Raw genomic sequence first — 72,089 nt, 5'->3', positions numbered from 1 at the left:
AGTAACCAAAACAACATGGTACTATTACTAAAACAGACACATAGACCAATTGAACAGAACAGGGAACCCAGAAATAAAGCTGCACACATACAACCATCTGATCTTTGACAAAGTCAACAAAAATAAGCAACGGAGAAAGTACTTCCTATTCAGTAAATGGTGCTGGGATAACTGGGTAGCCATATGCAGAAGAATGATACTGTACCCCTATCTATCACTGTTATTCTGTATCTTTTAAATCTTATATTCTTAGCTTGTTCCATATTTTGCCTCTTTTGCTTTGAAGTGTTTCAGCTTTCTGTACTTCTGTATGCTTTCTCTTCATTAAGTCTAAAATTTGCTTAAGGGTTAGAAGTACATAAACTCGGATAATTTATAGTACTACTTTGTTACGCCTTTTAACTAATCTAAAACAAGGCTGCTCCATCAACCAGTAATACTCATGCTAAACAAATTAAAGGATAAATAGAAAGTAGTAAGCTCAGGTATTTTTCTTGGAGCTTGTTCATAATGGAATAGAAATATATATTGGCAAGTATGCTGAGGAGTCAATATTGCAAAAGGGAAAAAAGCATAGATTTCAAAGTCAGTGATTTTAGTTTAAATCCAGTCATTGTCATTTTAAAGCTTTATACCTGAAGCAAGTATAATCAATTAGGATTCATTTAGCCAGTGACAGGCAGCCACTTCAAAATTGGTTTACGTAAAATGATAATTTATTGCATTATTTATTTCTGTTGTTCATAAAATTATATATATTTAAGATGTACACATGTTTTGATATACACATAAATAAGGATGATTATTATTATAGTCAAGCGAATGAACATATTTATTTCCTCACATAGTTACCTTTTTATCATGCTAGCTTCTGAAAGCTTCTGTAAACTATTCTTTTAGAGCATTTCCAGTATATAATACAGTGTTATTAACTATAGTGATCATGCTATATACTAGATCTTTAGACTTATGCACCCTACATAACTTCAACTTTGTACCCTTTGATCAATATCTCCCCATTTTCCCCACCTCCCTGCCTCTGCCTCTAGTAATCACTCTTCTATTCTGTTTCTATGTATTTGATACTTTTAGATTTTACATATACAAGTGAAACCATGCAGTATTTGTATTTCTATGTCCGTCATAGTTCACTTAGTAAAATGTCCTACAGTTTAATCTATGTTGAGGCAAATGGCAGGATTTCCTTCTTTTTTAAGACTGAGTAATATTCTACTGTGCACATATGCATGTATACATTTATATAAAAATTTTTAACCAATCATTTGTTGAAGGAAACTTAGGTTATTTTCATATCTCATCTATTGTGAACAATGCTGCAGTGAACATGAAATCACAGATAGTCATTCAAGGTACTGATTTCATTTATTTTGGGTATACCAGAAGTGGCATTGCTGGATCACATAGTTGTTTTTGTTGTTATTGTTGTTTGTTTGAGGTACTCTCATTCTATTTTCCATAAAGGCTGTACCAATTTACATTTCTACCAACAGTGTGCCAGGGTTGCCTTTTCTCCACCCCTTGCCAACATTGTTATATTTTGTGATTTGATAATATCTCTCCTGATTTGGGTGAGATGATACTGCACTGTGGCTTTGATTTTCATTTCTCTGGTGATTAATAATGGTAAACAGCTTTATATATAGCTGTTGGCAATCTGTATGTCCTTTGTAGAAAAAAATGACTATTTAGATCTTTTGTCCATTGTTTATTTGCTCTGTTTAGTTTTTTAATTTTTAATTTTTGTGAGTACATAATAGGTATGTATATTTATGGGTTACATGAGGTGTTTTGATACAGGCATCCAATGCATAATAAACACATCAGGTTAAATGGGGTATCCATCACCACCTCAAGTATTTATCCTGTGTTACAAAAAATCCAATTATTCTCTTTTAGTTATTTTAAAATGTGTCTTTAAGTTACTTTTGATGATAGTCACTCTGTTATGCTGTCAACCACTAGGCCCTATTCATTCTTTCTAACTATATTTTGTACCCATTATCCATCCCAACTTCACCAGCAATGCTCCACTACCATTCCCAGCCTCTGGGAACCATCCTTTTACTCTCTATCTCCATGAGTTCAATTGTTTTGATTTCTAGCTTCCACAAATAAATGAGAACATGCGAAGTTTCTCTTTCGATGTGTGTATTATTTCACTTAACAAAGTGATATCAAGTTTCATTCATATTGTTGCAAATGATAGGATCTGATTCTTTCTTATAGCTGAATACATTTGTCCAGACCAATATACATTGTGTATATATACCACATTTTCGATTTTTCTCTTTTAAAAATTATTTTTAATTTTTGTGAGTAAATAGGTGTATATATTTATGGGTTACATGAGGTGTTTTGATACAGGCATACAATGCATAATAAACACATCATGGAAAATGGGGTATATATCCTTTCAAGTCTTTATCCTTTCCATTACAAACAATCCACTTATGCCCTTTTAGTTATTTTAAAATGTATACTTACATTATGATTGACTATAGTCAGTCTTTTGTGCTATCAAATATTAGGTATTATTCATTATTTCTAACTGTTTTCTTTGTACCCATTAACCATCCCCACCTCCCCTCATCCCTCCACTACACTCCCCAGTCTCTGATAACCATCTTTCTACTCTCTTATCTTCATGAGTTTAATTGTTTTGATTTTTTAGATCCCACAAATAAGTGAGAACATACAATGTTTCTCTTTCTGTGCCTGGCTTATTTCACTTAGCATAATGATCTCCAGTTCCATCCGTGTTGTTGCAAATGGCAGGATCTCATTCTTTTTGTGGCTAAACAGTACTCCCTTGTGTATAAGTAAAACCTTTTTTATCCATTTTTCTGTTGATGGACACTTAGGTTGCTTCCAAATCTTGGCTATTGTGAACAGTGCTGCAACAAACATGGGAGTGTAAGCACCTCTTCAATGTACTGATTTCCTTTGCTTTGGACATATGCCCAGCAGTGGGATTACTGGATTATATAGTAGTTCTATTTTTAGGTTTTGAAGAACCTCCAAACTGTTCTCCATAGTTGTACTACTTTATATTCCCGACAACAGTGAGAGAGGGTTCCGTTTTCTCTATATCCTCACCAGCATTTGTTATTGCCTGTCTTTTGGATATAATCCATTGTAACTGGGGTGAGATAATATCTCATTGTAGTTTTGATTTGCATTTCTCTGATGATCAATGATGTTGAGCACCTTTTCATATGCCTGTAAGCGATTTGTATGTCTTTTCAGAAATGTCTTCAAATATTTTGTCCATTTCTTAATTGGGTTATTAGAATTTTTCCTATAGTTTTGTTTGAGTTCCTTGTATATTCTGATTGTTAATCCCTTGTCAGATGTGTAATTTGCAAATCTTTTCTTATCTTCTTTTGGTTATCTCTTTACTTTGTTGATTGTTTCCTTTACTGTACAGAAGCATTTTAACTTGATGTAATCCAATTTGTTCATTTTTGTTTTTCATTGCCTGTTCTTGTTGGGTATTACTCAATAAATATTTGCCCAGACCAATGTCCTGGAGATGTTCCCCAATATTTTCTTGTAGTAATTTCACAGGTTAGGGTCTTAGATTTAAGTTTTTAACCTATTTTGATTTGATTTTTGTATATGGCTAGAGGTAGGAGTCTAGTTTCATTCTCCTGTATATGGATATCCAGTTTTCCCAGCAGCATTTACTGAAGAAACCATCTTTCCCCCAGTGTATGTTCTTTGCCCCTTTGTTTTAAGATAAGATCACTGTAGGTATGTGAACTTGTTTCTGGGTTCTCTATTCTATTTCATTGGTTTACGTGTCTGTTTTTAAGCTAGTAGTAATATGCTGTTTTGGGTACTACAGCTCTGTAGTATAATTTGAGGTCAGATAATATGATTCCTCCAGTTTTGTTCTTTTTGCTTATGATAGCCTTGGCTATTATAGCCTTTTATGACTTCATATACATTTTATAATTGCTTTTTAAAAAATTTATGTGAAGAATATCATTAATGTTTTGATAAGGATTGCGTTAAATCTTTAGATTGCTTTGGGAAGTATAAACATTTTAACAATATTTATCTTTCCAATCCATGAACATGGAATATCTTCCTATTTTTTGTCTTCAGTTTCTAGCATCGGTATTTTACACTATTTTTTGTAGAGATCTTTAACTTATTTGGTAAATTTAATTTTGAAGTTTTGTATTTTATTATATTTGTCCCTACTGTAAATGGGATTGTATTGATTTCTTTTTCAGGTTGTTTGTTGCTGGTTTATAGAAATGCTACTGATCTTTGTATATTGGTTTTGTATCCTGGCACTTTACTGAATTTATCAGTTCCAATAGTTTTCTTGTGGATTCTTCAGTTTTTTTTTTTTCAGATATAAGATCATATCATCTGCAAACAAAGACAACTTGACTTCTTCTTTTCCAATTTGGATGCCATTTATTTATTTCACTTGTCTGATTGCTCTAGCTAGGGCTTCCAGTGCTCTGTTGAATAACAGTGGGAATGTGGGCATCCTCCTGAATCTTAGCTAAAAGGCTTTCAGTATTTCCCCATTCAGTAGACTAGCTATGGGTCTCTCATATGTGCCTTTTATTATATTGAGATATTATATTTCTTCTATACTCAGCTTTTTTTTTTTTTTTTTTTGAGACGGAGTCTTGCTCTGTCCCCCGGGCTGGAGTGCAGTGGCCGGATCTCAGCTCACTGCAAGCTCCGCCTCCCAGGTTTACGCCATTCTCCTGCCTCAGCCTCCGGAGTAGCCAGGACTACAGATGCCCGCCACCTCGCCCAGCTAGTTTTTTGTATTTTTTAGTAGAGACGGGGTTTCACCGTGTTAGCCAGGATGGTCTCCATCTCCTGACCTCGTGATCCACCTGTCTCGGCCTCCCAAATTGCTGGGATTACGGGCTTGAGCCACTGCGCCCGGCCTGTTGTTTTTTTTTTTAATCATGAAGAGATGTTGAATTTTATCAAATGCTGTTTCAGCATCAATTGAAATGATCATTTCGTTTTTCTTTTTCACTCTGTTTATATGATTTATCACATCGATTGATTTGCATATGTTGAACCAACCTTGCCTCCCGGGAATATATCCCACTTGCGTCATGATGAATGATCTTTATAATGTGTTCTTGAATTTGGTTTTCTAGTGTTGAGGATTTTTGCATCAGTATTCATCAGTCATATTGGCCTATAGTTTTCTCTTTTTTGATGTGTCTTTTTCTGGTTTTGATATCATGATAATGCTGGCCTCATCAAATGAGTTTGAATACCCCCTCCTGCTGTATTTTTTCAGAATAGTTTGAATAGGATTGCTTCTTGGTATTACTTATTTTTCTTATTTAAATAATTGGTAGAATTCAGCAGTGAAGCCATTGAGTCCCAGGCTTTTCTTTGCTGGGAAACTTTTCGTTACAGCTTTGATCTAGTTACCTGTTATTGGTCTGCTCTGGTTTTGGATTTCTTCATGGCTCAACCTTGGTAGTTTGTATGTGTCAGGAAATTTATCCATTTATTCTAGATTTTCCAATTTGTTGGCATATAGTTACCCATAGTAGCCACTAATGATCCTTTGGATTTGTGCAATATCAGTTCTAATGTCTCCTTTTTCATCTCTAAATGTCTTTGGGTCTTCCTTCTTTTGTTCTTACTTTGACATAGGTTTGTAAATTTTATCTTTTCCAAAAACCACATTTTTGTTTCATTGATCTTTTGTATTATTTTCTTCATTTAAAACTCATTTATTTCTATTCTGATCTTTATTATTTATTTTTCTCTACTAATTTTGTGTTTCATTTTCTCCTACTTTTTTAGTTTTCAAGATGCATTATTAGGTTGCTTATCTGAAGTTTTTCTTTTTTTTTGGTGTAGGCACTTACACCAATAAAATTCCCTTTTAGTACTGCTTTTGCTTTATCCTATGGAATTCGTTTTATTGTATTTCCATTAATATAAGAACATCTTGTTTTATTTTCATATGTTTGTATAGTTTTCAGGAATCTTTTGTTATTGATTTCTAGTTTTATTCCATTATAGTCAGAGAAGATGCTTGATATTATTTAAATTTTTTGAATGTTTTCACACTTGTTTTGTGACCTAATGTATGGCGTGTTCTTGAGAATGATCCATGTGCTGAGGAAAAGAATGTGTTTTCTGCTACCATTGGATGAAATGTTCTGTAAATATTTATTAGGTTCATTTGGTCTGTAGTGCAGATTCAGTCTGATATTTCTTTGTTGATTTTGTGTCTGGAACATCTGTTCAGTGCAGAAAGTGGGGTATTGAAGTTTCCAGCTGTTACTGTATTGGGGAGGTCTATCGCTCTGTTAACTCTAATAATATTTGCTTTATATATCTAGGTTTTTTTAGTGTTGGGTGCATGTCTGTTTACAATTGTTATATCTTCTTGATGAATTGGCCCCTTTATCATTATATAATGACATTCTTTGCTTCTTCTTATAGTTTTTCTGTTGAAATCTATTTTGGCTGATATAAGCATAGCTACTCCTTCTCTTTTTTGGTTTCCATTGGCATGAAACATCTATTCCAATACTTTTATTTTCAGCCTATGTGTGTATTTAGAGCTGATGTGTGTTTCTTGTAGAGAATAGATTATTGGGTCTTTTTTTTCCCCATTCAGTCAGTCTGTATCTTTTGATTGGAGAGTTTAGTCCACTTACATTCAATGTTATTGAGAAGTAAGTACTTGCTCCTGCCATGTCATTACTTGTTTTCTGGTTGTTTTGTGGACCTCTCCTTATAATTTTCTTCTTTCCCCTTTTTCTTTTAGTGAAGGCGATTTTCTCTGTTTGTATGATTTAAGTTGTTGGTTATTATATTTTGTGTATCTATTGTATGGTTTTTGATTTGAGGTTACCATGAGAATTGCAAATACCATCTTATATCTAATTATTTTCAGCTGTTAACACTACTTGCATAAACAAATAAGCAAAAACAAAAGTAATGAAAATTCTACACTTTACCTTCGTCCCCTAGTTTTTAGCTTTTTTTTTTTCTAATTATATCTTATTGTACTGTCTATGTCTTGAAAAGTTGTAGTTATTATTTTTTATTGTTTCATTGTTTAGTCTTTCTACTTAGGATAAGAGTAATTTACATACCACAGTTACAGTCTTATAATATTTTGTGTTTTTCTGTGTATTTACTACTATCAGTGAGTTTTGTACCTTCTGATGATTTCTTTTTGCTCTTACACATCCTTTTCTTTCTGAATGAAGTACTTCTTTTAGCCTTTCTTGTAGGACAAGAAATTTTGATTAAGTATTATGTTGATAAAGTCCCTCAGCTTTTGTATGTCTGGGAAGGTCATTATTTCTCATTAATGTTTGAGGAATACTTTCCCCAGATATACTCTTCTGGGGTAAAAGTATTTTTCCTTCATCACTCTAAATATGTCATGCTCCTCTAGCTTTTCTTACTGCTTTTAGGTACTTTTTTTTGTCCTTGATCTTTGGGAGTTTCATTGTTAAATGCCTTGATGTAGTCTTCTTTGGTTTCAATCTGCTTGGTGTTCTATAAACTTATTTTCCTTAGATATTAATATCTTTCTCTAGGTTGGGATGTTTTCTGTTATTATCCCTTTGAGTAAACTTCTATCCCTATCTCTTTCTCTATCTCCTCTCTAAGGCCATTACCCTTTAGATTGGCCTTTTTGAGGCTATTTTCTTGATCCTGTAAACAAGCTTCATTGTTTTTTATTCCCTTTTTTTTTTTTTTTTGCCTTCTCTGACTGTATGTTTCTAAATAGCCTGTTTTCAAGCTCAATAACTCTTTTTTTCTACTTGACCAATTCTGCTATTGAATACTTTGATACATTCTTCAGTATGCCAATTGTGTTCTTCATCTCCAGAATTTCTGCTTGATTCGTTTTAATTATTTCAATCTCTTTGTTAAATATATGTGATATAATTCTGAGTTGCTTCCCTAGGTTATTTGGATTTCCTTGAGTTTCCTCAAAACAGCTATTTTGAATTATCTGCCTGAAAGTTCTCATATCTCTATTTCTCCCAGATTGGTCCCTGGTGCCTTATTTAGTTCATTTTGTAAGGTCCTGTTTTCCTGGATGATCTTAAAGGTTATGCATGTTCATCTGTGTCTAAACATTGAGGAGTTTGGTGTTTATTTTAATCTTTGTATTCTGGGCTTGTTTGCACTTGTCCTTATTGGGAAGGCTTTCCAGGTAGTCCAAAGATCTTGTGTGTTTTAATCTAAGCCATATCTGCTTTAGGGGCATCAAAGCTCAGTAATGCTGTAGTTTCTGCAGACTCAGAGGTATCGGTTTGATGGTCTTGGAAAAGGTACAGAAGAATTTTTTGAATTACCAGGCAGAGACCCATATTGTCTTTCTTTACTCTCTCCCAAACAAATGAAGTATCCCTCTCTGTGTTGAGTTGCCTGAAGCTGGCGGTGGAGTAATACATGTACCACTGTGACCACCAACATTATGACAGTGCTGAGTCAGACATTAAGCCAGCACAGCACTTGGTCTCACCCACGGTCCATTCAGCCACTACCTGGCTACCGCCTATGTCTGCTCAAGGCTCGGGGGCTTTACAATCAGCAGATGGTGAACCAGTCAAGAGTTGTGACCTTCCCTTCGGTGTGTCAAGTTCTCTCAGGCCCCAGTCAGGTACAAAGGTGTTTTGTGGGAAATAGGCATTGTCGTCAAAAACCTTAGAATTCTACGTGTTGTTCTATTGTTCTGCAACTGAGCTGGCACTCAAACTACAAGACACAGCCCTTCCCATTCATCCTTTTCTTTTCCACAGGCAGGGCAGCTTTGTGTCATGGTCACCAGCACTACAGGCCCACAGGGAGTAGTTTCAGGCTACTGCTGATGTTCCCTTAAGTCTCAAGGGCTCTTTACTCAGCTTGTGGTGAATGCTACTTGTCCTGAAACTCACCCTTCAGGACAGTGGGCTCCCCTCTGGTCCAGAGCAGGTGCAGAAATACCGCTCTAGAGCCAATGCCTGGAATTGGGGACTCCAAGAGCTTGCTTGGTTCTCTACCCTCCTGTGGCTTAGCTGGTATCTAAGGTGCAAGATCAATTCCCCTTTACTTTTCCTTCTGCTATTCTGTAGCAGCAGAAGTCTCTTCTCTTAGCCACCAAAGGCAAGAAGGTGTTGTGTCTCACCTGAAGCTAGCTTGTCTCATAGTCTCATCCAAGGCCCATAGCATACTACTTGGGTATCACTGCTGCTTCTTTGAGCCTTAAGGACACTTTAGTCTGCAGGTGATGGATTCTGCTGGAACTGAGTACTTCCCTTCAAGGCAGTGGGTTCCTTTCTGACCCAGGATGGGTCTAGACTTGTCATCTGGGAGCTAGGGCCTTGAAAGCGATCTCGATGACTTTGACTTGTGCCCTATCCTGCTGTGGATGATCTGGTATCCAAGATGCAAGACAAAGTTACCTTATTCTTCCCTCTCCTTTCCTCAAGAATAAGGAAGGGGTCTCTTTTGGTGGCGTGAGCTGTGCAGCCTGCAGTTGGGGATTTGATGGTGCTTGTACTCCCTTAGCTCCCAGCTGTTGTCTCAGTAGGTCACATGCCCACTGCAGCCACTAGCTGTGAGCCCAATTCAGCAGTAGAATACACCTAGCAGTTGTAGGGTTTTTGTTTGTTTGTTTTTGTCTAGACTACCTTTCAGGTTTATTTAGGCCCCAGAGCTCTTTACCCTGCAGTAATGAGGCATGCTGGAACTCAAGTTCTCACCACTGGGATGTGCGATTCACCTGTGGATAGAGGAGCTGGTTTAAATACTCCCTTAATGGGTGAGCATCAGCTGAGTTCAGCATGGTTTTGTTTTCTGCTGTGACAGGGTAGCACTGAGTTCAATGCAATGTCTCACAATCCCTGTGCTCTCTCTCTACCATGTGCACAGATTCCCTCTCTATGCCACACAACCTTTATCAAGGTATGGGGGAAGGATTGCATTTGTAATTCAAGACTGTCTTTCCTAGCCAATTCCAGTGTCTCTTTCAGTGATAAAATGGTATAACCAGGTACTATGATTGCTCACTTGATTTTTGTTTTTTTTATAAAGGTGCTTTCTTTGTGTAGATAGTTATTAAATTTTTGTAATAATTTGTTATAGAAGGCTCCATTGATTGCTGGAGGCACAATAAATGGAGCCTTCTATTCAGCCATCTTGCTCCATTACTCTCTCTTTTGTCCATCTTTACACTCAGGTATTTAATTATGTTTTAGAAGAATTAATTTGAGTTATTCTTCGACTATTAACTGAGCTCCTAAAATATTTTGGGAAATAGCTTCTTATCAGATATATGGCTAATAAATATTTTCTTCCAATTAATAGTTTACATTTTCATTTTGTTGACTGTTTCTGTAGCTGTGCAGAAGCTTTTTAGTTGGATGTAGTCCCATGTTTTTATTTTTGCTTTTGTTTCCTGAACTTTTTATGCCTTATCTTAAAAAAATATTATTGCTGATGCTAATGTCAAAAAGCTTTTCCCTTATGTTTTCTTCTAGGAGTTTTATGAATTTAGGTCTTATATTTTAAGTCTTTAATCCATTTTGAGGATTGTTTTATTGTGTGTGTGTGTGTGTGTGTGTGTGTGTGGTGTAAGATGGGGTCCAAATTCATTCTTTTGCATGTGGATATCCAGTTTTCCCAATATTATTTATTGAAGGGACTATTCCAGTATTACATTCTAGATGTAGTGCTCTTGTCAAAATTTGGTTCATACTATGTGCTTGGGTTTATTTCTGGATTCCCTGTTGCTCCTAGTGGTCTATGTGTCTGTTTTTATGCTGGTGCCATAATCATTTTTATTACTGTATCTTTGTAATATAATTTGAAATTAGGAGGTGTAATGATGCCTCCAGCTTTCTCTTTTCTATCCAGATTGCTTTAGCCATTTGGGGTCTTTTGTGATTTCATATAACTTTAGGATTGGTTTTACCATTTCTGTAAAAAATGCCATTGGAATTTTTATAGGAATTGCATTGAATCTATGTGGCAGTATGGTCATTTTAATAAATTTAATTCTTCCCATTCATGAACATGGAATTTTTTCCCATTTGCTTGTGTCTTCAGTTTCTTTCATCAATGTTTTGTAGTTTTCAGTGTATAGATTTTTCATCTTTTTTGTTAAATTTATACCTAGCATTTTATTCTTTATGATGCTTTCTAAAATTAGATCACTTTTTGCACTTCCTTTCCAGATAGACCATTGTTGATAGAAAGAAACACAATTCATTTTTGCATATCGAGTTTGTATCCTGACACTTTATTGAATTCATTTATCAGTTCTAACAATTTTTGTTTGTGTCTCATATGGTTTTGCTGTGTCTCCCCCCAAATCTTATCTTGAATTGTAGTTCCCATAATTCCCACATGTTGTTGGAGGGACTTGTTGGGAGGTAATTGAATAATGAAGATGGTTACCCCTGTGCTGCTGCTCTCGTAATATTGAGTTCTCATGAGATCTGATGATTTTATAAGAGGCTTTTTCCCCTTTTGCTTGGCACTTCTCCTTGCTGCTGCCATGTGAAGAAGGACACATTTGGTTCCTCTTCTGTCATAATTGTAAGTTTCCTGAGGCCTCCACAGCCCTGCAGAACTGCAAGTCAATTAAACCTCTTTCCTTTATAAATTACCCAGTCTTGGGTATGTCTTTATAAGAAGTGTGAGAATGTACTATACAGTGTCTTTAGAGTTTTGTTTTTATATATAGGATTATGTTATCTGAAAACATAATGTTGTTTCTTTCTAATTTGCATCCCTTTTTTCTTGTCTGAGTTCACTTGCTGGTATTTGCAGTACTGTGTTGAATGAAAATGGTCAGAGTGGGCATACTTCCTTTACCAGATCCTAGAGGAAACATTTCAGTTTTCCTCCACTGATTATAATGTTAGCTGTGGCATTTTTTTTTGTAAATATTACATAAGGTTTTCTTTTATTTAAAGATCATTGACAAAATACCATATCCATAGATTTACTTTCTGTCATATAGCTGAATGTGTTAAGTGTTTGGAATTCCATTCTTACATTTAAAAGTCAACTGGATTGGCCAGAAGTTTAGATGCATTTGTTTTGTTCTTTATCTTATCCACATTGAAGATGTAAGTAGGTCATCTGAAAGCATTGGAGTTGATTACAACCACATAATGCATGTCTTTCTAAAGTTGAGTATTGATGTTACACAAATGGTTCTTATCTTGGAAGCAGAGAAGCTGACAGGTGGAAGGAAGGAGAGAGAGAGTTCTGTGGATTGCTGAGGCCTTTTAATAAAGACACAGTAGGGAAAGCCAAGGATGACAGCTGGTGGCCAACTACTAAGCACACTCTGCTGGGCGCCCCAGGCCACCTTGGCCCGGCCATCACCTGGCGAGGGCCTCTTTCCCAGGCTCCTGCTGCCGGCCACCCCCAAACTGCTCCCCATAGGACAGACTGGGACTTGGATACTGAAGGATTTTTCATCTGTTCACACACAGGCGTTCAAGCTCAAAAGCCTAACCCCTAGCACTCCCAAGTAAGTGCTGAACCCTGCACATGGGAACAATCCAGTGTGTCCCCAAGATGTGGCCACAGACCTAGACAGCTGCAGTCCTCTACGGCTATCTGAAGGTTCCTGACTGCTCTGCATAGTACAATTTAATTTATCAAAGGAAATGAGTAAAGTACCAGATTCTAGACCCATTGTGGCTCTGAACTGAAGGGGAGGTGGGAAGCACAGTATCTCATTATGTTGCCTATACTAGGAACAGATCAATACAAACACACAGGCAACAGGGATGGGGGGAAACGTGGCGTCAGTGCCGCAGTCAGCCCAGCGCAGCGCCAGCACCACCCCCTCCACCCCCAAAGCGCCTTGGCCCAGCAGAAAAGAAACCAGCCGGCCATTTGCTGCACCTGGCCAGAGAGGGGAGCCTCAACCACGCCCAGTGAAAAGAGTGAACTAGCTGGACCACCGCCTTGAAAGAGCAGTAACAAACACGTATGAACACATGCAAGCATTCACTGTATCTTCTCCATGGACTCCCTACCGCTCTTCCCTGGCCCCCACTTTCAGCCTCACTGTTTCTCGTGTGAGCCTATCTGCTTGGACAGTCCACTGGGGAGGGGGTCATCGAGCCAGGACTCCTTCTAAATAGGAATGGAAAGGACCCTGCAGATATTTTTATCCTAGTTGTGAAAACAAGGTGCCTCTGATCTCTATATCCATCACAGCCAAATACCAACAAGGTCCCTGCCATTCCCTCTGTCACTGACTCTGATTTTTGTTGGAAGCCCCAGCAATACAGAACTCAACATGCAGGTCAGAAGAGAAGCACTGAGGAAATGAAAGGAAACGCCTGGAGTTGGGCCACTGTCTAAAGTAAAAACAGAAAGCAAAGGAGAAAAATGACGCAGCACCGCAGCCCAAACGTCCCCCTGACAGCAGCCACCTCTGCTCCTCCAAGGAACCCCATGTGCTGCTGGGAAAACAAGGAGCAGGAGGAAAAGGACATAAGGAAAATGGGGAAGCAGCAGAAGAAAGAAAAAAACTGCACAAATAGGCACTAGATAGATACAGCAAAGCCCAGAATGTACTAAAAACCACTTCTTAACAGCTGACATGCATTCACAAGCTGTGTTTCCACTGTGAGGAGGCCAACGGCAGGCATGGGAGTGGCGGCTGCAGGCTATGGTCCTGCTCTGACCCCCCATGCCCCATTCCCTCTCAGCCGCAGGCTCATTCTTGCTCCTTTTGAACGACTTCCTCTCTATGCCTGGCATCCCCGAAGATAGCAGAGTTGGGATTGGCTACTTGATTGAGGGGTGTCCCCACTGTTTGAGGTTTAAGCTGGAGTCGTGGTCTCTGTGCTCTTTCCTCTTCTGTGGGTTCTCTGAAATCCATGTTGGATCTGCGGAAGGGAGGGCCATCTCTGAAGCGGCTGCCCATGGTGGGGGCTGTTCGCCAGTCACCTGGGCGACTACCTCCCCTTCCCCCTAAGAAGTCATCCCTGAAGCCAGAATTGAAGTCATCCTGGGAATCCCATCCACCTCTAGATTCTCGATAGCTACCCATTCCTCTGTCATCTGGTCCACCTTTTCTGAATCCAAAGCCACCTTTATCTTGTTTTCTGCCTTCTGCAATGTCTATATGAAGTGACCCATTGCCCAACAGTGCACCATTGTATGTCAAGGCTTCCTTAAGGGAATCCACTTCATCGAATTCTACATAGCAGAATCCTTTAAATTGATCTGTGTCTTTGTCTCCGACTAGCCATACACTCCTTATGCTGAGATCCTTAAAGATAGCATCTATGTCGCCCTGAACCTTATTAAAAGGTAGATTTCCTACGTAGGCTGTGTAGGGGGTCTCTGTGGGCAACTCCTTCTGGCTACGGAAACCATGGCCACCAGCACTGCCGCAGGACCCTCTGCCGCACCGAAGCTGCTGTAGGCCCGATTGTCATAGGTCGAAGTCTGCCATTTGCCATCTCCACTCAGAGAGGAACCAGCAGCTGTGGCATTTTAATAAATGGCCTGTATTATATTGAAAAATTTCTCATTTATACCTATTTTATTGAGAGGTTATTTTTTTAATCACGAATGGATATTGTACTTTAGCAAATGCTCTTTGCATCTATTGAGATGATCGTGTGTTTTTTGTCTTTTATTCTAGTAATGTGGTGTATCACATTTTTTGATTTGTATATGTTAAAATAACTGTATACCATGGATAAATCCCACTTGGTCATGATATAATATTTTCATGTGTTATTAAATTTGGTTTTCTAGTATTTTACTGAGGAGTTTTACATATATGTTTGTTAGATGTGCTAGCCTGTAATTTTATTATTTTTAATTTTTGTCTGGCTCTGACGTTGGAATGATTCTACCTTTATAAAATGAGTTGGAAGTATTCACTCTACTTCTGCTTTTTGTAATGTTTTAACAAGGATTGGTATTAATTCTTCTTTTATTCTTTGATTGAATTCAGCAGTGAAACAATAATGTCCTGAACTTTTCAGTGGATTTTTCAGCAGGAAACTTGTAGGTCAGAAGGGAGTGGGTATCCACTGTTATTTTAACACTTTTGTGTTGTAACTTTGCCCTGGAATTAAAAGTAATTTATGCACCACCATTATAGTAATACAATATTCTGGTTTTGTCTATATAGTTTCCTTTACCAATAAGTTTCATACTGTCTTATACTTTCTTCTTGCTATTTACTATCCTTTCATTTTAAATTAATGAATTCCCTGTAGAATTTATTGTACGGCAAGACTAGTGGTAATAAATGCCCTAAAACTTTGTTTGTCTGATAAAATCTTTATTCCCCAATCATGTTTGAAGGACAGATTTGCTGGGTATAGTATTTTTGGTTGAAAGTTGTTTTCATTCCAGCACTTTGAATACCAAAAGTTTATTACTACTAATCTTGCCTTACAAGAAATTCTAAAGGGTATTCATTAATTTGAAATGAAAGGATAATAAATAGCAAGAAGAGAGTTTAAGAAAGTATGAAACTTATTGGTAAAGGAAACTATATAGACAAAACCAGAATATTATATTACTATACTGGTAGTGGATAAATTACTTTTAATTCTACTATAAAGTTAAAATACAAAAGTGTTAAATCAATTATAAGTTAATTATTTTAATGGCTATATAATATAAATATGTGTAAGTTGTGACATCTACAGCAAACAAAGTGGGTGGAGGAGATGTAAAAGTAAAGACTTCTTCTATGCAAGTGAAGTTGCTATCAGCTCAAACTATTTCTATAAGGTATTTTGTGTATGCTCTTTTGTAACCACGAAGACAATACCTATAGAAGTTACTATAAAAAAAGAAAAAGAGAAAGGATTAAAAGCCTATCAACACAATAAAACAAAGAAACATAAAAGAATAAAAAAAGGGGAAAAAAAAAGACCTGTAATTCAAACATACAAATATAAACAAAATGGCAATAGTAAATCCATCCCTGTCATTTGTTACTTTAAATGTTAATGGACTAACTTCCCCACTAAAAAGATAGAGTGACTGAACAGGTTAAAAAATAAAAAATAAAAATATCCAACTGTATGCTCTGTATAATAAACTCACTTTAGATTTAAGGACATACATAAGTTGAAACTACAGGGAAGGAAAAATTTATTCCATGTGATTGGCAACCAAAATTAAGCAGGAGTGGCTATACTTTTATCAAAATAGAATTTAAGTTAAAATTGTCTCTAGATAGAATAAAGCTCTTTACATAATAATAAAAGGGTAAAATTAACAGGAAGTTATACCAGTTATAAATATATATGCACTCAATATCAGATTACTTAAAGCAAATATTGACGAATCTAAAAGGAGAAATGATAACACAATAATAGTAGAAAAATTTAATTACCCCACTATCAATAATGAATAGAACTTCTGGACAGAAAATTAATAAATAGTGGACTTTAGCAATACTATAGGCTAAATAGACCTAACAGACATATACAGTACTTTTCATCCAACAGCAGAAGAACATACATTCTTCTGAAGAATACATGGAGAATTCTGCAGAATGGATCATGTGTTAGTTCACTGAACAAGTCATAAACAAATTTAAAATATCAAAATTATACCAAGTATATTTTTTGACCACAATGGAATAAAACTAGAAAGATTAACATTAAAAAAGGGAAAATTCACAAATATGTGGAAACTAAATAACATAATCTTGAACAATTACTGAGTCAAAGAAGTAGTCAAAAGAGAATCTAAAAAATATCTCAAGGCAAATGAAAAGAGAATTTACTAAAATTTGTGATATGAAGTAATCACAGTTCTAAGAGGGATGTTTATAGCAATAAATGCCTACATTGAAAAAGCTTTCAAATAACTATATACCTCACTAAACTAGAAAAACAGGAACAGGCTAAACCTGATGTTAGCAGAAGGAAAAACATAATGATCAGAACAGAGATAAATGAAGAACGGAAAACTATAGAAAAAAATTAAACTATGAATTGGTTTTTTGAAAAAAAAATCAAAACTGACAAATCCTTAGACTAAGAGAAAAGAGAAAATACTCAAATAATTAGAAATGATAGCTTCAACAGTAGAATGGATGCCTCAGAATTAAAACTGATTATAAGGGACTATTATAAATAATTATATGCCAACATATTGGATAACTTAGAATAAATGGATAAATTCCTAAAAACATACAATCTACCAACACTGAATCAAGAATAAATATAGACCAATAACACATATGTAGATTTAAGTAGTAATTAGAAAACTCCCAACAAGACAAGCCCAGGATTGGATTGATTTATTGCTTTATTTGTATGAGAAATATATGCGTAGGACTTGCTGCAAACATAGTCTGACCCAGAGATTAAACTGTGGTAATCGATAGATTCTGTTTCTTCCTACATTATTTCAATTCCTCATTCCAATTCATTGACTATGCCGCTTTCAGATGATTTCATTCTCTAGCTGACATTTTCCATGGGGTTGCTGGTTTCTAGCTCTCTAGGCTTATAACCTCAGAGTTAACAGTTCCAGCAGAAGAGTGTTCGCATTGCCAGAGGTTCTGCAAGATGTCCTGGGATTGTCTTTTTGGCTTAATTGGACCAAATGCTCATCTCTGAACAAGTGTCAGAGCCCATCCACGTGTCATATGCTGATCAGCCAAGCCTGGGTCACATGTCCATGCCTGGAGCTGGGACAGTCTAGAATGTGAAGTAGTGGTTCTCTGTAGAACAAAAGAAGTGCTGTTATCAAGTGTAGAATGCGTCTTGAACAGGTAGAAGAAGCATATTTCTTTACATCACATATAAACCAAGTGCTCAAATACTTTGTAAGTAAATGAATCTTTGGGAGCCTTAAGTTTTTTTTCCTAAATGTATGATAATCTATCTATGATAGTCTATTATCACTATGCCTACTTTGAAAGGTAAATAATACGTGGAATACTGACTAAAGTGTTCAGTGCATTTCCTGACACATTATCTTTACATTGGATTGCATTTAGAAGAATGACAACAATTAAACTACCAAGCCCATTATTTAGCCCATTTAATATTTATTAAATATTATTTAATGGCTAAATAATGCAAGTTGGCTGGGCATGGTAGCTCACGCCTGTAATCCCAACACTTTGGGTGGCCGAGGCAGACAGATCACTTGAAGTCAGGAGATTGAAACCAGCCTGACCAACATGGTGAAACCTTGTCTCTACTAAAAATACAAAAATTAGCCTGGCATGGTGGTACATGCCTGTAGTCCCAGATACTCAGGAGGCTGAGACAGGAGAATCGCCTGAACCCAGGAGGCAGAGGTTGCAGTGAGTCGAGATCACGTCACTGCACTCCAGCCTGAGCAACAGAGCAAGAGTCCATCTCTAAATAAATAAATAAATAAAACAAGTTTAAGAAGTAGTTCATTCTTCCTCAGTTGATTCAAACTTGTTCAAATAGACAGTTTTCTTGGTTTATAAATGTATTACATAATTTTAAATTCAGCGTGCCCTTGTAGAAGGCACTTAGTTTTCAAAGGCACATCTGTATGTCCTTTCTCCAAGAGCTTTCATTTATTTTATTTTCAAAATATCTACTAAAGGAAATAAAATTGCTTATAGACTTAACATGGTCTTCATCAAATGTTTCCAATGCTGTGCTTTTGCACTAAATGTTCAAATAACTTGTTAAAGAAATATGCCTATGCTGATAATCCTTATTGGTGCTCATTTCTAAACATCTGATGTTAAAACATCTTCTTAGAATAAATGTGATCTGATCTAAATAAATTAGATATGCTAAAATTATGCTACATATTAATATGTTATAATTTTGCTACAGTGAGTATGATCTAAATAGGCTCATTGTTTTACCTTTTGGATCAATGTAAATATAGGGTATATGCTGTTTTCTCTGAACTACATTTATGTATATATTATCTATATTTTTCTGTACTAGCTACTGAGTAAAAATGTCGTTCTCAACCTATCTTCAGTAAGGCATGAGCTTGGAGTTGTTATTCCGGGTTTGAGGATAGACTTTGCTGATGTATTTTGACACTCTTTTACTCACTGTTTGATTTTTTAATCAAGGGAACACATTTTTGAGAGGGGTGCTGGTGGTAAACTGTAGGTTGTGGTGATACAAGAAATTTTAGAATAATATACCCAAATAAAATGTGAACTCTTATTCATAGGATAATTGGCACTTTTCTATAACCAGCTAAACTAATACCAGAGTTTGAATGCTATAGACCCTCCTACATACCCTTTTGTACCCTACATAGTCTCTTGTAGCCTCTCTTAACCCATTTTTTGTTGCTATAAAGGAATACACGAGTGAGGAATTTATAAAAGAAGAGGTTTATTTGTCTCATAGTTCTGCAGATTGTGCAAGAAGTATGGCACCAGCATCTGCTTCTGGTGAGGGCTTCAGGCTGCCAGCAGTCATGACAGAAAGGGAAGGGGAACAGATGTCAAGTGGCAAGAGAGAGGGAGAGAGAGGAAGAAGTGCCAGACTCTTTGTAACAATCAGTTTTCACAGCAAGAACTCACTCATTACTATAGAGCAAGAACTCACTCAGTACTTTGAGAATGGCACCAAACAATTCATGAAAGACCCACCCCCATGATCCAAACACCTCCAACATTGAGGATCAAATTTCAACATGAGATTTGGAGGGAACAAATATTAGAACTATGTATTTGCCTTCCTTTGTAGATCTCGTTCATTTTCACACCTGTGGCTGTGAAAATGAATGAGGTCTACAAAGGAAGACAATGATCTACTTTACATACTAATGGAATTGTGGGTTATAGTTGGCTCAGTGAAAATGTGTGCTACTTTCATTCATTGAACTCATTGCATTTCAACATATTCCATATTTTCATGTGTGTCTTTATTGCCTATCACCCTTACTGGAATATTATGTGGTCAGATATGTTTTTCTAACTGTTTGCAAGATCTTCAACCTCTAAAATAGTACCTGGTATATAATAGGCAGCCAATGATAATAATTTTCACTGAATTATTATGTGATTATTATGTGCCAGTACTCAAGTTGTGGGAGGGACTCTGTGGAAAGATGTCCAACAGTGGCGAATTGTGCTGAAGCTTGGTAAAGAAGTCAGTGCCAGAGATAAATATATAGAGGTTAACTTCATTAGAAATAATAGCTGAAGGCACAAGACTGAAAATGACAAACTTATGTATCCCCAAGCATTGTCTAGTATGTTTAAACTTTAATAAATGAATGCACCATAACACATAAAATCCTCTGCAAAGAAAAGAATGAAAATGTGTTTTTGTAAAACCAACATAGATACTTGACTAATCTTTGTGGAGTAGAGCTGTTATCATTGACCCATCTTCCCTTGAAATATCCTTTTTCTCATTGCCATTGGAAATGTTTTTTTTTCCATTCTTATTTTCTCAAAGTATACAACAATCTTTTTCAGAGAGCATGGAAAGTTTGCTTACGTATTCTAATGTTATGATGTTTAAAATCTCGTCAGTTATAACCTTAATATCATAAATATTTATGGATGCAGCCCATATAAACAAAAACCTTTTGGGATCCTCAATAAATTTTTAGAGTATAAACAACTCCTGAGACCAGAAAATTTGAGAACTGCTGCCTTTCGGCTTATAATGCTTCTACCCTTCTATTCCCCTCCACTCCTTCCTTCCTTAGACTTTACTGTCAAGTGTTTCTAATCTATTGACATTTCTCTGAACCCTCCTTAATTTATTATATTGCTTCAGGTACCTGCATATATGTTTTGCTTTCTTCTTGGAATACCTCTTTTCACTTTATTTACTTGTTAAACTTCTGTTCATTCTTAAAAGCTCAGTTCTGGAATTGCCTGTTCTATGATGCTTTCCTAGAATTTTCCTGGCAGACTTAGGTGCTCTGTCCATGATGCTAAGATAGCATCTCCTGCATTCTTCAATGATGGTATGTATGATACTTTATTGGAATGACTTTTTGTACATGTGTTAGTATCCCAAGAAAATTCTTTGAGGATATGAACTGTGTTTTTAAAGAATGTTTTCCCCAAGGAACAGCATATTGCTTTCCACATAGCCAGTGCACAATAAATATTTATTGAATTTATATTAAAAAACATATATTTATGGAGCACTTATTTGCAGGTATTATTCTATGTACTCTGATAGCACTATCTCAAATTAATCCTTACCTCATGAGGTAAGTACAATTTTCATGTAAAGGAATAATAACATGATGATAACAAGGCTCAATAAATGTTACTATTATAGTCATTATCATAATCATCCCCAAGTTGGATGAAAAAAATTAAACATAGATCAGTTAATTAACTTGCACAAAGTTACACAGATATTAAGTGGGATAACTTTGGATCCTGGAAGTGTGGCTCTAGTACCAAGGCTCTGAAGCACTATACTTACACTAATTGTGTATAAACAAGTGAATAATGGTGCATAGAAACAATTATGGAGATATCCCCATGGTTTGACAAGTCCAAATTTAACTAATCTATTTCTAGAGAAAGTGCTGCAGCCTCTTTAGCCAGAAAAGGATGGAAAAAAATCATGAAGATCCTGTGAGGTGAAGAATAGTGATATATTATGGGGAAGGAGGTGACAGCTTAATAGGAGATTTACCACAAGAGAGTCAGTTGAAATGAAAATCTGCAGCATTTGTATACAAGGGTCAAGTAGGAAATAGATAACCAGTTGCTGTATTTTGGGGAACAGGGAAATAAATACATAATATCATTATATCTTGAGAGTTTGAAACATTGTCCAACCTGTTGCCTCATGACCATGGGTAGAAGATGGCCCTTATGCTGGAGCAACCTAAGAATCAAGATAGAAAAGGACAAATTCAACAGTGAGGAGATCAAGTTTGGACTAAGGACTATTTTGCAGACATGGCTGGACTCAATGCTTGTAAACGAACTGCATAGGCATGTTTATCAATAGGATAATCAAGTTATATCAAGCATTAAAGATACATATGTGTAACATATAAATAGTGGGTTAACAATATGAAGTATTTGTAGGTTGAAGTGGCTTTCAACTGTTCCTCAGAAGTATAGAGACCCTGTAAAACCTTTCAAAAGCTGTCAAAGTTGGTGGTAGGGGGAGGGGGTAAGTAGCGCTTCAAACCACATACTTCCACAGTAACCAAAGGATCTCTGCCTTTATCTTCTCATATAATAGGTTTTTACATGATATTTCAGTTGACCAGAATGGTCTTCCTGCAGTTAAAGTTACTTTCAAAATCATTTAGCTTTAGTCACTAAGTGTTTTCACATAACTTTTTGGTAATTGTCTTAGCTACTCTTTTTATAGTTGAGAAAACAGATCAGAGAAGTGGGATAATTTGCAGAGGATCACAGACTAGTACATTGTGGAGCTGGGGCTCAAACACAATGTGTTAAATTCCAAGTGCAGTTATTTTTCTGTAACACCAGTGATGGCTACCTGTGGTGGAATATGTTTAACATTTAAGGGGAGTGTGGATATAAGGACCAAAGGGAAGAACACAATGCATAGTCTTGGCCCCAGGGTATATTCTGTTGACTCCCATGAGTATATCTCCCTATCTACCAGAATCTGAACTTATATACTTCACTGTCCTGTTTTTAGAATAAATAATAACATACACTCTCTGTACTCCTAATAAAATCAGACTCTCTACTTTTGTACTAGATCCTAACCATTTTCACTTACTCTGGAACATTACTTCAGCAATTCTCTTATCTCTCTCCAACATCATCTCTTTTAACTTGAGTATTCCTCTCAGTATACAAATATACTCTATTTCTCCCATGTTAAAAGAAACCATTCTCTTTACTTCACACCTCTTTTCTCCACTAACTCGTATCCAATTTCTGTGTTCTCTTTTGCCTCAAAACTCCTTAAATTTGTCTGTATGTGGTCTTCAAATCCTCTTCTCCCATTTCCTTTTAACCCATTTCAATAAGGCTATTCCTTCCATGACTCCACTGATACTATTGTTGTCAAGGTCATTGATGACTTTAATTTTCATAGATGCAGAGGTCAGTTTTCATACCTTATGTTACTTGTTTCAGTAACAGCAATTTACCCTTCTTGATACACATGTATTATTTGGCTTCCAGGAAACCACACTCTGTTCCTCAGTACCTCATTGGTCATCTGTCTCTGTCTCCTTTGTTTATCACTTCTATCCTTTTCTTCATGACATCATAATGTAGCAGTGCCCTTGGGCTTAATCTCAGGACCTCTGTTTTGTCTACACGCATCCCTTTATTGATCTCATTTAGCTTCACAGCTTCAACTGCCATCTATGGGCCAAATACAATAATAATTACTTCTTCACTCCACACCTCTGCCTCAAACTGTAAACTTACATTTTCAACTGTTTACCTAATGTGTCTACTTTAATATCTAATAGGCATCTTAAATGTAACTTGTCCCAAACTGAACTCCTGATATCCCCCCGCCAACACCCAATATCTTTCCTCTTTCAGTAAATGGTAATTCCATCTGCTCAGTTGCTTAGATGAACAACTTGCAAACATTCTTGATTGCCTTATTTAACAGACCACATTCAATAATTCAGGAAATGCTGTCGGCCTTACATTCAAAACATCACCAGAATCCAATTACTTCTTCCAATCTCCTCTGCTATTATTGTTGTCTGAACCACCATCAGTTCTCACATGGATTATTTCAGTAGTTTCCTTTCTGGTGTCCCTGGCTTGCATTCTTGCCACTGTATAATATATTATCAATACAGTAACCAGATAATTATATTAAATTGTAAGCCAAATAATATCTTTCTTCTATTCAAAACCCTCCAGTGCATTGCCATCTCTCAGTGTAAAATCCAAAGTAAAGCTCTACTTGAAATGCTCCTATCTGTCCCTTACTTGATCTTTTCCTTCTCTCTCTTCATCACTCTGTCTTTTCCAGACATACTGGTTGCCCTGCTCTTCCTTGAGCACACTGAGCCATGCTAACTTTTGTATTTGCTGTTCTGTATTTTTAGAATATTGTTCCCCAAATATCTAATGAGGTTTACCTTGTTCTTTCCTAAAAATCTCAATGAAGACTACCCTGTTCACCTCATTTATAATTGTAGCTCACTTCCTCTCCACTTGTAATTTCCTTCATCTACATTTTATTTGTACATATTGCTTTTAATATTAGTTATCTGCATTATGTTTATTGTTTATTGTCTATTTGTTCCTGATAGAATATGAGCTATATGTGGCAGGGATTTTTGTTGTTGTTTCATGCTAAATCCTCAGTACCTGGAACGTAATAGGAACTCAATAAATATTAGATAAACAAATTAATCTGGAAAGGCAAATAAAAATAAATTATGTAACAGAGTCTTACATATGTTAGGCACACAAATAGTCACTTATCCTCTTATTTATTTATTTATTTTTATTTTTATTTTTTTGAGATGGAGTCTCCGTCTGTCACCCAGGCTGGAGTGCAGTGGCGCGATCTCGGCTCACTGCAATCTCCACCTCCCAGGTTCATGCCATTCTCCTGCCTTAGCCTCCTTAGTAGCTGGGACTACAGGTGCCTGCCACCATGCCTGGATAATTTTTTGTATTTTTAGTAGAGATGGGGTTTCACTGTGTTAGCCAGGATGGTCTCGATCTCCTGACCTTGTGATCTGCCCTCCTTGGTCTCCCAAAGTGCTGGGATTACAGGTGTGAGCCACGGTGCCTGGCCTGCCCTTTTAATTTTTAAAAATTACTTCATGCAATGAGAACACAACATGAAATCTGTCTTCTTAACACTTTTTAAAGCATACAGTACAGCATTGTTGACTATGGGTACAATATTGTACATCAGATCTCTAGAACTTATTCATTATGCTTAACAGAAATTTTATGCCAGTTGATTAGTAACTCTCCATTTCCTTCATTCTCTAGCTTCTGGCAACTATTATTCCATTTTTTGACTCTATGAAATTGAATATTTTAGATACTTCATATAAGTGCAGTCATGCATGTTTATCCTTCTGTGACTAGTTTAATTCAAACAGCATAATGTTTTCAAAGTTCACCCATGTTGTTGTATATTGCAGAATTTCATTTTTTAAGGCTGAATAATATTCCAATGTATGTATGTGATGGTTAATACTGAGTGTCAACTTGATTGGATTAAAAGATAAACAGTATTGATTCTGGGTGTGTCTGTTAGAGTGTTGCCAAAGGAGATTAACATTTGAGTCAGTGGGCTGGGAAAGGCAGACCCACCCTTAATCTGAGTGGGACACAATCTAATCAGCTGCCAGCACTGCTAGAATATAAGCAGGCAGAGAAATGTGAAAAGAGAGACTAGACTAGCCTCCCAGCCTATATCTTTCTCCCCTGCTGGATGCTTCCTGCTTTAGAACATGGGACTCCATGTTCTTCTGTTTTGGAGCTTGTACTGGCTATTCTTGCTCCTCAGCCTTACTCCTCAGCTATCCTTGCTCCTCAGGCAGACGACCTATTTTGGGAACTTGTGATTGTGTGACTTAATACTTAGTAAACTTTATATGTATTATATACATATGTATGTGTGTGTGTGTGTGTGTGTGTGCGTGTATATATATATATATATATATATTAGTTGTGTTCCTCTAGAGAACCCTAACACAGATTCTGGTACCAGAAGTGATTCTAGAGGAACAGAATATTAAGAATGGAGTTTTTTGTTGGTTTGGGGGTTCTGTAGTTGGCTGCTTAATATAATTAGAGCCCAAAATGCTAAGGGCTCTACTCCTAATAGTGTGGAGAACACTGATAGTCCTTGGCATGAACTGTTTAGAGAGTTATGCAAAATAAATGCGTTTGACACTCTTGATTATCACTTGTGAGAGGCAAGGAGTTTAGTGACTCTATACGTAATACCTTTGACCATATGTGGAGAACTAAGGAACATAATGAAGCTGATTGGTTGCTCACAACTTTAGTGGAGAAAGTGATGAAAGAAAATGATGAACTCAGGGATTCTATCTCCCAGCTTCAGAAGCAGATACTGAGCCTCAGATATGCTAAGATTGCCCTGAGTGAGAGTCTTATCTCCTGTAGAGAAAGAGCTGAAATTTTAGAAAAGCAGATACAAGCTTTTAACATGCAAGTGACTGACCTGCAATGAAGGGTACATGCACAACCTCATGAGGTGTCTACTGTTAAAGTGTGCGCATTGATTGCAAAAGTATGAGACCCTGCAACTTGGAATGGGGACATGTGGGAGGACACTGATGAAGCTGGGGACATTGCGTTTATAAATTAGGATGAACTTTTTTTTTGCTAGAAGAAACAGCTTCCCCATCTCCAATAATGGCAACATCCCCTCCCAACCCATGCTGCCATCAGCCTTTCCACCTTTATCTGAGGAGATAAACCCTGCACTGCCTGAGGCAACAATAATGACCTCCCCTGAGGCAGTTGCCAGGCAAGATAATGTTGATTCTCCTTAGGAGCCACCCCCAACACCTCTGTTTGCTTCTAGACCTATAACTAGACTAAAATCCCGGCGGGCCCCTAGAGGTGAGGTTGAGAGTGTGACCCATGAGGAGGTGTGCTACACTCAAAAAGAACTGCTTGAGTTTTCTAATTTATATCAACAGAAATCTGGGGAACGAGCTTGGGAACGGATATTAAAGGTGTGGGATAATGGTGGAAGGAACATAGAGTTGGATCTGGCTGATTTTATTGATTTAGGCTCACTACGTAGGGACTCTGCATTTAATGTTGCAGCTTGGGGAGTTGAGGTTCTAATAGTTTATTTGTTTGGTTAGATTAAATATGGATTAAATGTTGGCCCACTGTGAGTGAGCTGGAAATGCCTCATCTCCCTTGGTTAATGTAGAGGAAGAGATCCAAAGGCTTAGGGAGTTTGGGATTGTGGAATGGATTAGTCACTTTAGACCTACTCATCCCAGCTGGGAGGGTCCAGAACATATACTTGTGACCCATGCCTTGTGAAATAGATTTGTGAGGGCAGCACATGCATCTTCTGTAATTGCTCTTCTCTGTATGTCAGGTCTAACAGTGAGAACCACAGTCACTCAACTACAGAATTTAAATACAATGAGAATAATTGGATCTGAAGGTGGCAGGGGCCAAGTAGCAGCACTCAACCATAAAACGCAAGGTGGGCATAGCTACCATAATGGACAACAGAGGCAATGTAGCAATCAGAGTAATCTGACTCGTGTAGAGCTCTGGCATTGGCTAATTAATTACAGTGTTCCTTGAAGTGAAATTAGTAAGAAACCTACTGCATTCCTACTTAATTTATATAAGCAGAAAACTTCCAGGTCAAATGGACAGAAGACTAATTTGAATTATAAAAACAGAGAAGCATGGCCCCTCAATCAATTTCCAGACTTGGGCCAGTTTACAGACCTAGTATCCCTTGAATGAAGGGGAGGTTGTGTATCTTTGAGGAAAGACCCCACTACATTACTGAAAATTTATGCAGTGAATCTTTCTCTCGTCCTTCCCCAGGGCGACCTCTGGCCTTTGCCGGGGTAACTGTGCATTAGGAAAAGGGAAATGATCAGGCATTTTGGGGACTACTGGGCAGTAGCTCTGAGCTGACATTGATTCCAGGGGAGCCAAAAAGTCATTGTGGTCCTCCAGTTAAATTAGGGGCTTATGGAGATTAGGTAATTAATGGAGTTTTAGCTCAGGTCCAACTTACAGTGGGTCCAGTGGGTTCCCGGACTCATCCTGTTGACATTTCCCCAATGCCAGAATGCATAATTGGCATAGACATACTTATCAGCTGGCAGAACCCCGACACTGGCTCCCTGACTGGTAGGGTGAGGGCTATTATGGTGGAAAAGGCCAAATGGAAGACATTAGAGCTGCCTTTTCCTAGAAGAATAGTAAATCAAAAACAATATTGCATCCCTGGAGGGATTGTGGAGATCAGTGCCGCCATCACGGACTTGAAAGATGCAGGGGTGGTAATTCCCACCATATCCCTCTTCAACTCGCCCATTTGGCCTATGCAGAAGACAGATGGATCTTGGAGAATGACAGTGGACTGTTGTAAGCTTAACCAAGTGGTGATTCCAATTACAGCTGCTGTGCCAGATGTGGTTTCATTGCTTGAGCAAATTAACACATCTCCTGGTTCCTGGTATGCAGCCATTGACTTGGCAAATGCATTTTTCTGCATTCCTGTCCATTAGGCCTACCACAGGCAATTTACCTTCATCTGGCAAGGCCAGAAATATACCTTTACTGTTCTACCTCATGGGATTATAAACTCTCCGGCTTTGTGTCATAATCTTATTTGAAGAGAACTTGATTACTTTTTGCTTCCGCAAGATATCACACTTGTCCATTACATTGATGGCATTATGCTCATTGGATCCAGTGAGCAAGAAGTAGCAAACACACTGGACTTATTGGTGAGATATTTGCATGCTAGAGGATGGGAAATAAATCTGACTAAAATTCAGGGACCTTCTATTTCACTAAAATGTATAGGGATTTAGTGGTGTGGGGCCTATTGAGATATTCCTTCTAAGGTGAAGGATAAGTTGCTGCATTTGGCCCCTCCTACAACCAAGAAAGTGGCACAATGCCTGGTGGGCCTATTTGGATGTGTCACTCTAGCCCATTTATTGAGTGACATGAAAGGCTGTCAGTTTTGAGTGGGGTCCAGAAAAGGAGAAGGCTCTGCCATGGGTCCAGGCTGCTGTGCAAGTTGCTCTGCCACTTGGGCCATATGATGCAGCAGATCCAATGGTGCTTGAGGTGTCAGTGGCAGATAGGGATGCTGTTTGGAGCCTTTGGCAGGCCCTAGTAGGTGAATCACAGAGCAGGCCTCTAGAATTTTGGAGAAAGGCCCTGTCATCTTCTGCAGATAACTACTCCCCTTTTGAGAGCTAGCTCATGGTCTGTTACTGGGCGTTGGTGGAAACTGAACATTTGTCTCTGGGCCATCAAGTCACCATGTGACCTGAACTGCCTATCATGAACTGAGTGCTTTCTGACCTATCTAGCAGTAAGGTGGGTCATGCATAGCAGCATTCCATCATCAAATGGAAAGGGTATATATGTGATCCGGCTCCAGCAGGTCTTGAAGGCACAAGTAAGTTACATTAGGAAGTGGCTCAAATGCCCATGGTTTCCTCTCTCCCCTGCATTCTTTCCCCCAGCCTGCACCAATGGCCTCATGAGGAGTTCCCTATGATCTGTTGACAAGGAAGCAAAGACTAAGGCCTGGTTCACATATAGTTCATGATGTACAAGCACCACCCGAAAGTGGACAGCTACAGCACAATAGCCCCTTTCTAGGACATCCCTAAAGGACAGTGGTAAAGAGAAATCTTCTCAGTGGGCAGAACTTCGAGCAGTGCACCTGGTTGTGCACTTTGCATGGAAGGAGAAATGGCCAGGTGTGTAATTATATACTAATTCATGTGCTGTAGCCAATGGTTTGGCTGGATGGTCAGGGACTTGGAAAAAGCATGACTGGAAAATTGGTGACAAACTTGGGGAAGAGGTATGTGGATGGACCTCTCTGAGTGGTCAAAAACTTGAATATATTTGTATCCCATGTGAGTGCTCACCAATGGGTAACCCTTGCAGAGGAGGATTTTAATAATCAAGTGGATAGAATGACCCATTCTGTGCACACCACTTAGGCTCTTTCCCAGCCACTGCTGTTATCACCCAATGGCCATAAACAAAGTGTTCATGGTAGTAGCAGAGATGGAGGTTATGCATGGGCTCAGCAACATGGACTTCCACTTACCAAGACTGACTTGACTATGGCCAGTGCTGAGTGCCCAGTTTGCCAGCAGCAGAGACCAACGCTGAGTACTCGATATGGCACCTCTGGGTGATCAGCCAGCTACCTGGTGGCAGGTTGATTATGTTGGAACTCTTCCATCATGGAAAGATCAGAGGTTTGTCCTCACTGGAATAGACACCCCAGATATTAGTTTGCCATTCTGCATGTAATGCTTCTGCCAAGACTACCATTAGTGGACTCAAGGAATGCCTTATCCACCGTCATGGTATTCTACACGGCATTGCCTCTGGCCAAGGCACTCACTTTACAGCTAAAGATGTGTAGCAGTGGGCTCATGCTCATGGAATTCACTGGTCTTACCATGTCCCCCATCATCCTGAAGTAGCTGGACTGGTAGAACAGTAGAATGGCCTTTTGAAGTGACACTTACAATGCCAACTAGGTGTCAATACTTTGCAGGGCTGGGGCAAAGTTCTCCAGAAGGCTGTGTATGCTCTGAATCAGCCTCCAGTATATGGTACTATTTCTCCAATAGCCAGGGTTTACATGTCCGGGAATCAAGGGGTGGAAGTGGAAGTGACACCACTCACCATTACCCCTAGTGATCCACTAGCAAAATTTTTCCTTTCTTGATTTTGGGACATTATGTTGTGCTGGCCTAGTGGTCTTAGTTCCAGAGGGGGGAATGCTGCCACCAGGAGACATAATGGTTCCATTAAACTAAAAAATTAAGATTGCCACCTGGACCCTTTGAGTTCCTTCTACCTTTAATCAACAGGCTAAGACAGGACTTACAGTGTCGGCTGGGGTGATTGACCTGGACTGTTAAGATGAAATCAGCCATACTACTCCACAATAGAGGTAAGGAGGAGTATGCATGGAATACAGGAGATCCATTAGGGTGTCTCTTAGTATTACTATGCCCTGTGATTAAGCTCAATGGGAAACTACAACAGCCAAATCCAGGCAGGACTACAAATGACCCAGACCCTTCAGGAATGAAGGTTTGGGTCACTCCACCAGGAAAAAACAAAAACAAAAAACAAAAACAAACAAAAACAAACATAAACAACATGACCTGCTGAGGTGCTTACTGAAGGCAAAGGGAATACAGAGTGGGCAGTAGAAGGTATTCCTCAATAGCAGCTACCATCACGTGATCAGCTGCAGACATGTTAAGTATATTTCCTCCTTCTTTTGTTGAAAACATATTTGTGCATGTATACAATTGTACTAAGAAAATACCTTCATTTTATTTCCTTTCTCCTGTATCATGTGACATATCCCTGATGAACATCGATGCAAAAATTCTCAATAAAATACTGGCAAACTGGATTCAGCAGCACATCAAAAAGCTTATCCACCATGATCAAGTGGGCTTCATCCCTGGAATGCAAGGCTGGTTCAACATTCGCAAATCAATAAATGTAATCCAGCATATAAACAGAACCAAAGACAAGAACCACATGATTATCTCAATAGATGCAGAAAAGGCTTTTGACAAAATTCAACAGCCCTTCATGCTAAAAACGCTCAATAAATTCGGTATTGATGGAACGTACCTCAAAATAATAAGAGCTATTTATGACAAACCCACAGCTAATATCATACTGAATGGGCAAAAACTGGAAAAATTCCCTTTGAAAACTGGCACAAGACAGGGATGCCCTCTCTCACCACTCCTATTCAACATAGTGTTGGAAGTTCTGGCTAGGGCAATCAGGCAAGAGAAAGAAATCAAGGGTATCCAGTTAGGAAAAGAAGAAGTCAAATTGTCCCTGTTTGCAGATGACATGATTGTATATTTAGAAAACCCCATTGTCTCAGCCCAAAATCTCCTTAAGCTGATAAGCAACTTCAGCAAAGTCTCAGGATACAAAATTAATGTGCAAAAATCACAAGCATTCTTACACACCAGTAACAGACAAGCAGAGAGCCAAATCAGGAATGAACTTCCATTCACAATTGCTTCAAAGAGAATAAAATACCTAGGAATCCAACTTACAAGGGATGTAAAGGACCTCTTCAAGGAGAACTACAAACCACTGCTCAGTGAGATAAAAGAGGACACAAACAAATGGAAGAACATACCATGCTCATGGATAGGAATAATCAATATCGTGAAAATGGCCATACTGCCCAAGGTTATTTATAGATTCAATGCCATCCCCATCAAGATACCAATGACTTTCTTCACAGAATTGGAAAAAACTGCTTTAAAGTTCATATGGAACCAAAAAAGAGCCCGCATTGCCAAGACAATCCTAAGTCAAAAGGACAAAGCTGGAGGCGTCACGCTACCTGCCTTCAAACTATACTACAAGGCTACAGTAACCAAAACAGCATGGTACTGGTACCACAACAGAGATATAGACCAATGGAACAGAACAGAGTCCTCAGAAATAATACCACACATCTACAGCCATCTGATCTTTGACAAACCTGAGAGAAACAAGAAATGGGGAAAAGATTCCCTATTCAATAAATGGTGCTGGGAAAATTGGCTAGCCATAAGTAGAAAGCTGAAACTGGATCCTTTCCTTACCCCTTATACGAAGATTAATTCAAGATGGATTAGAGACTTAAATGTTAGACCTAATACCATAAAAACCCTAGAAGAAAATCTAGGTAGTACCATTCAGGACATAGGCATGGGCAAGGACTTCATGTCTAAAACACCAAAAGCAACGGCAGCAAAAGCCAAAATTGACAAATGGGATCTAATTTAACTAAAGAGCTTCTGCACAGCAAAAGAACTACCATCAGAGTGAACAGGCAACCTACAGAATGGGAGAACATTTTTGCAACCTACTCATCTGACAAAGGCTAATATCCAGAATCTACAAAGAACTCAAACAAATATACAAGAAAAAAACGAACAACCCCATCAAAAAGTGGGGAAAGGATATGAACAGACATTTCTCAAAAGAAGACATGCATACAGCCAACAGACACATGAAAAAATGCTCATCATCACTTGCCATCAGAGAAATGCAAATCAAAACCACAATGAGATACCATCTCACACCAGTTAGATTGGCAATCATTAAGAAGTCAGGAAACAACAGGTGTTGGAGAGGCTGTGGAGAAATAGGAACACTTTTACGCTGTTGGTGGGATTGTAAACTAGTTCAGCCATTCTGGAAAACAGTATGGCAATTCCTCAAGGATCTAGAAGTAAATGTACCATATGACCCAGCCATCCCACTATTGGGTATATACCCAAAGGATTATAAATTATTCTACTACAAAGACACATGCACACGTATGTTTATTGCGGCACTATTCACAATAGCAAAGACTTGGAATCAACCCACATGTCCATCTGTGACAGACTGGATTAAGAAAATGTGGCACATATACACCATGGAATACTATGCAGCCATCAAAAAGGATGAGTTTGCGTCCTTTGTAGGGACATGGATGCAGCTGGAAACCATCATTCTTAGCAAACTATCACAAGAAGAGAAAACCAAACACCGCATGTTCTCACTCATAGGTGGGAACTGAACAATGAGATCACTTGGACTCGGGAAGGGGAACATCACACATTGGGGCCTATCATGGGGAGGAGGGAGGGATTGCATTGGGGAGTTATACATGATATAAATGATGAATTGATGGGTGCTGACGAGTTGATGGGTGCAGCACACCAACATGGTATAAGTATACATATGTAACAAACCTGCACGTTATGCACATGTACCCTAGAACTTAAAATATAATAAAAAAAATAAATAAATGTTTAAAAAAGTAAAATTACGTGAAAAATAATAATGATAAATTGACTTGATTGCCTAACAAAGAGAAAAGGATGATGCAAATGAAATATTCTTATCAACAATAACATTTTGATTATATGATAAAATATATGCAATATTTATTACTGATATTTACTAAAATCTGTAAAAATTAATATTTACTAAAATGTTTCTTAACAATGAAATAAGATTTATTTTGCTTATTCTTTATGCAACTTTCTTGGATTTGCAATATTCCCTTTAAAAATGAGACGTTGAAAAAAATCAGGATTTTCTTTAAAAGTTACGTTTGTTAAAAATTAGATTGGACACAAGTAAAATGACATGTGCCTGTACACATCACTTTGCAAAATGACAATGTTCTGATATCTTTAAATGGGTCAATGTTATCACTCACATGCCAATAAAATGCTTTTATAAAGAGTCTGCAAGAGCAAAAAAAAAAAAAGATTTATTGACTTCATTTCAGCATTTAAGTATTGTTAACATTATGTAATAGTATTTGGGTTGGTGATTGGTGTGTTTCCGGTTGTATGAAGAATAGTTTGTATTATGTTAGGTGTAATTATGACCTTATTATTTTCTCAGGAGATGTGTATGGGTTCAGGTTTACAAGGGGTCAACTTGTGATGGTTAATAATGAATGTCAACTTGATTTGATTGGAGGTGTTGATTGTCTCTGAGAGTGTTGCCAAAAGAGTTTAACATTTAACTCAATGGGCTGAGAAAGGCAGACCCACCCTTAATCTGAGTGGGGCACGATCTAATTAGTTGGCAGCTCAGCTAGAATATAAGCAGGCAAAAAAATGTGAAAAGAGAGACTGGACTAACCTCCCAGCCTACATCTTTCTCTCGTGCTTCCTGCCCTCGAACATGGGACTCCAAGTTCTTCAGTTTTGGAACCTCAGACTGGCTTTCCTTGCTCCTCAGCCTGCAGATGGCCTATTGTGGGACCCTGTGACTGTGTGAGTTAATACTTAATAAACTTCCCTTTAAATATATATATATATCCAGAATATATATCCAGAAGTGGAACTGCTGGATCATATGTTTCTGTTTTTATTTTTTTAAGAAACATTGATAATATTTACCATGGAAGCTGCACTATTTTGCATTCCCACCATTAGTGTACAAGGGCTCCAAATTCTCAACATTCTTGCCAACACTTTTTTTTTTTCATAATAGTCATCCTGACAGGTGTGAAGCAATATATCATTGTGGTTTTGATTTGCATTTTTGTGTTGATTAATCATGTTGAACATTTTTTCATATACCTGTTGATCATTTGTAAGTCTTCTTTGGAGAAATGTCTATTTATATCATTAGCTGATTCTTAAAATCAGATTATTTTTTGTTCTACTGAGTTATAGGAGTTCCTTATACATTTTGGAGATTAATCTCTTCTCAACTATATGACTTCTTTTTACTTAATCAGAACATTCAACCTCCTTGAAAGAGCTTGATATAAAGTCTATGCTGCTTTCTTCAGGAAGAATGTGATTTTTTATTTATTTCTCAATCCCAAGAAATTAAATTTATTCTTTTCCAGTCGACTCTATTAAAGGTACTGCTTGTATTTATGGTCTGAATGAACCATAGACAATTTATAAATTAAAGTTGTTTAAACCTTTTCAGGATGATGGTGAAGGCAGGATAAGTTTTCTTATGTTGTGAGCATTTAGATAATTTCAGGTAAGATATATATATATATATATATATAATCGCTGACATATATATAAATCTCCTATATATATATACCTCCTATATATCCTATATATAGGTATGTCATATATATCCTAAATATGTCATATGTCATATATATGCCATATGTCATATATTTCATATATATGTTATATATATTTCATATATATATACATATATTTCTCTTCTGTGGTGGACAAATATTTATTTTTTGATTGCCAGTAATGGGGATAGATTTTTCTTTGTATGGAGAGTATTCTCTAAGAAGATATCATCTCATGCTTGTTCAATTAGTACTGAGTACTCTGGTATAAGGGTATTTATAAATGTGGAATTTCTTCCAACTCTGTTAGACCCCAAGAACAATATGTTAGGAATTTATCCTTAATGATAGACATGAGAAGGAGTATAGAAATGGTACCACAAAAAAGTAGTGCTTATTATAGTAATTTGTGAGAAGCATTTAGTACGTACTTGTTGAACAGATGAATTAAGTCATATGATTAACTCAAGTATTTACTGAGTTCTTAGTGATTGTCACTATGTAGTTGGTTTTTTATTTATCAGGAAAAAAATTACACACTGAGGCTTTTTTCATTGGATTGGGTAAACAAACCTAATCAAGGACCTTCAAACAATTATACAAAAAATAGCAAGTAGTACAACTACAAATCAAGCCATCTGGCTAATTCAAGGCCTATATAAGTCAGTCTGCATGTTTGAGATGATGTAGAGAATGCATCTAGGTATTCATAAGATTTAGGGGCTGAATTAGCTGGATATTTTGGTTTAAGATTGTTATGAATTGCTCAGTCTCTTCTAAGGATAGGAAATAGAAAAATGATATGGTATTCCCCTTTCCTGATACCACTATCCTATAATTGTTCTTCTCAACCCCCACACATCAATCAGTTCAAAATGAACATCCCTAATCCAAAAATATAAAATGCTCCAAAATCCAAAACTTTGAGTGATGATGTGATGCCATAAGTGGAAAATTACACAAAGTGCTTAACAAAAACCTTTTTTTCATTCACAAAATTATTTAAAATATTGTATAAAATTAACTTCAGCTATATGTGTAAGGTATATATGTAACATAAAGTTCATGTTTAGACTTGAGTCCCGTTCCAAAGATATATAAACATGTATACACAAATATACCAAAATTCAAAAAAAATCTGCAATCTAAAACACTTCTGGTCCTATGCGTTTCAGATAAGGGATACTCAACCTGTGTATGCATACTATGTATATGCGTATATTTGTTAGACATTTTACCCTATGCCCAACTGTTTATTAGACATTTTACCCTATGCCAAACTGTTCTTTAATTGTCATTTTCTCCTCTATAACCAATACTATTTTTGAATGCATTACTTTCTGCTGAAGTGATTGTGGAATACCTATAATCTGCCATGTTATATGTCCTGTTCACATCAAATATGTTTAGTTCTGTTTTACTGGAAGTTTTAAGGATGTGGAAATATATTTATACAGGTAGGTTCATAGTTATGCACATTTTAATTGTTTCCAAACTAACTTTTTTTCAAAATATGCTACAAAGAGTGTTTGTTCTTTTTTAATTTTTATGGGTACATATTAGATTAACATATTTCTAGGGTAAATGAGATATTTTGATACAGGCATACAATGTGTAATAGCCATATCAGGATAAATGGGGTGTTCATTACCTCAAGCACTTATCATTCTTTGTGTTACAAACATTTTAATTAAACTCTTGTAGTTATTTTTAGATGTATAATACATTGTTCTTCATTGTAGTCACTGTTGTGCTGTCAAATACTAGATCTTATTTATTCTGTCTTATATTTTTATAACCATTGACAATCCTCAATTTCTGTGCCCCCCACAACACTGCTCAGCCTATGGTAACCATCTTTCTATTCTTTATCTCTGTAAGTTTAATCGTTTTAATTTACAACTCCTACAAATGAGTGAGAACATTTGAAGTTTGGCTTTCCGTGCCTGCCTTCTTTCACTTAAGATAATGTCCTCCAGTTCTTCATATGTTATTGAAAATGACAGGATCTCATTCTTTTTTAATGACTGAATAATACTCCATTGTGTATATGTACCACATTTTTTTTAATCCATTCATCTGTTGATGGATACAGGTTGCTTCCAAATCTTGGCTTCCAAATTGATCGCTGTATCATGTGGTAGTTCTGTTTTTAGTAATTTGAGGAACCTCCAAACTGTTCGTCATAGTGGTCGTACTAATCTATATTACTATCAACAGTGTCGGGTTCCCTTTTCTCCACATCCTTTCCAGCATTCCTTAATTATCTGTCTATTGGAAAAAGCCATTTTAACTGTGGTGAGATGATATCTCATTATAGTTTCAATTTGCATTTCTCTTATAATCAATGATATTCAGCAACTTTTCATATACCTGTTTGCAATTTGTATGTCTTCTTTTGAGAAATTCCTGTTGACACTTTTGCACATTTATTTATTTGCACATTTATTTACAAAATTTTATTTTTAATTTTTGTGGGTGCATAGTAGGTATAAATATTTATAGGTTATATAAGATATTTTGATACAGACATGCAATGTGTAATAATCACATCAGCATAAATGAGGTATTCATCAGCTGAAGTATTTATCTTTTGTGTTACACACAATCCAATTATACTCTTTGATGTGGTTTGGCTCTGTGTCCCCACCCAAATGTCATCTTGAATTGCACTCCCATAATTCCCATATATTGTGAGAGGTGCCCAGTGGGAGATAATAGAATCATGGGGGGCAGGTCTTTGCTTTTCTCATGATAGTGAATAAGTCTCATGAGATCTGATGGCTTTATAAAGTGGAGTTTTCCTGCACAAGTTCTCTTTGCCTGCCATCATTCACTTAAGATGTGACTTGCTCCTCCTTGCCTTCTGCTGTGATTGTCAGGCTTCCTCAGCCACATGGAACTATATATAAGTCCAGTTAAATCTCTTTCTTTTGTAAATTGCCCAGTCTCAGGTATGTCTTTATCAGCAGCGTGAAAATGGACTAATACAGTAAATTGGTGCCAGGAATGGGGCGTTGCTAAAAAGATATCAAAAAATGTGGAAGCAACTTTGGAACTGGGTAACAGGCAGAAGTTGGAACAGTTTGGAGGGCTCAGAAAAAGACAGGAAAATGTAGGAAACTTTGCAACTTCCTAGAGACTTGTTGAATGGCTTTGCCCAAAAGTCTGATAGTGAGATGGACAATAAGGTCCAGGCTGAGGTGGTCTCAGATGGAGATGAGGAACTTGTTGGGAACTGGAGCAAAGGTGACTCTTGTGTTTTAGTAAAGAGACTGATGGGCATTTTGCCCCTGCCCTGGAGATTTATGAAACTTTGAACTTGAGAGAGATGATTTAGGGTATCTGGTGGAAGAAATTTCTAAGCAGCAAAGCATTCAAGAGGTGACTTGGGTGCTGTTAAAGGCATTCAATTTTATAAGGAAAGCAGAGCATAAAAGTTTAGAAAATTTGCAGCCTGGCAATGTAGTAGAAAAGAAAAACCATTTTCTACAGAGAAATTCAAGCCCCCTGCAGAAATTTGCATAAATAATAAGGAGCTGAATGTTAATTCCCAAAACAACAGGAAAAATGTCTCCAGAAAATGTCAGAGAACTTTGTGGCAAGTCCTCTCATCACAGGCCCAAAGGCCTAAGAGAAAATAATTTTGTGGGCCAGGTCAAGGGTTCCTGTGCTGTGTGCAGCCTAGAGACTTAGTGTCCTGCCTCTGAGCTGCTCCAATTGTGGCTGAAAGGGACCAATGTAGAGCTCAGGCCATGGCTTCAAAGGATGCAAGCCATAAGCCTTGGCAACTGAGCCTGCCAAGTACACAGAAGTCAAGAATTGGTGTTTGGGGACTTCTGCCTAGATTTCAGAAGATGTATAGAAATGCCTGGATGCCCAGGCAGAAGTTTGCTGCGGTGGTGGGGTGCTCATACAGAACTTCTGCTAGGGCAGTGTGGAAGGGAAATGGGGGTCAGAACCCCCACACAGAGTCTCTACTGGGGCACCACCTAATGGAGCTGTGAGAAGAGGGCCAACATCTTTCAGACCTCAGAATGGTAGATCCACGAACAGCTTGCACTGTTCACCTAGAAAAGCCACAGACACTCAAAACCAGGCTATGAAGGCAGCTGGGAGGGAGGCTGTACTCTGCAAAGCCATAGGGGACTATGGGAACCTACCTCTTGCCTCGGCGTGACCTGGATGTGAGACATGGAGTCAAAGGAGATCATTTTGGAAGTTTAAGATTTGACTGCACCACTGGATTTCATACTTGCGTGGGGCCTGTAGCTACTTTGTTTTTGCCAATTTCTCCCATTTGGAATGACTATATTTACCCAATACCTGTACCCCCATTGTATCTAGGAAGTAACTAGCTTGCTTTATATTTTACAGGCTCATAGGTGGAAGGGACTTGCCTTGTCTCAGATGAGTCTTTGGATTGTGAACTTTTGGGTTAATGCTGAAATGAGTTAAGACTTTGGGAGACTGTTGGGATGGTATGATTGGTTTTAAAATGTGAGGACATGAGATTTGGAGGGGCCAGGGATGGAATGATATGGTTTGGCTCTGTGTCCCCACCCAAATCCCATCTTAAATTGCATTCCCATAAATCCCATATGTTGTGGGAGGAACCCAGTGGGAAATAACTGAATCATGGGGGCAGGTCTTTCTTGTGGTGTTCTCAGGATAGTGAATAAGTCTCATGAGATCTGATGGCTTTATAAGGGAGAGTTTTCCTGCACAAGCTCTCTTTGCCTGCCATCATTCACGTAAGATGTGACTTGCTCCTCCTTGCCTTCTGCCATGATTGTGAGACTTCCCCAGCCACATGGAACCGTAAGTCCAATTAAACCTCTTTCTTTTATAAATTGCCCAGTCTTGGATATGTTTTTATCAGCAGTGTGAGAGTGGACTAATATACTCTTTTAGTTATTTTAAAATATACAATTAATATATTTTTAACTATAGTCACCCTGTTGTGATAGCAAATACTAGGTCTTATTCATTCTTTCTATTTTTTTATACCCGTTAACCATTGCCACTTCTTCCTCCACTGCACTTCCCAGCCTCTGGTAGCCATTCCTCTACTTTCTCTCTGAATTCAATTGTTTTAATGTTCATCTCCCACAAATAAGGGAGAGTATGCAAAATTTGTCGTTTTGTGCCTGGCTTATTTCACTTAATACAATAACCTCCAATTCCGTTGATGTTGTTGCAAATGACAGGATCTCATTCGTTTTTATGACTGAAGAGTACTCCATTGTGTATATGTACCACATTTTCTTTATTCATCTGTTGATGGACAATTAGGATGTGTCCAAATATTGTCTGTTGTAAATAGTGCTACAAAAATCAAGGGTTCCATCTTCTCCACATTCTCACCACAATTTGTTATTACCTGACTCTTTAGATCAAAGGCATTTTAACTGGGGTGAGATCATATCTCATTGTAGTTTTCATTTGCATGTCTCTCATGATCAGTGATGTTGACCACCTTCTCATGTGCCTGTTTGCCATTTGTATGTCTTCTTTGGAGAAATGCCTATTCAAATATTTTGTCCATTTTTAATTGGATTATTCATTTCCCATATAATGGTTTAAGCTCCCTATATATTTTGATTATTAATCCCTTGTCAGATGAGTAGTTGGAAAGTATTTTCTCCCATTCAGTGGATTGTCTCTTCCCCTTGTTGATTGTTTCCTTTTCTGTGCAGAAGTTTTTTAACCTGAAGTGATCCCACATGTCCATTTTTGCCTTGATTGCCTGTGCTTCCAGGGTATTATTCAAGAAATCTTTGCCCAGTTTAATGTCCTGAAAGGTTTTTTCAAAGTTTTCTTTTAGTAGTTTCAGAGTCTGAGGTCTTAGATTTAAGTATTTAATCCATTTTTATTTGCTTGTGATAAATGGCGAGAGATAGTGGTCTGGTGTCATTCTTTTGCACATGGATATTCAGTTTTCCTAGCACCATTTTTTGAAGAGAGTGTCCTTTCTCCAATGTAACTTCTTGGCAACATTATCAAAACTGAACTTATTGTAGATGTATGGATTTGCCTCTGGGTTTCCTAAACAGTTTTACTGATCTGTGTGACTGTTTTTATGCCAGTACCGTCCTGTTTTGGTTTCTATAGCTCTGTAGTATAAAGTCAGGTAAAGTGATTCCTGCAGTTTTGTTTTTTTTGGTCAGGATGACTTTGGCTATTCTGGGTCTTTTGTGTATCTATACAAATTTTAAAATTGTTTTTTCTATTTCTGTTGAGAATATCATAGATGTTTTGGTAGAGATTGCATTGAAGTCTGTAGATTGCTTTGAGTAGTATGTAGATTTTCTAACAATATTAACTCTTCCAGTCCATGAACATGGAATTTCTTTCGATTTTCTTGTTTTCTTCAAATTTTTGCATCAGAGTTTTATAATTTTTATTGTAGAGGTTTTTCACTTAAAATTTGATTAAATTACTTCCAAGGTATTTTATTTATAGTTACTATAAATGGGATTTCAGTCTTTATTTCTTTTTCAGATTGTTCATTGTTGGCATGTAGAAATGCTACTAATTTTTGTACATTTATTTTGTATCCTGTAACTTTCCTGAATATGTTTATCAGTTTTAACAGGTTTTTCTTGGTGGGGTCTTTGAGTTTTTCCATGTGTAAGATTATATCGTCTGCAAATAAGGATAATTTGACATTTTCTTTCACAAGATGGATGTTATTTTTTTTCCCCCTCTTGTTAGATTGCTCTAACTAGGGCTTTCAGTACTCTGTTGAATAACAGTAGTGAAAATGTGGATCCTTGTCTTATTTCTGAACTTAAAGGAAAGCTTTCCATTTTTCCTCAAAGTATGATACTAGCTATGTGTCTGTCATATATGGCTTTTATTATGTTCAGGTATGTTCTCTGCTTTTGAGGCTTTTTCCAGAAGAAATATAAAATATTATCAAAGGTTTTTCAGCATCAGTTGAAATGATCATTTGGTTTTATTCTTTATTCTGGTTATATAGTGTATCACATTAATTGATTTGCATATGTTAACTATCCTTCCATCCCTGAGATAAATCCCACCTAGTCATAATAAATAATTTTTCTAATGTGTTGTTGCATTCAGTTTTCTTTTTTTTTTTTTTTTTTTTTTTTTTTTATTATACTTTAAGTTCTAGGGTACATGTGCATAACGTTTATATCATGTATAACTCCCCAATGCAATCCCTCCCTCCTCCCCCCTCCCCATGATAGGCCCCAGTGTGTGATGTTCCCCTTCCCGAGTCCAAGTGATCTCATTGTTCAGTTCCCACCTATGAGTGAGAACATGCGGTGTTTGGTTTTCTCTTCTTGTGATAGTTTGCTAAGAATGATGGTTTCCAGCTGCATCCATGTCCCTACAAAGGACGCAAACTCATCCTTTTTGATGGCTGCATAGTATTCCATGGTGTATATGTGCCACATTTTCTTAATCCAGTCTGTCACAGATGGACATTGGGTTGATTCCAAGTCTTTGCTATTGTGAATAGTGCCGCAATAAACATACGTGTGCATGTGTCTTTGTAGTAGAGTAATTTATAATCCTTTGGTATATACCCAGTAGTGGGATGGCTGGTCATATGGTACATCTAGTTCTAGATCCTTGAGGAATCGCCATACTGTTTTCCATAATGGTTGAACTAGTTTACAATCAGTTTTCTTATATATTGTTGAAGATGTTTATACAGTATGCTTCAGTAATATTGGCCTATAGGTTTTGTTGTTGTTGTTGTTGTTTTTAAGTGTCTTTGTCTGGTTTTGGTATCTCATAGAATGAGTTTGGGGCCGGGCACTCTGGCTCACTCCTGTAATCCCAACACTTTGGGAGGCCGAGGCAGGTGGATCACTTGAGGTCAGAAGTTTGAGACCAGCCTGCCCAACATGGCAAAACGCCGTTTCTACTAAAAATACAAAAGTTAACTGGGCGTGGTGATGCATACTTGTAGTCCTAGCTACTCGGGAGGCTGAGGCAGGAGAATTTCTTGAACCTGGGAGGAAGAGATTGCAATAAGCCGAGATTGCACTACTCCACTCCAGCCTGGGTGACAGAGCAAGACTCCATTTCAAAAAAAAAAAAAAAAAAAAAAAAAAATGAATTTGGAAGTATTTCCTTCTCCTCTATTTTTCAAAATAGTTTGAATAAGATTAATATTAGTTCTTTAAGTGTTTGGTAGAATTAATTAGTTAAGCCATTGGGTCATGTTATTTTTTTTTTTTTTTTTTTTGCTGGAAGGTATTTATTACAGCTTGATATTGTTACTTGGTTTTGGTCTCTTCAGGTTTTGGATTTCTTCCTGGTTCAGTCTTTATAGGCTGTATGTATCTGGAATTTATCCACTTCTAGATTTTCCAATTTACTGGCTTATAGATGCTCATTATAGCCACTAATGATCCTTTGAATTTCTGCAGTATGAGTTATAATATCTCCTTTTTTATCTCTGATTTTATTTGAGTCTTCTTTTTTTTCTTAATCTGGCTAAAGATTTTTAAATTTTGTGTATATTTTTAAAAAGCAATTTGTTTTATTAATCTTTTGTATCATTTTCTTCATTTCCAATTCATTTTTATGCTCTGATCTTTATTATTTCTTTTTCTCTACTAATTGTATTATTTACTTTTGCTTTCCTAGTATTTAAAATACATCATTAGATTTTTTTGACATATATCTTCTTTTGAAGTAAGCATTTAAAGCTATAAATTTCCATCTTAATACTGCTTTCATTGTATCCCATAGGTTTTATGTTTTTTCGTGTTGTAGGTATGTTGTGTTTTCATTACCATTTGTTTTAAGACAAATTTTAATTTTCTTTCAATTTCTTTATTGACCCACTGATTCAGGAGCATATTGTTTAATTTCTGTATGTTTACATATTTTCCAAAATTTATCGTTATTGATTCTAGTTTTATTCCATTGTGGTCAGAGCAGATGCTTTATATTATTTGAATGTTTTAAGGCTCTTTTTGTGATCTAAAATATAGTGTATTCTTGAAAATAATCCATGTGCTGAGGACAAGAATATTTATTCTGCCGTCATTGGTGAAATGTTTTTGTAAATATCTATTAAGTTCATTTGATCTATAATGAAGGTTAATTCTGATGTTTCCTTGTTGATTTTCTGTCTGGAAGATCTGACCAATGCTGAAAGTGGGGTTTGGAATTCTCCAGCTATTATTGTATTGGGGTCTATCTGTTAACTCTAATAATATTTGCTTTATATATCTTGGTGCTCTAGTATTGGGGGTGTGTGTGTGTGTGTGTGTGTGTGTGTGTAATTATTATGTCTTCTTGCTGAATTGACTCCTTTATTACTATGTGGTGACCTTCTTTGTCTCTTTTTTTAGTTTTTGTCTTGAAATCTATTTTGTCTAAGTATAGCTAATCCTGTTCTTTTTTGCTTTCCATTGGCATGGAATATCTTTCTCCATCTTTTTATTTTTAGGATATATGTGTTTTTATAGGTGAATTGTGTTTCTTATAGGCAACAGATCATTAGTTCTTGTTTTCTTATTCATTCAACCACATTTGTTTTTTGAATGGTTTAGTCCATTCATATTCTTATTATTGAGAATTAAGGATTTACTCATGCCATTTTGTTATTTGTTTTCTGGTTCTTTTCTAGTCTTTTTCTCCTAATTTCTCTCCTTCCTCTCTTTCTTTTCTTTGGTGTTATGATTTATTTTCTTGATTTTTATTTTTTGTGCATCTGGTATATGTTTTCTGATTTGAGGTTGACAAGAGGCTTACAAATTTTATTTCATAACCTATTATTGTAAGCTGATTAAGACTTAATACAGTTTGCATAAAGAAGCAAAAAGAAAACTAATAAAAGCTATACAGTTTAACTCCGTTCTCTGCATTTTAACTTTTTATTATTTCTATGTATATCTTGTTGTACTTCTTCTGTCTTGAAAAGCTATTATAGTTATTATTTTTGATTGGTTCATTGTTTTGTATTTCTACCTAATATGAGTAGTTTACACAGTCACAATGTCATAATATTCTGTGTTTCTTTGTGTACTTACTATTATCAGTGATTTTATACCTTCAGGTAGTATTTTCATTGCTCGTGAACGTCCTTTGGGTTTTGATTGTAGTACTCCCTTTAGTGTTCTGGTGTTGATGAAATTCCTCAACTGGTGTTGAGGTCTGGTGTTGATGAAATCCCTTAACTTTTGTTTGTCTGGAAAAGTCTTTATTTCCCCTTCATGTTTGAATGATGTTTTTCCCGTATACACTTTTCTAGGGTAAAAGCATTTTTTTTTCTTGACCAATTTAAATATGTCATGCCACTCTTCTGTGATCAGTAAGGTTTCCACTGAAAAGACTGTTGCCAGGTTATTGGAGATCCATTGTATTTTATTTGTTCTTTTCTCGTGCTGCTCTTAGGATCCTTTATCTTTGATCTTTGGAGTCAAAGATATATTCCAGCACAGCTAGAATATAAAGCAGCTAGAATATAAAGCAGGAAGAAAAACGTGAAAAGAGTAGACTTATCTAGCCTCCCAGTCTACAACTTTAGCCCATCAAACATTGAACTATAAATTCTTCAGTTTTGGGACTCGGCTGGCTCTCCTTTCTCTTCACCTTCAGATGGCCTAATGTGGGACCTTGTGATAATGTGAGTTAATACTTAATAAACTCCCTTTTATATATATATATATATATATATATATATATATATATATACACACACACACACACACACATATATATAGGATATATATATCCTATTCTGTCTCTCTAGAGAACCCTAATTAATACAGTAGGGGACATTGTATCTGGCCACTTTCCCTGTTTCATTTCTGTCCTCACTCCTTTGATTTTTAAAATGGGAGAAAATGTCATAGTTATGACTTCTAAAGTCTCTTGCACCTCTAAAATTTGGTACAGAAAGAGCTGGATTTTAATTTTTATAGGATTGTAGTTTATCTTTTTAGTTATTCTGATATGTCTTATTGGAGTTGATGGATTTGCTAATCAAGCATTTTTCGAGAATATAAATGACCTCATTAATTTAGTTTTTTATGTTAATATGCTTTATTTATAAAGGATTCAGTTTGAGTAATTCAATTTGCAGCATGAGTAGTTCAATTTCCACCTATGGTATAATTTGGGATACCGTTTAATACAGTTAAGAAGTGTCATAGAACCAGTGAAGCATTTGAATATCAAAATCCAACAAATATTTATAAAAATATATAGAGCTCTTCCCTTAAAAGCATAAAAATGTACCTAATAAATAGCAAGTAAAAGTAACATTCAAAGTTGAAGTGAGGAGCACTTCTGTTTATTGACGTTGGAGGTAACCAGTTATCTTGTCAGAAAAAAAGTTATCTAGAAGTTAAATTTTCTATACAAGTACATTTAACTGTATCTTAATTTTATACATTTTAAATATATTGCTCACTTATAAATCATATATTAAAGAGAAGGCTATTAACTGTGAATTCTATGCTTCAAATCATGCAGTGTACTATTATTTCTTTAGACTTAGGATTGCATTTATGAGTCCAGATGGCAGTTGTTATAAAAGGCAATTTGCCAAAAGTGTACCTAATTGATATTCATTTAATGTGCACAGAAGTCAAATGACTTTATCATTATACTCCCCTATAATATTGCCTTTCCGATACTCTGCATACATACTTCATGCTAATTCATTTTCTCGGCATGCACACTCTTCCATCAAATTTTCCTTATTTATACATCTACTTACACCAGTTCCTGGCTTTTAATAAAGTCTAAAAATGCATCAATCAGGGAAAATCACCAAATTGTTTCTTATGCACAAAAGCTGGTTGTTGATTGTAGTTATCTCAGTTAAAAGCCTTAGAGTATTTAAGGCTTTTTATGCAGCATTAAGGATACTTGGCTGCACACAATATTACAATTATTAAATCCTAGAAATTCTACATTGAATAAGAGAAAAATGTATATGTCTTTGAGGAGGTTATGCTTCACATCTACAGGTTGCTAGTGGCGAATGTAATCCACACAAACTATATAAAGAAGATAATTTGACACATTGGAGTTTCATAATTTTTAATGTATTTAAAGGCATTGACTAACTCAACAGCATATAAATATACAGTTCTAAAGAAAGCTCTCTTCTCTGGGTACTACATCAAGAACCACGATTGAGAGGTTTCCCTTGAAAGTATTGAGCATGTGGGAAATTTGGGTCCTTTGCGATGGAAGACACTTTAACTTTGGACTCTAGAGTGTGAATGAAATTGTAGGAAACTAAGACATATAACATCAAACTGCCCTTCTTTATTTTTATAATAAAGCAACTTATTAAAATGTCTCTGCTTATTAATAAAGACAGGATTTTCTGATGTCCCTCATAAAATATGGTCTGCATATCAGTGCAGATCATGTATCCCTTCTTCAAAATGCTTGGGATCATAAGTATTTCTGATTTCAGATTTTTTGGGGGTTTTGTAATATTTGCATTATATAGTCATAGACTGTATAACAACATTTTGGTCAACAGTGGACCACCATATAATGGTGCCCCATAAGATTATAATGGAGCTGAAAATTTCTATTGGACAAGTTATTGAATTACTATTTCTCTACACTACTCAGTATCGTAACATGCTGTACAGGTTCCTAGCCTAGGAGCAATATGCTATACCATATAACCTAGGTGGATAGTAGGCTATATCATCTAGGTTTGTATAAGTACACACTATGATGTTCACAAATCAACAGAATGGCCTTACAATACATTTCTTACTATGTATCCTCATCAATAAGAGATGCATGCCAGTACTTAACAAGTTGAACATCCCATATCTGAAAATCTGAAATCCAAAATGCTTCAATGAGCATTTCCTTTAAGTGTCATGTCAGTACTCAAAAAGTTTCAAACTTTGGAGCAGTTTAGATTTGAGAGATTTGCATTTGGGTTAGTCAACCAGTAATAGTATCCCTTGTAGTGGATATCCTGCTGTGGAAGATATTCTCAGCAGGAGGACCATTAATTCCTCCAACTCATGGAACAACTGCCCTGTAGATTTCAGTTATCCCCAGTACTCATCACTTCCCCCACCTGTGTTAGCCCATTTTGCATTGCTATAAAGAAATACTTGAAACTGGTAATTTATAAAGAAAACAGGTTTATTTTGGCTCACAGTTCTGCAGACTGCATAAGAAGTATGGCATCAGCATCTGCTTTTGACAAGAAAGCTTTTAGTTATGAAGGAAGGCAAGGGGAGACAGAATGTCACATGATAAGAGAGGGAGCAAAAGAGAGGGGAATGAGATACCAGGCTCTTTTTAAAAATCCGATATCATAGTAGCTAATAAAGAATTCACTTATTACTATGGGGAGGGCATCAAGGCATTCATGAGAGATCCACCCCCCATAACCCAAATGCCCCCCACTAGGCCCCACCTTCAACATTGGGGATCAGGTTTCTACAGGAAATTCGATAGGAAAAATACTTAAAATATATGACCTTCTGAAACTGATTCTGTTTTGAGGTACATGAACATTTCCTGTGTGGTTTTTTTTCCCTAATGAAACAAGAATATTAACGAAGTGATTCTCAAGCCCTCTTAAATGCTTGAATTTGATTATTAACACAAGTATCTTGAAATTATTGGGTTATAAAATAAGGCTTTATTATGTGCCACAGCATATTCCCTGAGTCATTGAAGACCTCAACAAGAAACACTGTATTAGTTAGTTCTTGTGCTGCTATGAAGGAATACCTGAGACCTGGTAATTTATAAAGAAAAAAGGTTTAATTAACTCACAGTTCCACATGGCTGGAGAGGCCTCAGGAAATTTACAATCATGGCAGAGGGCACCTCTTCACAAGGTGGCAGGAGAGAGAATGAGTGCCCAGTGGAGGGGGAAGCCTGTTATAAAACCACCAGATCTCAATGGAACTAACTTACTATGATGAGAACAGGATGAGGGAAACCACCTCCATGATTCAGTTATCTCCACCTGGTTCCTCCCATGACACATCAGGATTATTTCAACCACAATTCAGGATGAGATTGGTGGGGGGCAGTGGTGAACACAGCCAAACCATATCAACATGGAACATTCATAGTACAATTATTTGAGGAGGGTTTATTTATGAAGGGAATGTTCATAAAGACATTGACAGGGTATATGGGAACCACAAGATTCAGTGTAAGAACCAAGAGAAGTTGACACTGTTACTGTCTCTAATCCTGAGAGACAGAGATAGACAGTGGTTAATGAAACTCAAAGGGAGAGAGGTTTACGTAAAGCCCACTGCTTTAAAGAGCAGTCAGTTTCTCATGAGAGGCACAGCCAAAGTAAAACCTCATAAGAAGGGAACCAGAAAAATAAATACCCAACTTCACTCTTCTCTCCCTCTGGTCTTTGAGTGCTCCCTACTGGCTCAACCCAACTGAAAGCCATAGGGCAGGGGAATTCAATGTGTAGTCCACACAGATCAGCCTCCTGAGGAAGAAAGCCAGATAAAGAAGAAAAAAACCCCTCAGAATCCAGAGGTGTAAACATGTCAGTCAGATGTATTTATTTAACATATATGATGTGTCTTACGTTATATGTGATAAATAACCTATAGATTCCTTATATATATTATTTCCTTTAATTCTCATAAAATCATGAGAGAATATTTTATTAGACCCACTGTACTGATGAGAAGTTGAAGTATAATGAGTTTAATTAATTTGACCTAAGTCACACAGATAATCACCTCAGGTCTAGTCTCATAAATATCATTCTGTATTTCTTCTCTATGAAACTTATTATTATTGGCTAGGATTATTGAAAGCATATTGATTTTAATTCTATTTGCTATCCTAAGAGGTAGCTCCTGATATTGCCATTAGACAAATAGGGAAACCGAGACACAGGGACAATGTAATAACTTAGTCAATATTATAGAACTAATAAGGGACAACAGCAGGAATTGGACCCAGGAAGTCTGATTCTAGAGCTCAAGTTGTTTGTTAACTGCTACAATATAGCATCTGCTGACTTCTCATTTTTTTTTCTAAACTATTCTATTAGATTTGGTTTGTTTATTCTTTACATTATGAAGCATCGGTTAGAATAGTTTGTTTGTTTGTTTGTTTTGAGACAGAGTCTCACTCTGCCACCCAGGCTGGAGTGCAGTGGTGTGATCTTGGTTCACTGCAACCTCTGCCTCCCGGGTTCAAGCAATTCTCCTGTCCCAACCTCCTGAGTAGCTGGGATTACAAGCATGTGCCAACATGCTCGGCTAATTTTTGTATATTTCACAGAGACAGGGTTTCACCATGTTGACAAAGCTGGTCTCGAACTCCTGACCTCAGGTGATCCGCCCACCTCGGCCTCCCAAAGTGCTGGGATTACAGGCATGAGCCACCGAGCCCAGCCTAGAATAGTTTTTATGACCCTTTTTCTTTTAACTCATCTCCTGTTCCAGTCTTTAAATGAAAGAAATATCTACCTGTAAATACTTTGCCCCACTTCTTCATACCTTTCCCAAAGAAGGAAGATACTCTTTCCTCTACGTTAGTAATAATAGCTTTCTGCTCCTGTGTGGACCAGTATTTTACCTCTAGTATTCTGGAACTGAGTTTGTGATCTGTACAATTAGAATGGCAAGATGATCTTATACATGGGCTGGAGATGAAAAATACCTAAAATTTCATATTCTGATGCAAAATATACCATTTTCTATCAGAATTGAACCCTGAACTACCAACATCACTACAACAACAAAACACTAGAGAGGGTGTTTCTAAATCTGTTTTAATAGAATTAAATAAGTCCTAAATAAGATTAAATCATAGATCTCATGCTAAGTGATATTATATTTTGTAATTTGTATCATTTTTAATACCTAAATAACACGTTAACTTTAGAAAATACAGATAAATGGCAAGAAGAGCAAACAAAGATCTCTAGTTTTACAACCTAGAGATAAGCACTGTTTACATTTTGATGGAACTTTTTCTGGAATTTTATTTAGTATATTCATTTGTATGAATTTATTTAGATGCAAGTTTATAATACTTTTAAAATAATTTTTAAAAGCCTGAGTAATATATGCTCATTGCAGAAGAAAATTAAATAACATAGTTAAACAAAAGGAATCAAACTAGAAACCAACACAGAGAAAGCTAGTGTTAATGTTTTGGGGAATTATTCTACATTACTTTCTCTGCATATATTTATATATACTGAAAACATTTTATAGAAGTAGATTCATGCTGTCCGTTGTTTTCTGGTCTGCATAATAGTCTTCTATTTGAGGGTACTGCCTCAATTACTTTTCTTTAAATAAATTTTAAATACATGAATACATAAATATGTGAATGTGTGTGTGTGTGTGTGTGTGTGTATATATAGACTTTAAGTTCTGGAGTACATGTACATGAACGTGCAGGTTTGTTACATAGGTATACACGTGCCATGGTGGTTTGCTGCACCCATCAACCCATCAACCCATCAACCCATCATCTACATTAGGTATTTCTCCTAATTCTATCCTTCCCCTAGCCCCACATCCCCCAACAGGCCCTGGTGTGTGATGATCCTCTGCCTGTGTCCATGTGTTCGCATTGTTCAACTCCCACTTATGAGTGAGAACATGCGGTGTTTGGTTTTCTGTTCTTGTGTTAGTTTGCTGAGAATGATGGTATCCAGCATCATCCATGTCCCTACAAAGGATAGGAACTCATCCTTTTTTATGGCTACATAGTATTCCATGGTGTATATGTGCCACATTTTCTTTATCCAGTCTATCATTGATAGGCATTTGGGTTGATTCCAAGTCTTTGCTATTGTGAACAGTGCTGCAATAAACATATGTGTGCATGTGTCTTTATAGTAGAATGATTTATAATCCTTTGGGTATATACCCAGTAATCTTTTGGGATTGCTGGGTCAAATAGTATTTCTAGTTCTAGATCCTTGGTGAATCGCCACACTGTCTTCCACGACAGTTGAACTGGCGTGAGATGGTATCACATTGTGGTTTTGATTTGTATTTCTCTAATGACCAGTGATGATGAGCATTTTTTCATGTTTCTTGGCTGCATAAATGTCTTCTTTTGAGAAGTGTCTGTTCATATCCTTCACCCATTTTTGGTGGGGTTCTTATTTTTTTTCTTGTGAACCTGTTTCTTTGTGGATTCTGGTTATTAACCCTGTGTCAGATGGATAAATTGCAAAAATGTTCTCCCATTCTGTAGGTTGCCTGTTCACTCTGATGATAGTTTATTTTGCTATGAAGAAGCTTTTAGTTTAATCAGATCCCATTTGTCAATTTTGGCTTTTGTTGCCATTGCTTTTGGTGTTTTAGTCATGAAGTCTTTGCCTATGCCTATGTCCTGAATGGTATTGCCTAGGTTTTCTTCCAGGGTTTTTATGGTTATAGGTCTTACATTTAAGTCCTTAATCCATCTTGAGTTATTTTTGTATGAGGTGTAAGGAAGGAATCCAGTTTCAGCTTTCTGCATATGGCTAGCCAATTTTCCCAACGCCGTTTATTAAATAGGGAATATTTTCCTCATTGCTTGTTTTTATCAGGTTTGTGAAAGATCAGATGGTTGTAGATGTGTGGTATTATTTCTGAGGCCTCTGTTCTGTTCCATTGGTCTATGTATCTGTTTTGGTACCAGTACCATGCTGTTTTTGTTACTGTAGCCTTGTTGTATAGTTAGAAGTCAGGTAGTGTGATGCCTCCAGCTTTGTTCTTTTTGCTTAGGATTGTCTTGAATATGTGGGCTCTTTTTTCGTTCCATATGAAATATAAAGTAGTTTTTTCTAATTATGTGAAAAAAGTCCATGGTAGCTTGATGGGGATAGCATTGAATCTATAAATTACTTTGGGCAGTATGGCCATTTTGATGATATTGATTCTTCCTATCCATGAGCATGGAATGTTTTTCCATTTGTTTGTGTCCTCTCTGATTTCCTTGAGCAGTGGTTTGTAGTTCTCCTTGAAGAGGTTCTTAATATCCCTTGTAAGTTGTTTTCCTAGGTATTGTATTCTCTTTGTAGCAATTGTGAATGGGAGTTCACTCAGTTTGTCTCCCTGTTTTTCTGTTATTGATATATAGGAATGCTTGTTATTTTTGCACACTGATTTTGTATCCTGAGACTTTATTGAAGTTGCTTATCAGCTTAAGGAGATTTTGGGCTGAGATAATGGGGTTTTCTAAATATACAATCATGTCATCTGCAAACAGAGACAATTTGACTTCCTCTTTTCCTAATTGAATACCATTTATTTCTTTCTCTTGCCTGATTGCCCTAGCCAGAACTTCCAATACTGTGTTGAATAGGAGTGGTGAGTGATGGCATCCTTGTCTTGTGCCAGTTTTCAAAGGGAATGCTTCCAGTTTTTGCCCCTTCAGTATGATATTGGCTGTGGGTTTGTCATAAATAGCTCTTATTACTTTGAGATAGGTTCCATCAATGCCTAGTTTATTGAGAGTTTTTAGCATGAAGGGCTGTTGAATTTTGTTGAAGGCCTTTTCTGCATCTATTGGGATAATCATGTGGTTTTTGTCATTGATTCTGTTTTTGTGATTGATTACATTTATTAATTTGTGTACGTTGAACCAGCCTTGCATCCCAGGGATGAAGCCAACTTGATCGTAGTGGATAAGCTTTTTGATATGCTGCTGGATTCAGTTTGCCAGTATTTTATTAAGGATTTTCGCATTGAGGTTCATCAGGAATATTGGCCTGAAATTTTCTTTTTTTTGTTGTATCTCTGCCAGGTTTTCACATCAGGATGATGCTGGGCTCATAAAATGAGTTAAGGAGGATTCCCTCTTTTTATATTGTTTGGAATAGTTTCTGAAGGAATAGTACCAGCTCCCCTTTGTACCTCTAGTAGAATTTGGCTATGAATCCATCTGGTCCTGGCCTTTTTTTGGTTAGTCGGTTATTAATTGCTGCCTCAATTTCAGAACTTGTTATTGGTCTATTAGGGATTTGAGTTCTTCTTGGTTTATTCTTGGGAGGGTATATGTGTCCAGGAATTTATCCATTTCTTCTAGATTTTCTAGTTTGTGTAGAGGTGTTTATAGTATTCTCTGATGGTAGTTTTTATTTCTGTTGAATCAGTGGTGTTATCCCCTTCATGATTTTTTATTGTGTCTATTTGATTTTTCTCTCTTTTCTTCTTTATTATTCTGGCTAGCAGTCTATTATTATGTTGATCTTTTCAAAGAACCAGCTCCTGGATTCCTTGATTTTTTGAAGGGTTTTTCATGTCTGTCTCCTTCAGTTCTGCTCTGATCTTAGTTATTTCTTCTCTTCTGCTAGCTTTTGAATTAGTTTGCTCTTGCTTCTCTAGTTCTTTTAATTGTGATGTTAGGGTGTCAATTTTAGATCTTTTCCCCTTTTTTGTGGGCATCTAGTGCTATAAATTTCCCTCTACACACTGCTTTAAATGTGTCCCAGAGATTCTGGTATGTTATGTCTTTGTTCTCATTGATTTCAAATAACATCTTTATTTCTGCCTTCATTTTATTTGCTCAGTAGTCATTCAGGAGCAGGTTGTTCAGTTTCCATGTAGTTGTGCAGTTTTGAGTGAGTTTCTTAATCCTGAGTTCTAATTCGATTGCACTGTGGTCTGAGAGACTGTTTGTTATGGTTTCCGTTGTTTTGCATTTGGTGAGGAGTGTTTTACTTCCAATTATGTGGTCAATTTTAGAATAAGTGTGATGTGGTGCTGAGAACAATGTATATTGTGTTGATTTGGGGTGGAGAGTTCTGTAGATGTCTATTAAGTCTGCTTGGTTCAGAGCTGAGTTGAAGTCCTGGATATCCTTGTTAATTTTCTGTCTCATTGATCTGTCTAATATTGGCAATGGGATGTTAAAGTTTCCCACTATTATTGTGTGGGAGCGTAAGTCTCTTTGCAGGGCTCTGAGAACTTGCTTTATACATCTGGGTGCTCCTGTATTGGGTGCATATATATTTAGGATGGTTAGCTCTTCTTGTTGCATTGGTCCCTTTACCATTATGTAATACCCTTTTTTGTCTCTTTTGATCTTTGTGGATTTAAAGTTTATTAGAGACTAGGATCACAACCCCTGCTTTTTTTACTTTCCATTTGCTTGGTAAATATTCCTACATCCCTTTATTTTGAGCCTATGTGTGTCTTTGCACATGACATGGGTCTCCTGAATACTGCACGCTGATGGGTCTTTGTCCAATTTGCTAGTCTGTGTCTTTTAATTGGGGGCATTTAGCCTGTTTACATTTAAGGTTAATATTGTTATGTGTGAATTTGATCCTGCCATTATGATGCTAGTTGGTTATTTTGCCCATTAGTTTATGCAGTTTCTTCATAGCGTCAATGGTCTTTACAATTTGGTATGTTTTTGCAGTGGCTGGTTGTTCCTTTCCATGTTTAGTGCTTCCTTCAGGAGCTCTTGTAGGGCAGGTCTGGTGGTGACAAAATCTCAGCATTTCCTTGTCTATAAAGGATTTTATTTCTCCTTCGCTTATGAAGCTTAGTTTGACTGGATATGAAATTCGGAGTTGAAAATTCTTTTATTTAAGATTGTCGAATATTGGCCCCCACTCTCTTCTGGTTTGTAGGGTTTCTGCAGAGAGATCTGCTGTTAGTCTGATGGGTTTCACTTTGTGGGTAACTTGACCTTTCTCTCTGGCTGCCCTTAACATTTTTTCCTTCATTTCAACCTTTATGAATCTGATGATTATGTGTCTTTGAGTTGCTCTTCTCAAGGAGTATCTTTGTGGTGTTCTCTGTATTTCCTGAATTTGAATGTTGACCTGCCTTGCTAGGATGGGGATGTTTTCCTGGATAATATCCTGAAGATTGTTTTCCAACTTGGTTCCATTCTCCCCGTAACTTTCAGGTACACCAATCAGATGTAGATTTGGTCTTTTCACATAGTCCCATACTTTTTTGAGGCTTCGTTCGTTTCTTTTTACTCTTTTTTCTCTAATCTTGTTTTTTCAGTTTATTTCGTTGAGTTAACCTTTAATCTCTTATATTCTCTCTTCCACTTGATCACTTTGGCTATTCATAGTTGTGTATGCTTCACAAAGTTCTCGTGCTGTGTTTTTCAGCTCCATCAGGTCATTTATCTTCGTCTCTAAACTGGTTATTCTAGTTAGCATTTTGTCTAACCTTTTTTCAAGGTTCTTAGCTTCCTTGCATTGGGTTAGGTCATGCTCCTTTAGCTCAGAGGAGTTTATTACCCACCTTCTGAAGCCTACTTCTGTCAATTCATCAAACTTATTCTCTGTCCTGTTTTGTTTCCTTGCTGGCAAGGAGTTGCAATCCTTTGGAGGAGAAGAGTGTTCTGGTATTTGGAATTTTCAGCCTTTTTGTACTGCTTTCTCCCCATCTTCATGGATTTATCTACCGTTGGTCTTTGAAGTCGGTGACCTTCGAATGGGGTCTCTTAGTGGATGTCCTTTTGTTGTTGTTGATGCTATTCCTTTCTGTTAGTTTTCCTTCTAATAGGCCACTCTGCTGAAGGTCTGCTGGAGTTTGCTGAAGGTCCACTTCAGACCTTGTTTGCCTGGGTATCACCAGCGGAGATTGCAGACCAGAAAAGATTGCTGCCTGTTCCTTCCTCTGGAAGCTTTGTCCCAGAGAGGCACCTGCCAGATGCCAGCCAGAGCTCTCCTGTGTGAGGTGTCTGTCGGCCGCTACTGGGAGGTGTCTCCTAGTGAGGATACACGGGGGTCAGGGACCCACTTGAGGAGGTAGTCTGTCCCTTATCAGAGCTCTAATGCTGTGGTGGTAGATCCACTGCTCTCTTCACAACTGCCAGGTAGGGACATTTAAGTCTACTGAAGCTGTGCCCACAACTGCCCCTTCCCCCAGGTGCTCTGTCCCAGGAGGTGGGGTTTTATCTTTAAGTTCCTGACTTGGGCTGCTGCCTTTTTTTCAGAGATGCCCTGCCGAGAGAGGAGGCAGTCTGGCTACAGTGGCCTTGCCAAGCTGTGTTGGGCTCTGCCCAGTTTGAACTTCCTAGTGGCTTTTTTTTACAGTGTGGATGAAATCTCCCACTCAAGCCTCAGCAATGGTGGGCGCCCCTGCCTCAACCAAGCTCAAGAGTCTGAGGTCAACTTAGACTGCTGTGCTGGCACGAGAATTTCAAGCCAGTGGATCTTAGCTTGCTCGGCTCTGTTGGGTGGGAGTCGCCGAGCTGGACTACTTGGTTCCCTGGCTTCAGCCCCCTTTCCAGGGGAGTGAACGTTTTTGTCTTGCTGGCATCCCAGGCGCCACTGGGGTATGAAAAAAAGAAAAACACAAAACAAAACAAAAACAACTCCTGTGGCTAGCTCAGTGTCTGCCCAAATGGCCGCCCAGTTTTGTGCTGGAAACCCAGGGCCCTGGTGTTGTAGGCATTGGAAGGAATCTCCTGATCTGTGGGTTGTAAAGACCATGGGAAAAGCACAGTATCTGCGCCGAAGTACATGGTACAGTCCCTAATGACTTCCCTTGGATAGAAGAGGAGTTCCCCAACCCCTTGCACTTCCCAGGTGAGGTGATGCCCCACCATGCTTCAGCTCACCTTCCTAGGGCTGTACCCACTGTCCAACCAGCCCCAGTGAGATGAACCAGGTACTTCTGTTGGAAATGAAGAAATCACCTGCCTTCTGCATCGATCTCCCTGGGAGCTGCAGACTGGAGCTGTTCCTATTCAGTCATCTTGCCAGCAACCCCAGAATCTTATTGTTGATGTTTAAATTGTTATTTTCAAAAATATTTTATACATAGTTTTGATAAACATCTTTATGGTTAAATATTTGTGATTTTTCAAGGTGATTTTCTTAGGCTAAATCTCAGAAATAAAATTTCTGTGTTTATAAAAGAATGGGTACTTTTAAGCTTTTGATTCATATCTTAAAATTATCTCTCAGGAAGAGTTACTAATTTACATTGCCACTGGTAGTATGTGAGAATACTTATTTTTCCATGCACTTATCTTTACTGAATATTGTTTTAAAAGAGGAGAAATAACTAATTTAAGAGAAGAAAATATTATTTTAATTTTTGTTCGTGTTTCTTTTTTTACCTATATAGAAAAGGTTTTCTGTAGGTGGTGTGTATGAATTATCTGTTTATGCAAGTGAAGCTATTCAGTCACAAAAATATTTTATGGAATGAGCCTATGTAGCATTTAGAGGAGGCTAGAAAAGGGTGATAAATGAATCTGCATGGGCAAAGGGGCATAATTTTAAAAAGTATTTATCATAAGTTTAAGTAGTTGTAAAGAATGTGATTTCAGTGATAGTATAAACTTCTACATTTTAAAATAAAAGTCATTTTCCTCTTTCAAATGTTTCCAGTGGAATCTAAATACTATATTGATTTGATTCCTATATCATTTATTTTAAAAGTACATAAATTAGGTCAGAATACTTTAATGATTGTAAAGTTTACATCATTACATTTTCTCCTTTAGCTCATTTTCTCGTTCTACTTTTCCTAGAGTATTTTATCTTAATTAATATGATTTAATTCTTAAAAACTAAATTGATAATCTAATTATATTACTTTGGTGTGTGTGTGTATATATATATATATATTTTTAGAATCCTCTATGTCTATAAAGCTCCAAGTGTTGAATTTTTTTCTTCTGGAATGAATTATTACAAATTATTACATAATTTATCAAATTGTAAGCATATTAATATTTTGGCAAATTAAAATATAAAATGTTATTGAAAATGTATCTCAATAAAATGATAGAAGATGTTTTCAATATTTTAATATTCTAGATGAATTCCATTTTTTATAAGAATGAGACAGATATAATCAATTTTCAAAAATTTTATTTAATTTTTAAAATATGTAAACACAGGAAAAACTTGTTATCCTACATGATTATACTGGCACGAAAGAAATTTTCTCATAACAATGTCTCTTAATCTTTTGAAAACATTTTGAGTTACCTGCCAAAAATCACATACCGATTTACCATCAAAATTATTTTTAAAGATCTATCAGGTAGCAATTCAATTAGACCCTGCTTCAAGTTTGTTAAAAGTAAAGAATTAGATACTATTCAAGTTGCACAATGATGTTATTCAGTCATTAGTAATTCATTTTGTCAACTTCATTATGATAATTTCAAATTGCCTCTTTGTTTGGCACACTACAGGTTTTTACATCCAGTAATGCACTATAATAAAATTGCTGATGGCTGAGAGCTGTGCTTTTCTTTGGTAAAGTCGGAGAAGGGGATTTTGAATGGGGTTTAGACAAAGAGAATCTGTCAATTGCAGGCTAGCAGGTGTAGTCTCAGGTAGACAATTATTAGGAAATAATTCATATGAAAGTTGAAGGTGAAAGTTGAAGGTCTGAAATTATCCTAAAAATTTTCATTCTTCCACACATTATTTGAAAAGCTTTGCATATACTTCCAGGAGTATATGCATGGTGATTTATGATCTTTGATTTGAAACATAATGTACCTTTGCTTCATCTTCACTAGTTTTCTTTCCTCCAATAAAATTATGAAGTCTTCTGTGGCGGTGACATTTGTTTATACTCTCTTTTCACCTGGTATAATTGTGGGCACATAATAGGGACACTATAAATACAAATGGTCCTCAACTTAACAATGGTTTGACAAGCATTTTTTTTTTTTTTAGTTTTATAATGATTGCAAAAGTGATGTGCATCCTGTAGAAACTGTATTTTGAGTACCCGTACACTCATACTGTTTTTTACTTTCAGTACAATAATGAATAAATTACATGAGGTATTCAACCCATTATTAAAAAATAGACTTTGTGTTAGGTGATTTTTCCCAACTGTAGGCTAATATAAATGTTCTGAGAATGTTTAAGTTATGCTAGGCTTAGCTATAATGCTTTATAAGTTAGGTGTACTAATTCATTTTTGACATGATATTTTTAATTTATGATGGGTTTATTGTGACATAATCCCATTGTGAAGTTGAGGAGCAACAGTATTGCATTAATCTGAATAGGTTATTTTTTTTTCTATAAAGTAAGAAATGAGCTAAATATAAGAATAGTGGAGGAAAAAGTCGATACAGTACTAGGGGACAATAGGTTTGCAGAAGAGGAGCCAAATAAATATGGGAAATAAACATAGGGTACAATCAATTGAGGACATTTTTAAATTTTAGTCATGACCAAATATTTCTCTTTTTTTGTAGTAAAATCAGTTGTAACCATAAATAACTTATGTTTTTTACAGTGGACATGGTGGTTTTGAGTCAATCTTCTGCCTATCTCAATACCACTCATACTACAGGACTTTTTTCTTAAATCTTTCCTGACTATCCCAGCCTTCTTTCATGTCTCTTTCTCAACTATTTGTAATTCATATCATATAATTTATTCTGTAATTACATACTGAACTATATTGTTTGATATTTTGTCCTAAGTTTGTTTCATTTCCCCAACTAGATTGAGGGCAGATAATAAGTTTTATTGCATACAGTAAATATCTTGTTAGTATTTGTAGTGTGATTAAAAGTCCTTCAAAAGTTTAGTATAGTGGCTTTGAAGGTTAAAAAAAATGAAGTACTTAGAAATACAACTCGTAAACTACAAATAACTTGATTGAGAATTAGACTCATTACACCTCCCTCTGCTTTTTGTTTTATATTCTTTAAGCATCTTTAGAAATTATTTATTTTACTATAAATGAATAATATTCTACTGTTTATGAAAGGAGAGATGACAACGGCCTTGATTACACTGTCGTTTAGCAACTATATAATTACCAAATACAGACCCAAGTCTGTCACATATTTTGGTCGTTGTAGCTAAAGACCCATTATTGTTGCTACTATTAAATTTTCAGTTATAGTCTTTCATCCTAATGTAAGAGCTAATAACCTTGAAACCATTTTCTCCTATAGTTTCCCCTTAATATAATCATTTATGTTTATTAGTAGGGAGACATTTTCCCACATTCTGTCTTCTTCCTTCTGACCGAGACATCCTGTGGAGTTATAGCAAGTCAGGAAAATGATCAAACCTTTAAGTTATGAGTTTCCAGAAGTGTAAGCTTCTATTATACTCCTATGATAAGCATTTTCTCTCTTCTACTAAATCAGTGTTTCTCAATATAAGAGGCTTGAATTCAATGTAATAGGTTTGAATTTTTAAAGTTAACTTTCTTTAAATTTGGTTTTATAATAATCTTGTATTTATTTGAGACTAATCAAAGATAAAGCAAGTGCAAAATAAAGACAGTGACTCTAAAGCAAATGAAAGAGGGAGTTGATTTACTTATGACCCCTTTCTTGAAAATCATTGCTCTACTTTGTAAACTAATTGAAATAATCTTTTTCCCATAAGCCGAGCATTGTCAGGCACAATACAGGCATTGGGAAAATGTTTTTGGAATGCTCAAATTAAAAGTGCAGTAGCTGTTTATTACTACAATTCATCATAGATTCGCCTATAAATTGATAATAGAGCATATCCAACTATTGATAATGATACTTTAGAACTTTATTTTAAAGGATGAAATGCTCATGGCATACTGTTGAGTAAACAATGCAGATTAAAAACATGTATTATTGGTATAATTTTGTGTATATGTATCTATACTATACACATATGTATCTATGAGTTTGTATGGTTTAAAATATCAGACTACATATTTAGATATGTTAAATTAGTTATACATTCCTATGATGAAATTTAGGTCAAATACCATAACTGCATTTTGATATTCCCTGGATCTCCTTATCTACCATTGTCTTGCTGTTACTTGAGGCAAGCTTGTTGTCAATCACCTCCATGCTGCTGTTCACATGATAGTGGGTAAGTTCTCACGAGATCTGATGGTTTTATAAGGAGCTTTCCCTGTTTGCTCAGAACTACTCTTTGCTGCCACCATGTGAAGAAGGACATGTTTGCTTCCCCTTCTGCCGTGATGGTAAGTTTCCTGAGGCCTCCTCAGCCATGCAGAACAGTGAGTCGATTAAACTCTTTCCTTTATAAATGACCCAGTCTCAGGCAGTTTTTTATGGCAGCGTGAGAATAGACTAATACAGGAAATTGATACCACAGAGAGTGGGGTGCTGCTGTAAAGGTATTCGGAAATGTGGAAGTGACTTTGGAACTCAGTAACAGGCAGAAGTTGGAACAGTTTGGAGGGCTCAGAAGAAGACAGAGAAATGTGGGAAAATTTGGAAATTCCTGGAGACTTGTTTGCTGGCTTTGACCAAAATGGGGAGAGCAATATGGACAATAAATTCCAGGCTGAGGTGGTCTCAGATGAAGATGAGGAAACTGTTGGGAACGGGAGTAAAGGTTATTCTTGCTATGTGCAGAGACTGACAGCATTTTGCCCCACCCTAGAGATCTGTGGAACTTTGAACTTGAGAGAAATGATTTAGGGTATCTGGAAGCAAAAATTTCTTAGCAGCAAAGTGTTCAAGAAGTGACATAGCATAAAAGTTTGGAAAATTTGCTATGATGATGTGATAGAAAAGAAACACTCATTTTTCTGGGGAGAGATTCAAGCCCAATGCAGAAATTTCCGTAAGTAACGATGAGCCAAATGTTAATCACCAAGACAATGGGGAAAATGTCTCCAAGGCATGTTAGAGACCTTCATGGCAGACCCTCCCATTAAAGCCCTGGAGGCCTAGATGGGAAAATGATTTTGTGGGCCAGGCCCCAGGTCCCATGCTGGGCCCAGGGCCCCACTGCTCTGTGCAGCCTTGAGACGTGGTGCCCTGTGTCCCAACTGCTTCAACGCCAGCTGTGGCTTAAAGCTAAGGCTTGCTTCAGAGGGTGCAAGCTCCAAGCCTTGGTAGCTTACACCTGGTGTTGGTACTGTGGGAGCACAGAAGACAAGAATTGAGGTTTGAGAACATCTGCCAAGATTTCAGAGGGTGTATGGAAATGCCTTGAGGTCCAGGCAGAGGTGAGCTGCAGAGGTGGAGCTCTCATAGAGAACCTCTGCTAGGGCAGTGCAAAAGAAAAACAGGGGGTCGGAACCCCCACACAGTCCCCACTGGGGCACTGCCTAGTGGAGCTGTGAGAAGAGGACCACCCACCATCCTCCAGACCCCAGAATGATAGATCCACTGATGGCTTGCACTCTGCACCTGGAAAAGCCACAGACACTCATTGCTAGCCTGTGAAGCAGCTGGTAGCAGGGCTGTATCCTGCAAAGCCACAGGGGTGGCACTGCCCAAGGCAGAGGGAACATACCTCTTGCATCAGCATGAGTTGGATGTGAGACATGGTGTCAAAGGAGATTATTTTGAAGCTTTAAGATTTAATTACTCCCTTGGTGGATTTCAGAGTTTCATGGGGGCCTGTAACCCCTTTGCTTTGGCCATTTTTTTTCCTATTTGAAATGGGTGTATTTATGTAATGCCTGTACGTCCATTGTATCTAGGAAGTAACTAACTTGTTTTGATTTTACAGGCTCATAGATGGAAAGGACTTGCCTTATTTCAGATAAGACTTTGGACTGGGACTTTTGAGTTAATGCTGGAATTAGTTAAAACTTTTTGGGACTATTGGAAGGACATGACTGTGTTTTGAAATGTGAGGACATGAGATATGAGAGCGGCCATGGACATAATTATATAATTTGGCTGTGTCCTCCCTTAAATCTCATCTTGAATTGTAGTTCCCATAATCCCCATATGTCATGGGAGGGACCCAGTGAAAGGTAATTTAATCATGAGCACGGTTATCCCCCATGCTGCTGTTCTCATAATAATTAGTAGGTTCTCACGAGATCTGATGGTTTTATAAGAGGCTTTTTCCTCTTTGCTCAACACTTCTCCTTCCTGCCATCATGTGAAGAAGGACATGTTTGCTTCCCCTTCTCCCATGATTGTAAGTTACCTGTGGTCTCCCAGCCAGGTGGAATAGTGAGTCAATTAAACCTCTTTCCTTTATAAATGACCCAATCTCAGGCAGTTTCTTATAGCAGTGTGAGAATGGGTGAATATATTGAGTCTACTTTCTTTCCTCCAAATGCCTTTCTTCTATATTGATTACTGATACTTGGCTTTCCAGCTTCTTGTGGGTAACTGTATGCTCAGCTCTGTATTGATTTTCTCAAAATGCTCACTCATTCTCATAACTTACAAATATCATCTTCATATGAAGGGCTTCCAAGTCCTTTGCCCAAGCCCCCGCCAATATGTCTTTCCTTTCTTACTTCCAAATTCTGTCTTTCTATTTATCATTCTTCCTGTCTCCATGTGGGAATACTGGAAATAATGTAGATTGTTATTTTATGATATTTATCTAGTCCATGAATTATGCCATTACTTAGGCCCACTCCTTATTCTCTATTCTACTGCTATATTTTTAATCAAGATCCTACCACCTATCTTGATTGCTATAAAAACAGTCAAATTGTTTTTTAAGAGTGCTTTCCCTCCATCAAGCTAGCAAATCCATAATTCTCCTATAACACCACTTTGCTTATACATCTAGGCTTTTGTCACCTAATGATCCATACCTGTAGAATGCATGAGTGAATTGGGAAGCTTAGCTATGCCTCCCTGTGTACCAGATCTCCAGATCTGAGTAATTATGATTGAGTATAAACTCTGGCATATATTTCTCTTTGACCTATTTTTTTTGCATAAAATGGGCACTGAAGATAATAAGCAGAAATATCAAAATTTTATAGGAACATGGACACTTAGATGAAAATTAAGTATCTTACTCAATAAACTTGAATTTGTTTTTGTTAATCCCTGCCAAATTCAGTGCTGGCTTATTTCCCTAGTGTAAGTGGAAAAAGATCAGCTAACAATGTTGAACACTTTGGCAGGGTTAAAAGTATTTTACATATATATATATATATATATATAATTTATATATTTATATATGTTTATATAATATTATGTGTTTGTAACATATATAGATATATAAGCATATAATGTTTATATATAAGTATATACATGTTTATTTATTTTGAGACAGTCTTGCTCTGTTGTTCAGGCTGGAGTAAAGTGGCATGATCTCGGCTCACTTCAATTTATTCTTCCTGGGTTCAAGTGATCCTCCCACCTCAGCTTCCCAAGTAGCTGGGACCACAGGCACGCACCACCGTGTCCAGCTAATTTTAAAAATTATTTGTAGAAACAGGATCTCACTATGTTTTCCAGGCTGGTTTCAAACTCCTGGACTCAAATGAGCTGACCACTTTGGCCTCCCAATGTACTGGGATTACAGCCATGAGCCCCCATGCCTAGCCTGTATTTATTTTTTATTCATGCATTTTAAAGCTTCTTGCAGGTTAATCAGTGACTTTAGAGAGACCTCTGACTTCCTTATATAATCTTTCAGAGAAATCATGTATTTAATCACAGAAACTTAACAGTAGTGAATTGTAATAGCCAAACCTCAGTTCTTTAACACGTTAAGAGTTTATTGTTCATTGATAAAGCATCCAGTGTGGAAATTCAAGCTTGTGTGACTTATTTGCATGACTCAGGAAGCATGGTTCTTTCCTTCTAGTGGCTCCAACATTCCCTAGGGCCTTGGGGTAGGGATTCTTTACATCTCGATTCTTTACATCTGTCTGTTACTGAGAATGATGAAAGAACATGGAGGATTACTTAAAACATTTTAACAACCAGGCCTGGGCATGTCATATATTATTATTATTATTTTTTTATTATATTTTAAGTTCTAGGGTACATGTGCACAACGTACAGGTTTGTTACATATGTATACTTGTGCCATGTTGGTGTGCTGCACCCATCAACTCGTCAGCACCCATCAATTCGTCATTTATATCAGGTATAACTCCCAATGCAATCCCTCCCCCGTCCCCCCTCCCCATGATAGGCCCCAATGTGTGATGTTCCCCTTCCCGAGTCCAAGTGATGTCATTGTTCAGTTCCCACCTATGAGTGAGAACATGCAGTATTTGTTTTTCTGTTCTTGTGATAGTTGACTAAGAATGATGGTTTCCAGCTGCATCCATGTCCCTACAAAGGACGCAAACTCATCCTTTTTGATGGCTGCATAGTATTCCATGGTGTATATGTGCCACATTGTCTTAATCCAGTCTGTCACAGATGGACATTTAGGTTGATTCCAAGTCTTTACTATTGTGAATAGTGCCGCAATAACATATGTGTGCATGTGTCTTATAGCAGCATGATTATATCCTTTGGGTATATACCCAGTAGTGGGGATGGCTGGGTCATATGGTACATCTAGTTCTAGATCCTTGAGGAATCGCCATACTGTTTTCCATAATGGTTGAACTAGTTTACAATCCCACCAACAGTGTAAAAGTGTTCCTATTTCTCCACATCCTCTCCAGCACCTGTTGTTTCCTGACTTCTTAATGATTGCCATTCTAACTGGTGTGAGATGGTATCTCATTGTGGTTTTGTTTTGCATCTCTCTGGTGGCCAGTGATGATGAGCATTTTTTCTTGGGTCTGTTGGCTGTATGAATGTCTTCTTTTGAGAAATGTCTGTTCATATCCTTTGCCAACTTTTTGATGGGGTTGTTTTTTTCTTGTAAATTTGTTTGAGTTCTTTGTAGATTCTGGATATTAGCCCTTTGTCAGATGAGTAGATTGCAAAAATGTTCTCTCATTCTGTAGGTTCCCTGTTCACTCTGATGGTAGTTTCTTTTGCTGTGCAGAAGCTCTTTAGTTTAATGAGATCCCATTTGTCAATTTTGGCTTTTGCTGCCATTGCTTTTGGTGTTTTAGACATGAAGTCCTTGCCCGTGCCTATGTCCTGAATGGTATTCCCTAGGTTTTCTTCTAGGGTTTTTATGGTATTAGGTCTAACATTTAAGTCTCTAATCCATCTTGAATTATTTTCGTGTAAGGAGTAAGGAAAGGATCCAGTTTCAGCTTTCTACTTATGGCTAGCCAATTTTCCCAGCACCATTTATTAAATAGGAATTTCCCCATTTCTTGTTTCTCTCAGGTTTGTCAAAGATCAGATGGCTGTAGATGTTGGTATTATTTCTGAGGACTCTGTTCTGTTCCATTGGTCTATATCTCTGTTTTGGTACCAGTACCATGCTGTTTTGGTTACTGTGGCCTTGTAGTATAGTTTGAAGTCAGGTAGCGTGATGCCTCCAGCTTTGTTCTTATGACTTAGGATTGTCTTGGCAATGCGGGCTCTTTTTTGGTTCCATATGAACTTTAAAGCCGTTTTTTCCAATTCTGTGAAGAAACTCATTGGCAGCTTGATGGGGATGGCATTGAATCTATAAATAACCTTGGGCAGTATGACCATTTTCACGATATTGATTCTTCCTATCCATGAGCATGGTATGTTCTTCCATTTGTTTGTGTCCTCTTTGATTTCACTGAGCAGTGGTTTGTAGTTCTCCTTGAAGAGGTCCTTTACATCCCTTGTAAGTTGGATTCCTAGGTATTTTATTCTCTTTGAAGCAATTGTGAATGGAAGTTCCTTCCTGATTTGGCTCTCTGCTTGTCTGTTACTGGTGTATAAGAATGCTTGTGATTTTGCTCATTAATTTTGTATCCTGAGACTTTGCTGAAGTTGCTTATCAGCTTAAGGAGATTTTGGGCTGAGACGATGGGGTTTCTAATATACAATCATGTCATCTGTAAACAGGGACAGTTGACTTTTTCTTTTCCTAACTGGATACCCTTGATTTCTTTCTCTTGCCTGATTGCCCTAGCCAGAACTTCCAACACTATGTTGAATAGGAGTGGTGTATACCCTTTGCTGATCACAACTAATCAAATGGCTTCACCTAGAGGGATTGAGAAATACAGTTTGTATGCCCAAGATGGGAAAAAATGGGTTTGGTGAACATTGAGCCACTCTCAGTTACAGTTACAGTTACGGATAATGTTAACTTGTCTTCTAAACAATCCGAATTTACACTTTCATTTCTGACTCATATTTCTAGTTGTCTACATTTCATAGGAAGGAAAATATATCTATTATTTCAACATAAATATCTTGGGCTAGAATAATCAAATTGCCTCCACATGTGTACACTGAAATGATCTGATAGTAATTTTTTTGGTAATGGTAGAGGAGGTTGAGGAGTGAAGATGAGTATTGAATAAATTAATAACAAAGTAAATGTGAGCTATGGATAAAATGTGGCTGTTGAAAAACAGTTTTTGAATTCAGTAAAAGTAGTTTGAACATACATTTGCTATATGTCTCAAATATTAGTATGTTTTTCTTTTTAAAGATATAATTCACATAGCATAAAATTTACCCTTTTAAAATTTATAATTTAGTGGTTTTAAAAATAACTGCATAGTTCTAATTCTGGAACACTTTTCATTAGCACAAAAATGAACCCTTGTACTTATCAGCACTCTCCCCAGTTATCTTCTGTCCCTCACCCCTCATAGGGATTTAATTAATCCGTAGATCACTTAAGGAGCATTGTCATTTTATGAATGTTATCAGTCTTCCACTTTATGAACAGTAGGTGTCTTTCCATTTGTACAGATGTTCTTTTATTTCTTTTTACTATATTTTGTAATATTCAGTATATAAGTTTTACAATTTCTTTGTTAACATATTCCTAAGTATTTTATTCCTTTTGATGCTATTGTAAATGAAATTGTGTTCTGAATTTTCTTTTCAGATTGTTCTTTTCTAGTGTATCAAAATAAAATTACTATTTTGCTTTTGTATTCTGAAATTTTGGTAAACTCGTGTGTGTATGTATGTGTGTATTTTCATGAGTTTTCTGGTAAAAACCTGAAAATCAGCTAGACAAATTCTAAAAGAGTTGTAACATGTACTTGTATATTATTAATTCTAATAGCTTCCTTGTGAATTCCTGGGATTTTCCTGATAAAAGGTTATATCATGTACAGATACAGATAGTTTTATTTCTTCCTTTCTAATTTCTATACCCATTTTTTATTTTATTTTATTTTTTTGGTTTTCAATACCATTTTTTATTTTCTTTCAACAATTTCTGTTTGTTTGTTTGTTTTTGTTTTTGAGACAGAGAGTTGCTCTGTCGCCAGGCTGGAGTGCAGTGGCACAATCTCATCTTGGCTTACTGCAACTTCCACCTCCCAGGTTTAAGCAATTCTCCTGCCTCAGCCTTCCGAGTAGCTGGAACTACAGGCATGCACCTCGACACCCAGCTAATTTTCGTATTTTTAGTAGAAACGGGGTTTCACCATGTTGGCCAGGATGGTCTCGATCTCTTGGCCTTGTGATCCACCCGCCTTGGCCTCCCAAAGTGCTGGGATTACAGGTGTGAGCAACCATACCCGACCCTCCAACTCTTATTTTACTTCCAGGGAGTACATGTGCAGGTTTGTTACATGGGTAAATTACATGTCATGGAGTTAGCTGTACAGATTGTTTTGTTACGCAGGGAGTGAGCATAGCGCCTGATAGGTTGTTTGTTGATCTTAACCCTCATCCCACTATCCACCCATAACTAGGCCCCAGTGTCTGTAATTCCTTTCTTTGTGTCCATGTGTATAAAAGGTTTAGCTCCCACTTATAAGTGAGAACATGCAGTACTTGGATTTCTGTTTCTGTGTTAATTTGCTTAGTATGAAATGGTCTCCAGCTCCATTCATGTTACTGCAAAGGGCATGATTTCACTTTGTTTTATGGCTGCATAGTGTTCCATGGTATACATATACATTCACTGGTGGACATCTAGGTTGATTCCATCTGTTTTCTATTGTGAATAGTGCTGTTATTAATGTACAAGTGCATGTGTCTTTATGGTAGAATAATGTATATTCATTTGAATATATACCCAGTAATGGGATTGTTAGTTGAATTATAGTTCTGTTTTAAGTTCTTTCAGAAATTTTCAAACTTTTGTACACAGTGCCTAAACTAATTTACATTCCCACTAACAATATATAAGCATTCCCCTTTCTTTGCAACTTCACCAGCATCTGTAATTTTTTGACATTTTAATAATAGCCATTCTGACTGGTGTGAAATAGTATCTCTTTGTGGTTTTGATTTGCATTTCTCTAATGATTAGTGATATTGAGAATTTCTTCATATGCTTGTTGGCTATGTGTATGTCTTCTTTTGAAAAGTGCCTGTTCATTTCCTGTGCCCATTTTTAAATGGGGTTGTTTGTATTTTGCTTGTTAATTTGTTTATATTCCTAATAGATGTTTGATATTAGATCTTTGACAGATGCATAATTTGCAAATATTTTCTGTCATTCTATAAGTTGTCTGTTTATTCTGTTGATAGTTTCTTTAGCTATACTGAGGCTCTTTAGTTTAATGAGGTCCCACTTGTCAATTTTTGTTTTTGTTCCAATTGCTTTTGGAGTTATTTCAGTGAAATCATTTCCAGGGTTTATGTACCAAATGGTATTTCCTAGGCTTGTTTCCTAGAGGTTTTAGAGTTTTAGTTTTTACATTTAACTCATTAATCCATCTTGAGTTGATTTTTTTGTATATGGTGTAATGAAGGAGTCCAGTTTCAATATTCTGTATATGGCTAGTGAGCTATCCCACTACATTTATTGAACAGGGTGCCCTTTCTCCATTTCTCATTACTGTTGACTTTGTCAAAGATTCAATGTTTATAGGTGTGCAGCTTTATTTATGGGTGCTCTACTCTGTTCTGTTGGTCTGTGTGTCTTTTATTTGTACCAGTAGCATGCTGTTTTGGTTACTGTAGCCTTGTAGTATAGTTTGAAATCAGGTAATATGATGTCTCTGACTGTTTTTTTTTTTTTTTTCGTAGAATTGCCTTGGGTATTCAGGCTCTTTTGTGGTTTTATAAGAATTTTAGAGAGTAGTTTTTTTTCAAATTCTGTGAAAAATGTCATTAGTAGTTTGATACAGATAGCATTGAATCTGCAAATTACTTTGGGCAGCATGGCCATTTTAACAATATTGATTCTTTCTATCTATTAGCATGGAATGTTTTTCCACTTGTTTCTATTGTTTGTGATTTCTTTCACCAGTAGTTTGTAATTTAGTCCAATATCTTTGTAGTACATCGATGCAAACATCTTAAAACCACAAAAGCAAATCCAATAGCACATCAAAAAGCTAATCTACCATGGTCATGTAGGCTTTATTCCTGGGATGTAATATTTGTTCTACATATGCAAATCAGTAAATTTGATTCATCAAATAAACAGAACAAAAAACAAAAACCACATGATCATCTCGATTGACACAGAAAAGGCTTTTGATAAAATTCAATATTCTTTCATGTTAAAAGCCCTCAACAAACTAGTCATCAAAGGAACATACCTCAAAATAATAAAAACAATGTATGACAAATCCATGCCAACATCAATTTGAATGGACAAAAGCTGGAAACTTTCCCACTGAGAACTGGAATAAGACAAGGATGCACATTCTCACCACTCCTATTCAACATAGTACTGGAGGTCCTAGCCAGAGTAATCAGGAAAGAGAAATAAATGAAGGGCATCCAAATAGGAAGAGAGGAAGTCAGGCTATCTCTCTTGGCAGACAATATGATTTTATACCCAGCAAACCCCATAGTCTCTACACAAAGGCTCCTGGATTTGATAAACATCTTCAGCAAAGATTCAGCATATAAAATCAATGTGCAAAAATTAGTCACATTTCATTTTTTAGAACATTTTTATTTTAATTTCTGGGATACACGTACAAGACGTGCAGGTTTGTTACACAGGTAAATGTGTGCCATGGTGGTTTGTTGCACCTATCAACCCATCACCTAGGTATTAAGCTCAGCATTCATTAGCCATTTATCCTGATGTTCTTCCTCCCCTTGACCCCCATAGGCCCTGGTGTGTGTTGTTTCCCTCCCTGTGTCCATTTGTGTTCTCATTGTTCAGCCCCAGCTTACGTGTGAGAACATGCAGTGTTTGGTTTTGTGTTCCTGTGTTAGTTTGCTAAGAATAATGGCTTCCAG

At 36.9% G+C, this 72,089-nt stretch overlaps 1 protein-coding gene and 1 non-coding gene across 2 annotated transcripts; both read right to left on the bottom strand.

Moving 5' to 3' along the window:
- Positions 1-11,929: 11,929 nt before the first annotated feature.
- On the bottom strand, positions 11,930-62,009 carry LOC117077673 (eukaryotic translation initiation factor 4H-like). Its single transcript, XM_033201364.1, is given in 3 exon segments — positions 11,930-14,430; positions 14,433-14,507; positions 61,922-62,009. Coding segments are annotated over 3 exon segments (861 nt in total). The 3' UTR covers positions 11,930-13,732.
- Positions 62,010-68,907: 6,898 nt separating this feature from the next.
- On the bottom strand, positions 68,908-68,969 carry LOC117078637. The gene has a single exon (XR_004435078.1). It is a non-coding gene; the product is annotated as a U7 small nuclear RNA (small nuclear RNA).
- Positions 68,970-72,089: the final 3,120 nt, after the last annotated feature.

Source organism: Trachypithecus francoisi, unplaced genomic scaffold (genome assembly GCF_009764315.1).
Source record: "Trachypithecus francoisi isolate TF-2019V2 unplaced genomic scaffold, Tfra_2.0 Lachesis_group6, whole genome shotgun sequence".
NCBI classification, from domain to species: Eukaryota; Metazoa; Chordata; class Mammalia; order Primates; family Cercopithecidae; genus Trachypithecus; species Trachypithecus francoisi.
The sequence above is the reverse complement of the archived record's forward strand: the minus strand, read 5'-3'. Positions and strand labels throughout refer to the sequence as shown.